Below are 71,296 nucleotides of genomic sequence, written 5' to 3'. Positions count from 1 at the left end.
TCGGGTAGAGGCGATCTCTAACTCTGTTTATCTGAAATAAACAGATAATTAACACAACAAAATGAGAAATGGTAGAAATATTTGTTAAGGTGAGCCCAAGGATTTTTCCTTCCTGTTTTTTTTAATGTCCCTTTTAACTTTTTTAATCATGTTTTATTCACACATATCAGTATTTAGACACAACCTGTCTGTAAACCCACAGGTATTCTTTGAACTGGTTTATTTTTGCGTGATTGGGTTTTGGTTTTGGCTTGCATGCAAAAAAAAAAGAACGGCTTGGACTAAATATGAATTAAGATTACGACTAAGTTTAATCATCCAGCTGGATAATAATTCTCAACACAGAGCTACAATTGAATATATCTGATCAAAACACATTTATTTTTTGTAGACCGAAGTTTGTGTTTGTAATTTTGACAAAATATGAAAAGGTTTAATGGTTATGACCACATTTTCGAGGTGAAACGTGATTTTCACAGGTGCGTCGTTTGGAACCGTTTCAGATTCCTGCAGTTTGAACACGAAAGGAGAAGAATTGCCATTTAAGACAGTTTGATGCAGCACGTAAAGTTAATTTTCATGGTAGACAATGGATTTTGCTTTTTGTTGCTTTGTCGTCATTTCTTGTCTCACACCAGATCATACGTTAAGACAGACATACACGGCTAAACTGAGCATCTTATTCCATCTCCTCTGGCTCGATATCTTTCGTCTGCATCGACTTCAGCCTTTGAAATCAGCCGGCCCTAAGCGGAGCAACAGCAACGAAGCTGTCATGCTGTTCGCGCCAAACGGGTTGACCCGCCCAAACGCTGCCGCCTGCAAAGTCGCTGTAATCCGTCCCCAAAAATCACCAACTTCCTCGCAGAATGGTATCACCTCTGCTCCGTCTTTCCACCCTTGTTTCCATCAGCTCAGCCTCCTAACCCGGCTGTGCGCCGCTTTTCAGCATCCTCTCATTTTCATATCTTTCCTCAGCCCTCAGACGTTCCTCTGCCTCCCACCATGACCTCTTGTCAGAGCCTCAGAGAGTCTCTCAGAGCTTGTGATGGTTGAGGATTGTTAAGTTGCCAGCTGCAGCTTTAATGATTGTGCCTTCAGGCCGAGATCAGCCAAAAAGAAGAAGAAAAGAAAAAAAAAACATACAGTTGGCATTTTTCTGCAGAATATGAGCTTTTGTGGAACATGTGGTTGAATTTGTTTATAGAGGCAACATAATTCTTAAGTTAGAATTAAAGAATGTTTGCCTAATTGAAATTGATCTGCATGTATGTTTTGTGGTTCCCAATGAGTGAAGCATTTGAAATGGGTGCACTGGTACAAATTGAATCTTCTGTGCGTGTGTGTTCGGTGTGTGTGTGTGTGCTCTCCCTCGCTTTTGCTGCTCAGGGTTCAACTGCAGCGCTGCTCCACGTCCTGCAAACTCATTGCAAATTAGCTTCATGCGCTCCACTGCATCCCCAAACAGCTCGCTGATGAATTCAATCAATTTGCCCTAATTATAACTTTCACAGGAACACCTCTAATCTGACTAAAACTTGGCGTTGAGCTGTGGCAGGTAGCTGCGCAAACTGCTGTCTGAAGAGGGATGTTTGTGTATGAAAGAGTGTGTTGATTTGTCCTAATTTTCGACACATCTTGTGACATCGCAACCTCAAATATAATTGCGGTTTATTGGCGTTTTATGTGGCGGACTACCACAAAGTAGTTTAAAATGGTGGCAGCTTAAAAAAAAAACAACAATCTGGAGAGTTTGGCATTCACTTTGTCTTCACCTCCTCTACTTTGAATGAATATGCTCAAAAAACTTGCAGTGGAAATCCCGTGGAGGAGTTTAGGCATGTATTGTTATGGCCCAGTCAAAGCCCAGACCTGAATCCAAATTAGACTCCAGCGTGACACATTGTCACGTATCAACATTACATCCTTATCTAACTTGACGGTGACTTGTGTGTTTTACAAAGGCGAATGTTTATGTGTTTTACTCTCTGGAAATCTCTAAACAGATGGCAATTAAAAGAGGATTATACAAACATTGACCAGTGTCGGGTAGCTAAGTATGCAGCACCGATTTTCAGATTCTTATTTGTCAGAAATAAAATAGCTAACTGTATGCCTGTCTATCCCCTTTCCAAGTGTGCTCTGCTTTGTGTTGCTTTGCCACAGAAAACCCCATTAAAGTCCAATGAAAGATGCGGTTGTAGTGTCTCAAAATGTGAAAAAGTTGAAGGAGTGCAAACACGACTTTGACTCCATCCCCTGTTCTCCCTTCAATGTTTCCCTCCAGACATCGACGACTGCCAGTCTAATCCGTGCCAGAACGGAGGAACCTGCATCGACGAGATCAACTCCTTTGTGTGCCTCTGCCTGCCCAGCTACGGCGGAGCTACGTGCGAAAAAGGTAACAATGCAGGCAGCGAGCGAGCGCTGCCTTCCTCTTTTTGTTGTGTTGCGTGGCAGCAGAAGAAGAGCAGAAAGATGATAATGAAAAGATGTAGATGATGGAGGGGAAGGAAATAATTGGGAGCGGAGCAAGAAGTTTGGAAAATGAGTTTAAAAAAAGAAAGACAAGCACACACACACAAAAAAAAAAAATTGAGATGAAGCGGCTACGGATGTGAGGTGTTGGAGTAGAGGTTGAAGAACCGGAAAGGATGTGGGGAGATGCTGATGACATGGGCACAGGAGGAGAGGAGCATGCCTAAAGAAAGTGAAGAGATAGAAGTTTAATGAGGGTGTGTGGATGGAGGGAGGGAAGAGGGGGAGGACAGGAACAAGAGAGGGGGAGGAGGAATAAATACAGGGAAGCCCTGAGAGATAATATGATGGATTAATACAGAACACCTGCGTCCAGATGGCTTTGTTTTCTACGAGGGGAATTTCTGTTTTATGGAAATTACCAAAATTCCCACGTGAGGAGAGGGCAGTGGAAGATGGTTGGATGGAAATATGACAGACATGTTCACTCCGAGGCTACGGAGAGGAAAAACCCACCGCTGTTTTGTTTATTAGTATTCCTTCTGATCTGATTTTGACCGTAGCTGTGTGTTCCTGTTCAATAAAAAAACACAAGAATAGCCTGTTTCATTCCAACAAACTGCAAAAAAAAACAAAAACAAAAAAACTGACAGCTGGGGAAGAACAGAGAGTGGCAGAAATTCAGAAGAAACTGATTGAAAGTTTGCCTGTTTTTCGATATTTATTCCTATTTTATCAGCAGTTTGCAATTAAAACATCCATGCAGTCCTCTACCTATTTTCAATACTAGTTTATTCTTGCAGGGTCCCAGCGGCGCTGGAGGCTAAGTTCAGGGGTTATAGGGGTGGGGTCACACTGACAGGTCACCAGTCCATCGTAGAAAATTAAAAACATCAATTCCAAACTCTTACATTTACTAAAAACGTGCATCTGTAGCGTGGCGATAAATCAGCATTCATGCCAAACGCACTAGTGATTCGGTTCAACTCATCTGATAGAAAGCATTTTGCAGAATTTCAACGTGGGGATATTTGCAGAAATATTAAAGAAAATATCTCTAATGTAACATTCTGTCATATTTCAATAAAATAACACTCCTTGCTGTTTTTCAGCGACTGCACGAGAGAACATAAGAAATAGGAGGTTTTAAGAAAAACATACACTTTGAGTATGCGAGTGAGAGATCAACGTGCAGAAAGATGCTCGGAGACTTTGATTTATGACTCATCGTTCGTCTCGACTTTTGACTTACTGTAGTTTTTCATTATAACTGTGGAATGCCTTGTCTTGTTATGCTCTCAGGATGCAGCAATCAATGCCAAACTGACAGAGTGCAGGAAATGAAGCACGGTAAATAATGAACTATTAAATGACAAATGCCGTCTAAACAACAATGGCTTTATTTGGCAGATTTAAACGGAGAAAACTGACCTATCAGCACAGAATTGATCTTGTTTTTCTATTTTGCCTTTGCAACAACAGCGACCCATGTGTTCTCTATTCCTGATCCAGTTTTATGTTTGTCTCTGTTCATGAATGATCCGTTGTTTGGACACAAGGAAGTGCTGGATCGTGGGGTGACAATCTAATTTGGGTTCATTGTAAGTGTAGAATTACATCCCAACCAGTCTTAAAAGGGATCAAAAGGTTTGCTTTTTACATATTTTGTATTTTCAAACTGCACATTAGTCTTTGTTGTTGCATGTTTGGGTGTGCATCTGCGCTGTGACGTTTGGAAACGTATCATGACTTATTTTCAGTACACTCAGATGTCAACAACATCAGCTGAGCAAGGATATGACATTTGATATGAAATTTGACAACTTATGTTTTTTATTTCACCACAAAGATGATGCAGGCAGACAACCATATTACTAGATCATACTAAAGGGAGTTGTTCCCTGTACGATGCTCTGTGGGAATCTAGTTGGCAAACATAGGATTTGGATTTCCTATTTCCCATTTTAACTGCTTGGAAACGCAATAAAAAAAAAATGATTGAGTTTCTCCCCACATGAAACTAGACATTTCTTTTCCTCGATGTGCATCCACCATCCACATTATAGCTGTACGGTACCAGGAAAACGTCATTGTGACACCACTGTTCAGTACTGCAAAGAAGATATCGATTAAATTTAGCCCACGTTTTATTGACTCCTTTCGTTTTTTCTTCTACTTCACACTGTCCCCACAACTCTCAATAAGCGTCAACATCAGGTAATAAAAGTACTTTTGTGTATCGAGGGCATGGAAAATCCACCCAACTCAACCCAAATATTTTACAAGCAGGCAGAATATGCTTACATGGCAGTTTAAATATTCAACTAAAAATCAACAAAGAAATAGCATTCAAGCAATCCTTTGCAATTGCAGTATTGCACATATTAATGTGTGATTTGTCATGTGGAACATTTGTAATCCACCTGCAAAAATTTTTATTCTTTTTCTTTTTTTTTTTTTTTAGAAACTCAATTTTTAAAATTAAAAAATGAGAGTTACACATTGGATCGCATTTTACACGTCCAGCTTTGGTTTTGGGAGAATCTCTAGCTTAGCTCTGCTTTAGACATCCTCAAGATCTACTTCTTCTAAATTTTAATGTAGTCAATGTCAATACTACTACCGCCTTCTGGCAGAGCACAGGTATTACAACATCAGCGTCCTGGCATGTTTTTTCTAAAATTGATTTCTCTCAAAATGTTTGTCTTTAGCTCTAAATGTATTTATAATGCATTTATAATGCTTCAGATATTGATCCTGGCGTGTTTGTTGACTTGCTGTCCTTTTGACAGTTTTTACTGTACTTTACTAAAGAAGGTTCTGATTGAATGAAATAGGTGCTAACTGCCTGTGCTACATCAGCTGGACTTTGTCCAAGTGCGCCATAAATTGATATGTTTTAAAAATACCTTTTTGATCAGAGGATCTTCATTTGATCTGATATAAATGTTTAAACACCTTGACGATTTTGTGAAATTGATGTTGAGGCTCTCGTTAATGTACATCTTCAGTACAAACACTTGGTTTCCTACATTCCATTCTATTTAACCTTCAGCGTTGTGCACACTTGTCTTCTGCTTTTTTGTGTCTTACACACACACACGCAAGCACAACCTATGTGTGCCACGCGTTTTTACATTCGCCGGAGCGGAGCCTCTGTTCCCCCTCGTGCTGTGTTGCTACCATCATGACTGATTGGGAGCAGCAGGGCTGATTGTGTATAACTAAACTCTCTGTTTTCCTGTTGCTTTTATCTCTCGTTGCCCTGGGCCTGCAGAAATGGGGAATTCAGCAGGGAAGAGTACAATTCTCAACAGGCGTCGCTCTGTCATTTCAGCGGGATCACCATTTTATATCCAGAGGGAGGTCTGAACTGCAACAAGAACAGCAGAAATGAACTCATTTGTTCCGCCAAAGCCTCCATCCATTTAAATGTCATCCTGTTGGTCCCTTTCCCACTAAAGTGCTCCAGTTTCTCTCCTTTTTTTTTTTTTTTTTTTTTTTCCGGTGTGTGCTTCGGTGCAAGTGTTCCCGAGTGTTTGTGCTCGATTATGTTTAGAGGCAGGCACTGCGAGCTTCAGATGCAGGCCAGATACGGTCCGTTGCAGGCTTCCTCCAGCCTGTTACCATGGAGATCCCATCTTGGAGTCAATAAAAGTTAGCTGACAGGGCTCAAGTCCTCAAGTGACCGTACACTGCAAAGAAGAACATTTGATAATTCACAGGTTTTATCAGTGGATTTTAACATTTGTTTGTTTCCATTTTCAATTTTCCACTGAGACTTGACGTTTGAGGGATTAGTAATCATCTTTTGTCTGTGGTCAAAATAATTATGCTATTAGGCTTTACTTTCTTGCAGCTTTTGTTAAATTTATTGAAGGTAAATTTGCCAAACTGGAGGTAGAGTGGGTAAGTAAGCCTTCATTCAGACTCATGCAAAATGCAAAAACTAAAGCAGAGTCTCTCCTGCAGATTTTTTCTTTTTCTTTTTTGCCTAATCAGAGAAGACACAAATGATTCCTCTGCAGCCTGACTGGCATGAAAATTGACAAAGAAAGCACAACACCTCATCAGTCGCTTTGTTCCAATCTCATTTTTAATGCATCTATAACTCAGTGATTCAGTTTTTTTTTTCTTTGCTATGATTCTTCCTTCTTTTGTCTGTCTAGAGAGAGAGAAAAAAAATGACAATATGCGTACATCTCTGAGCGTGGATTTGCTTCTCTGCTATCCCGCTACTATCTCCGTTTGATGTTTCCCTCCTCGCCTTTCTCCCTCCGCTTTCTGCATTTCTTGAATCTTTCCTCCGTCTCTCCTGGTGCGCCGATAAAATTGTTGTTGTACTCTGTTAGCATGTTTGCACTCGTGCGTCGTTCCGTGTGGGAACAACTTGTCGCTTTGTTTCACGTGGGGCTGAAAGATGATGATTTGTGTCGCAGGTTAGCAGGTTAGTGCGTGAAGGTTGGAGAACTTTTAGCTAAAGCAAACATCTTTTCTCCAACCCATCAGTGTGCAAACACAACACTTTACGTTCTTTGTGTTGCCACCACAATCCTGGGGGCATTTTATTCGGCTGCCGTTTTCGAAGCATTTAAACAATAAACATTAGAAAATTGACGCAAACATATTTAAAAAACAGTGTAACTAATTACCTTTAGGTGTCAATGTAGTCTGCCTGTGTGTGAGATTTCATATCAATACAGCTGTTCTGTGAAGGCCTTTAGAGATTTGGTACAGAAATTAGTTAGCTGACAAATAGCAATGAGGTCAGAGGTTTATAGCGGGTCTATGTTATAAAACTATAAACATTTAGACATTTATCAACGCATCGTTCTGAAAATGGAGAGAGTCTGACAACCTCAAACCTGCCGGGATTCTAAAACTAAATTGACATTTAATGACAGCGTTATACTGCTGGATTGTACATTTTGTGATTAACATGCAATGCACTCGCACCGTTGCAATGCATTAAGTCAGCAATGCTGGTGGTTGTCTTATGCAATCTTAACATGTTCATGTGTTGTGTTTTTCGGTGTGTTTCGGTTCAGTTGACAGGAAAACAAGGCGACCCACACATCCACTGTGACAAATCATGAGTAGGGCAGGTCAGGGTTTCCCCCAGAGTATTATAAGTCTGGCGGGCCACCAGGCTAAGCATTGCTTAGTTATTTTAAGTCTTTTTAAAATGTTTGCATTTTTTTTAACACTTGATAGTTGGTGTCCAGGTGTTAATCTTCCAATAACAGATAATTATCAAGTGATATTTTCAAACTTCCTGCCAACTTTAAATATTTTTCCACTCAAAAACTCGGCGGGCCGCTGGATGAATGACTGCTCCGGCACCCTACCTCCGGGCTTAGCAAGTTTTCTGCAGGGAAACTTTGTAGGTGTTTAAATTAGCTAATCAACCTTCACTGTAATGGACCGAATGTTAACTTTGGGGTATTATGTTCTGGTCTTTCTGTGGGAAGTCTTTGCTTTGATGGTATTGATAATCCAGGTACACTTGAACATAATCTCTGTTCGATCAGTTAGTGGAGCTGTTGTCAGTCAGTTGCCGTGGTAATGGGTGAGCGTGTTTGACATATGTCAAAATCTGGACCGATTGCCTCATTCGTTTGTAGAGTGTTCTGATATTCATAACTCATCAAATGGGATTAAATATTTAACAGCGGGTATGGTTACTACAATGTGTATTGTATAAAATTAAATTAAGTATCCAATATAAAAGAGAAATTCGTTTAGTTTTATGCATACTCTTGCCTCATCGAAGCCTGTTGGGAGATACAGGCTAAGAAGGTTACAATATCAGCATTTACACAGAAAACAGGCATTTTTAGACATACGTTTGACAACTACGTTATCTTACTGCAGCAAGAGTTCAGTTTTGCATTCAGTTTTTGACTGAAAGAATTAAAGGAAAGCAAACGCCCTTGTTGTGGAAAAGTCAGCTCTCCTTTTCAAGCACAATGAAGTTGCACCTGATTTAGACACAGAAAACTAAACTTGCTTTCGACAGGGAAACAAAAACTAGACAGCCTGACGGGGGAACCGAAGGCAAAGTGGAGCACAACCTACCTCCTAAAGAGGTGAATCTGGGGCAAACAGACATACTTTTGAGTGTGTCTGTGCCGGCAGCAACACTGGTGCAGTGAGGTGGAAGCAACCAACAGATGATTTACTCCGAAACTAATGAGGAGCAGAGCAAGACGGAAGCGACTAACAACGGCAGGGAGTGCATCACAAGGCAGCAGATCTCGTCCTGTTGTCACTTTTAACACTTGAAGTCAGACTCTGTTCAAATTGGACACTTAACCTAACATAAAGGTCTTATTGTCTGAAGCCAATTCCACTGAGTCACTGGCTTCGCAGCAAACCATGTGGGGGACGGTGGAGAGCAGCAGTTTCCTTTCAATAAGAAGCAGATCCAGAAAAATCTGACTCGGTATGAGCGACCAGGTTTCTGTTTTACCTACAAGTTAATGACAGTAGCTTTACTTGGCAGAGAAATGCTATAACAAGCTGATATTTGCTATTAAATTAGTTGAACTACGTAGCTGGGTGAATGAAAGCTCATCGTGGCTGTCGTTTTTGTTCTTTTTTTAATTCCCCTTATTCAACCAGGTCAAACCTCGTTGAGATTCAGATCTCAGTTTCAAGAGGGACTTAGGCTGAATTCTGCAACACGCAAGCAAGCTGGTTACGCAAAGTTAAAACAAGTTGGAAAAATAGCTTAAAAGCAACGACACCGATTGATAGGTTCATGTCGCTTGTTTTTAAGAAAAAAAGTCCAATAAAATAAGATCATTTAATGCTGTAGGAGCCATCGCACCGAGCGCTTGCTTCCCTTTTTCTGTTTGAACGCGCGAGAAAAAAAAAAGATTGTTGGAGCGTAAAGAATCTATGTAGGCTGGAGCCAAACCGTGGAGAGTTTTATGAATCAGTATCATCAAGCGGTTGTATCTCCGTACGCTTTTTCACAACAGAAACACTTTTTCTAGTTGGTGTAGCAGGTTTCTCTCAGCCAAGCTTCGTACTGTACAGCAAAAAAGAAAACCTCCAACACTTTCTTTGGCATCTCAGTATTTTGACTTTAAAGATTGTAATGGAATGACAAAAAGATTTCTGTATGTTTGTAACAGGTGCTTTTATTAAACCTCTGTATTTCTTAATATCTGTACCTGGTTGATACAGAGGAGCCTAACCCTATTTTCTAATATTTTCCTTAAAAATATTAACAAATCTAGCCAGTATATTTACCTTTTGACTCAAATGTGACTCTATCCAGTTGCAGAACAACTACTGGACATTTTGGAGTGTTTCATTTTTTTCTGTATTCTTTTTAAACTGGAGCTCTGTGTTTGAGTTTTATTATTCCTTATATAATTTAGTGAGTCTAGATTAGAGTAAGAGGCACATTTTCTTCACGTCGTCACAGATCCTGCAAAAGCTCTTTAAATCTGTCACCAACAAGCTGCTTGGAAGGTGAAATAAAATTTTGCGCATCTCTACAGTTCTTGAAACCCAGTCGTTACAGTAAACATTTCTGCTCCTGATACGTGTTAAGAGGGACACACGGTTAAGTCTAAGAAGAAAAGAAGCTGGAGCCCATTTGGTTATCTCGTCTGCAGCAGTTGCATGCAGAGAAAAAAAATTCACACACACACACATATAATATTCCTGGAGTTTAGTCTAAGCCAAGAGAAGTTATTCAAACGGTGTCACTCTCACCCCAAATTATATTAAATGCAGCTCTTTTCAAAACTCGCGTCATGCAGAAAAGCAGGAGAGTTATTCTAATTCAAGGTGCATAAATAGACATATTTCTTCTTAAGGAACTGTTATTCTCTTTCCTCAAGTTAAAATAAGTTCAGACAGAGGGGAAGGAAACTGTGAAGACAGAAAAGAGACACAAAACTGGTGGGGATGGGAGGGAGGGGTGGGGAAGCACAGTAGTCAGAGCGGTATCTATTTTTCTCCGCTGTGCAATAATGAACATGTCTGATGGAGAGGTGTAAAACAGTCCTCTGAGCAATGCTTCATGTCGAATCCGTTTCTTTCCCTCCTCGTTCTAATATCCCGCATAAATCAGATCCTGCTCGGAAAGCAAAGTTTAAAACAGATTCGTTTCCTCGGTTTTCATTTGTTGTTGGAGTTTCTGTCGCAAACATTCTTCAAAGAGCTCGTCCTACTTTAAGATCTGCAACAAAATGTAAGAAAAAACTCCAAAGCATTTGACTGTCAAGGGTTTTGATTTAAGCATTGGTTAAATGATTTTTTTGTTTTGTTTTGTTTTGTTTTGTTTCTCCTTTTGATGTAATTGAATAGAGAGCCAACAATTGGGTTTGTTTTTACACAGTCTTCCTGAAGTACATCAATTAAGTTACTGAGCTGATTTGCTGTTGATTAACCCCTTAAGTCCAGACATGCCATCACCTCTGGGGTTAGCAAAGTAATTGCAATCAGATTTCTGTTTACGTTGAACAGAATTGGATCAGTAGCGGGTCTAAAACGGGGACAATCTTGTGAAAAAACTTGTTTTCTGTACTTCATGCTGCCACATTTTCCCCACTGTTGTCGTTTTTATTGAGAATTTACTCCTGATTAACATAGTTTGTTTGGTTGCTCGCTCGTGTTTTTCCATCTGAAAAATTGTGATTCATAGTGACCATTAGCTAGCTAGATGTTTGTCTGACTGTGACTCTGTTTCTTCTTTTCTCAGTTTGCAGATTGTTTAGCTTTTTTTATGTGACTATAGCTCAGCTGTCCTTTTGTGGACGAATAACGCTTGTATCTTTCATCAGACATGACATTTATTCTGAAATGATCCTACTCGTCTTTTCCCACCCCAGTACAATTGTATAATGATGACAGCAAGTGATGTCGGTCCAAATATTTCCCTTCTTCCTTTAGACATTTTCCTTATATTCCAATTTGTATAAACTTTGGGGCTTTGGCTTTGTGAAATTCCTTCAATTTCCACTCACCTCTTCCCCTTTCTGTGACATAAATGCTCTTCGAGTCTTAAGGATAGTCTCCATGTGTTAACTGAATTACAGTCTGAAGCCTGATTAGACTGTACGTGCTCAAATTTAATCTTTAAATTGCAGTGAAATAACACTATTTAACTCAGAAGTCACGCAGTGAAGGCTGCAGTTTTCTCCTTTTTCTACCTGCCCACCAACTTCTTGGCAATTAATTATTATTATTATTATTATTATTATTGTGAGATGCCTTGTTTGTACATCTCAACAATCTGGCCTTTCATCTTTCCCATGAAGGAGTCCTGGCAGCGTTTTAGCCTGACATGAAAGCCAGATTTATGTGCAAATGAAACCTTTGATGAGCCAAATAAGCAACCTTTTAAATCTACTTACTACATTTAACCTAATATTCAACAACTTACAATTTTTGTCTTTTGTTCTTGTTTCTACTTTGTATTTTGAGGCTCCGCTTACAACCAGGATTTCTGATCCTTCACCGCAGACTGTGAATACTTGTAATTTCTTCCATTGTATCAATACTGTACAGTTTGTTTTTGTTGTTGTTGTTGTTATTTTTAGCTGTGCACATGAAAATCGTTCACAACTGGCAGGGCAAAAACAAAAACAAAAACAAAAAAAACAAGCCTGACAAACATCTTGCTTGGAGTGCTCTAAGGAAATCACAGACTCTACATGTACAACATATCGGGAGCCGAGTTTTTCCAGATAAGGATTAAAAATCCCTGGCCTAAACACACACACATGATATTCCGTTTTTTTTTTTTTTTTTCCCTTCTAGACAGAAAGGCATCAATTTCTTGCGCTTGCATATCAGCCTGCTCCATCGGCATCAATCGGCAAAGACTCATCTGGGGTATAATTATGCAGAGCGATTCCTCAGACTGGCATCGGTCATTCCTGTTGTGCTCTCCAGCTCCGACGCGGCAACATTCATTAGTGCTAATTGTGAGAATCACACTATTAAGATGTTCCATTAATCAACACCACGCTCATAATAGCCATTATTAAATCCTCAGCCGTTTGCACATTCCTGACACACTCGCACTTTTTTTTTTGACTCTGGCCATCAGCAGATTCTCGCTCTCACTCATTTCTTTCCTCGGCGGACCACTGTCATCTGCCCTCTCGCGAACGGCACACTGAGCTGTCAGCTTTCAAAGAGGCGAAGCAAAGCACACACACACACACACACACGCACACACACACACACGCGCTCACCTACACCGCGTGTGTAAATGCAAACAGCCGCTTCATCATTCAGGGGGATCTAAAAGAGCCAGGCACCCGACACATCACTCGGCGATGTGGATAAACGACCCAATCAGTTCGCTGGAAGTTTATGGCCTTTTATTTCCTAACTGCTGTTCGCTGGAGTCTCTGGGAATATTAATCGGCCCCCACCTCCCTCTCTCCCTCCCTCTCTGTCTGACAGAGTAAAAATGAGAAAAAGGAGACAAGTTGAATAATGTCTAAATATTTGAAGAGGTTGATGTGATGTCGGGCTTTGAGCCGCGCTGTCAGCGAGTGGGAGAAGAAATCAGCAGAGACTTCGCTGAAGATCTGAGGGGGAGAAAACATGGCTGTTTATTTTTGATCTCTTTTTTTTTTGTATTTCTCTTCTCGTCTCTTTATCTTTTTTCTTTGTTTTCTTTACACCCACTCTGGAGTTAGCTGCTCTTTTTTTTTTTTAGGCCTCCTGAGGCATTTGCATTTCTGCTTGCAGCTTATATTTCAAACCCATTGGTTAAGGCTCTAATCAGAGCAGCACTGGGCCACCGGTCATGTTTTTTTTTTTTTTTTTCCCTCTCCCCAACATAGGGTGTGTACAAAAGTGTGAATTTCTGTATGCTTCCTCTCTCTTTCCCCTCCTGTCACACCTACCCCGAGTCTCCTGTCCCTGTTCTTGTAGATAACAAACCTTTCTCTACCTCCATGAGCCAAACTGGACCAACTCCCAGGGCTAATACAATGTACCAGCTGCCATGTGGGTGGACACTTTTAGCAGCCGGCAACCAGGTTAGATGCTGGCATAAAAGCCAAAGTTAGCTGTCAGCAGATAAAATGACAAGCAGCACTGCCTGATTCCGGCTCCAAAAGACCTGAGACAACATCGGGCTGGTTGTTGCTTCATCGGTTGCTTACGCTCGTAAGCATGCCGAGGAAACTACTGCTGCGAAACGTGGACTCTCTTCAGCTCTTTGCCGTCCACATCCCTGAAACAATTACACGTTGACTGATTTCTCTAATGGAAATCTGAAAAGTGTAGCGTGCATTTTGTATTCATTCCCCTCGAGTCTTTAAAGGACCACCTTTCGCTGCAGCTAAAGTGCCAATTTTGTTTGTTTTTATTTTTGTTTCTACCAGCTGCTGTACATCTAGAGACAAGGAAAGGTTTCAGTCAGATTGGATTCACAGCATCACCTTTTTAGTCCAACCTCAGACCCCTGCTTAGATGTAAAGCTGGGAAATAAATCAATGACGATATGTATGTCGCAGTAGACACATCATCAATATTAATAGATAATATGTCTGATAGATTATCCAGTAATTTTACTGAACTTCGTCTCCGATCTACAACCGCACAGCATTGTGGGAGATGTAGGCCAAGATGGGTGGCGTCAGCTAACTCACTCGCTCTTTGGTTACCTAGCAACAACGTGTTGCGTGCCTTGCGCAGCAGCAGTTTCAGGTCCTGCCATCGTGCTTCGTAACTGGAATGAAAACTGTGGTTAGGATAGGAAAGGTCACACCGCCAGTAATTCAGATATTTAAAACAAAAAACTAGTCAATAATTATCAATATCCACTGATATAAGATGCTTACATTGTGATATGTTTTTCAGCCCTTTGCTGGAATTAGCATTACATGCACACTGTTTACTAAGTAGGTGAGTAAAGTAGGCTGCCTGCATGCGACAATTTGCAGATTTTTATACGCAAGAAACCATGCATCGTTTTCCTTCCACTTCGTAAAATACTTTTTGTCGGTCTGCATCATTAAATCCCAATAAAATAGTTGCCGTGGAAACGTTAGCAGGGCGATGCTTTTTAAAAAAAAAGTCCATTTTCCTTTTACAGATTAAACATTTTGCCAAACATGGGAGATGAACAACTACTGAAACACGGCAGCAATGCCTTGCAGGGCGCAACGGCCTTCTCCTGATCCTTAATGTGTCATAATGTGAGGTACCAGGACTCTAAGGCAAGCAACAACTACGGAGACCAAACGCAGTTTAACAGATTTATTAAACAATAAGGTGTAAATGGAGGGAGGATGGAGAGGTGTAGATCAGCGGCAGCAGGGAGGAACCGGGCCAGAGGAGGAACTGAGAAATGGGTGAGCGGTTAGACAGAGGAATAATGACGGGAATGATGGTGTAACCCGGTGATGGCTTACGGTTTGAGGGTTCTGATGAGCAGAGGAGGGTACAACAGTTGGGGCAGTGAGGTGGAGGAGTTCCAGCAGGCAACTGAGGGTGGACAGGCAGCAGCAGGGTGGTGGTTATGGAGGAATCCTGGGGCTAGGCCGAGCAAAACAGCGAGGGTAAGGTAGTCCAGGTGGATCCGAATCTCAGAGAGCGGTCAAAGCTGGTACTAGGAGGAAGGAAGAGATGGGAGAGACGTCAGGAACTAGTTAAACACTTTCGACACAGCACTGAGAGCTAGAGTGTACCACTGTAGAAGCAGAACCATCTAGCATCTTCTTCCGGGAAGCCGCTCCTACTAAAGGCCCTTGCTGATTGGAGATTATGAGCACCAGCTGGATCCCATCAGCCTGCCACCCTGAAAATGTAGAGAAAACACTCCCCTGCAGAACCCAACATAATGAGAATAAAGATTTCCTGCAGAGTCCAACTTATTGCACAGGCTTTGAAAGCCCAGCACCTCGCACCAACTGGATATGCAGCCGTGTCTCGGTTCAGCTGCTCCAGTCGCTTTTCTCAGTTGATTGCTGGAGACAGGTGAGGCTCAGGTAGCTCACTGTGTCCTGGTGAGTGGGGCATTACATGTGATGCTGCGTTAAGGTCCCGGGCTCTGTTGCAGCGTGTGTGACTGCAGAGCTGTGACAGGCTCTGTGTGGAAGATGTGAGCTCTGGCACGGACCTGCCAGGGGCAGCGGGTGAAGGCAGCTCAGAGTGTCCTGCTGAGCTGAAGCTCATGAAAGCCACGCTCAGCTTCTTTACTCTGTCCAGGGTTTCATCATGCTCTTCCCCCGTTGCGGCTGAAGCCTCGGATCTTTGTCGCTCCCGTCCACACAATTCGCAGAGTGTCCTGTCAGACCTTTGTTTTATATTTTTGTTTTGTTTGTTTGTTTTTTTGGTCATTCTGCAAACTTTCTTGCTCTTCAGTAAATCTGTGTGTCGTTCCTCTTAAGTTCTTCAAGTTTTTCCACTCGTCAAATCTCTATTTTGCTTGTTGGCGTCATTAGTGAGGCCAAAAACAGCGGTAAAAGTTCTTTCGATTCTTTTTTTTTTCCCAAGCGTTTCTAGTGAAGCGCATTATCAGCTTGTCTCTGAGCAAGAAAAAGGCTTTTGGTAAAACACGGTGGGGGGAAAAAAAAATGTGACTTCTTAATTCTGTCTAACAAAAGATTGAGCTCCACGTCTTCAGGGAAAGATTAAATGCTAGCATCCAGAATGCCAAAATGAACGAGCGTCTCAGCTCATGTTGAACCCAGTTTCGTTTTGCCCCGAATTAATGAGCTGGACCGGAGGGGCCGCTGAGTACCGGGAGCAAGTGAAACCTGTTAGGACGGCTAATTGAGTTTTATGTTTTCAGCATATTTTGAGGACCTGAGACTCAAAATCTCTCATCACCGGGAGATATCTGAGGAGGAGAACTAATGAGACAAAACGCCACATCAAAGTTATCAACAGAATTACGACGAGCAACTTCCAGGCCTGCTTAATGGATATCAGGAAGCAGACAGAAAGAGCCACTCCAATACGTTTGTGACTGAATATTTGGTCTGAGCTCAAGAGTGAATTAGCGTATGAAACAGACAAAACAGAAAAGCAATTGTTTGGATTAACCGTGGTTAATCCAGTACTATGAAGTTACCCTGTCTCTGCTGACGAAGGTTTTACTCCCTGCAAAAAGGAGGGGAATTCAAACCGACAGCAAAACCAACAGCTTGCTCTACTTTCTCATAGATTAAGGTCATCATTACTTGGTCACTTGGCGGAAACTCAAAAAGCAACGAAGCTAAAATCCCAAATGGTCAGTTGATCCTTAAGTGCAGAAAAAGCTCAAACTGAGATAATACGGCAGGAGTAACGCATCCGGTCTGGACTCAGAAGAACACAGTGAATCTTAAAAGTTCGTATTCAAGAGGATCTTGCAGCGAGCCACAAAATTTGCAATTAACAAAGATGAAGGATGAGGATGGGCCTGACTCACTGGTATAGATGCATTTTCAAACAGTGCAAAAGCGCCCAAAGCATTAAGTGACACTGTACAAAACTTACTAAAAATCGTCAAAAGATATTTCAAGTGCAAACATTTTACAGACCTGCCATCATTTCATTTACGGAGTTACTCAGACTTTGACCTCGGTTGTGCCTTCACCTTTCATGTTTTTCGCAGCGAATTTCTGCGTCCAAACTCACTTTGTTTAGATTGCAGACACCGTGTCTGCGAAGCCGCAAATAATGTGCTTTATCTCACCCCGTGAGGCAGGCCTTGTCACAATAACACACTCCACTCCATTTGATGAAGCTATGTCATTCATCTTTATGGCGCTGTACTCCAAAAAGGTTGCAGTGAGAGCGAGATTTTCAGGCTCTTACTTCAGATTACATCTCAAAACATCCTATTGTGTAATACTTCACTTTTTCCTCTCGTGTCCTTCGCGGTTAAATCTAGATCTTTCGTCATACTAAAGGGGGCCCCATAAGGTCCAACTTGAACAGCGGTGTTGCTTCATATTTGTTGTTGGAGAAGCTTAGGCTCTTTTTCTGATTATCATACCGTTGGCAAAGAAGACTTTCCATCGATTATGCATAAACCCGCTTGTAAAGCATTCAAACGGTGCAAAGCTTAAGCCGAACGCCACGCACACATCACATTTTACACAGCGACACAACGCAGCCCTCACCGAGATGACAGAGGAGGGAACAGATGTAAAAGATGAAAGGAGAGAAGGAGGAAGAGATAGCAGGATGGGTGGAGGGAGAGTAAGTGCGCTGACAGGACTGTGACGGGGCTTAATTACCAAGCGAGCGCCGCTCGCTGGAAGCCATTTCTAAGGATTGTTGTCATTTGAACGGATTAAAACGCCTTTCCACTGGACTAAGCTGTCTCACTGCCGGCTTGCATCTGTGGTGGATTAGAAGTCGAGTCGAAGACAGAAAGCAGAAAAGGGTACGGAGGCAGAGAGCAGTGTCACAAAGGGTACTTTAAGGCAAAACGGTGCAAGAGGGGAGATGGGGGGGGGAGAGATTGACGAGAGAAGAAAAATCCCGTACGCCACGAGACAGGAAACGGGCCGTGTGAACACACAAAGACATCTGAAAAGATTAATAACCTCTCCCTTCTTATAGTCTTGCACTCTCCTTCTCTCTGTTTTGTTACAGTGTAAAAACAACAACAAAAAACAGCATGCATAAATTTTAAGATGAGCCTTTTTTTTTTTAGTTAACGCTTCTTGTCTCCCTCCCCTCTCGCAGACCTCGAGGGCTGCGAGCACTCGTGGAGAAAGTTTCACGGCCACTGCTACAGGTATTTCAGCCGTAGACACACCTGGGAGGACGCCGAGAAGGACTGCAGGGAGCACAGCGGTCACCTGGCCAGCATCCACACTGCAGCAGAGCAGAGTTTCATCAGAGGTGGGTGGAGGTCACAATCTATTCACAGAGAGAAAACCTACAGAAACCAGACCTGGGAGGGGATTTCATCAAAGCAGTGCAGTCTCTATATTTATTTGAAATGGTTTTGCTTACGTGCTACTTCTTTTGTTATCGCTAATAGATTCGCTGAGCACATTGTGACGAACTCTCACAAATGCAGGAGGTGCAGAAGAAACTCGCGAGAGAAAGTGTTTTAATCATTTTTTTATGATTATATTATTTTTTTTATTTTTTTATTTTTTTTTTTTACAGAAAACTTCTAATCCTCAACAGAGGAGCCAAAACTCAACACATATATGACTGCAGAGTTCTTACTGGCCTTTGAAGTCGAGACGTAACCACGAAGTTTGGAAAAAGAAAAATGACAGATTAATTTTGGAATAAAACGATTTGATTGAAATCAAACCTGCATCAGCATAAAATGATGACATGTAGTCTATTATTCAAAGCTTTTAATTTAGCTAGATAAGGGAGAAAATGGTCAAAGCAACAGTAAACTGATTTTATAATTCACTATTTTTGATTTAAAAAGTATTGTGCAAAACTGACAGATACTGTCCTTTTGATAATGATTTTTTTTTTCTTTCTTTTTTTTCTTAACAAACTGAAGGTGATCAATTCACCTTCAGGCTTTTGGAGATTTTGATCCAAGAACGAATCAGACAGAGTTCAGTTCCCCCCACACATCTGTAGACGAAATACGTCTACAGATGTGCCTCCAAGCCGTGTTATCAACAACTGGGTCTCTGTATATTGTGCAAAGAAACAGTAACCTCAGCTTGTGTATGCTACACCTACTTCATTTAAAGCAAATACATATTTCTTTGTTTTTTTATGGTAAGTAAATATAGAATTACAAGTTTTCTAGTTAAACGAGTGTCTGATTCCTATACTTCTGCTTGTCTCAGGCTCACTGTACAGTGTGTTTGTCGACCAGCCGTTTGTTTCAACGTGAACATCCTCTGTTCTGTCTCTTGGTGCCTCGTCTCTTCAGCGCCTCCGTTTCCCCCTCCAGCGGCACTCTATCGCCACTTGAGTTATAACATCAGGATCACCAGCAGCATGATCCTGAAATGTTCAACTCGCTGTCTGTCTCAGTGAGGCCACAGTGCCATCCATCCACCACCACTTCTGTTTTTTTTCTTTTTTTTCAAAATTTCCAAAGAAAAAAAGTGCTCAGTTGAAAATGTGTGTCTCCACCCCTGCAATAAAGGGTTCAGAGCCATTAGCAAGATTAATGGACCCAGTAATGATGTTAATCGTCAACGTGATTGAAATTTTAATTCGTACAGTATGTGCAGGGACTTTTGCACGCCCACACATGCAAATGAGTTTAAGCCAAAATTCCATTAGGGAAATTTCATTCACAAAAACAAAACAAACCAGTCAACAGTCACCATTAGTGCGTCTCAGACATTACTGGTTCCTGTTATTGTCTCTCAGCTGCAGCCAGAAGACCTTCAGTCTTAACCCAGGAAACTTCATTTGGATATTTCAGCTCATACATTCTTTGTGTTTTAGGCAGACTTGGAGAAACACCATTACATTTTAGCAAAAGTGTTGGTTAAATATAAGATTTCTAAGTCTTGATTTATTCGTTTGTCTTACATCTGACACAGGTCTGAGCCATGACAATACCTGGATCGGGCTGAACGATCGTACGGTGGAGGACGACTTTCAGTGGACGGACAAGACAGACCTGGTGAGGACGCAGTTACTTCTAACCAGCAGAGATTAAAATGCTACATATGAAGGATGTGATTTGTTACCAACATCGTTGCAGGATTTGTCACTAATATAAAACTAAAGGTAAATATTGGAAAATCGCCCACACCAACGAAAACAAACACAGCGGTAAATGCAGACAGAACTTTACAAAAATCCAAATACCGTGAACAAGATTACTTGAAGCGCATGAGACTGCATAATCCTGGTTTCATGAGAATGAGAAGAAGTGGAATTTTGGTTGTATTTTTGAAAAAAATACAAAGTCTTTTTCTCTCCACAAAATCCGTAGAGGTTTTATTAATTGCAAATTGTGTAAAAATAAATTAAACATGATCTAGTGGATTCCAGACACCTTAAAAACAGTGAAATGGCCCTTTAGCTACAATGTAGCAGGAAGTTAGATTATATCAAATGCCAGCTGTGGTTTTCTCAGACTGCTTGCAAATTGTTTTTACCTAATTTGTACCTCATTCTGGCACCATTTATCTGTTCTGCAGATAACCCAGAGTATTCCCACAAAAGCTATTTTAAGGAAACGGAGGATTTCCCAATGTTAATGTAACCAAATTTTAGCAGCAAGTCTCACCAAATCTTTATTAGCTGATTCTGACGGCATATCAGAGAAGTACTTCCTTTCTCTGTTCGAAACAAACATCTCAAACATAGCGTCTGTTTCAAAGCATTTCCCTTCATATTCAGAGCTGACAAAAAAGCACAAACTCATTTCAGCAGACACCTAGAAATCACTTTTAGAGATGGATGACACTTTGACAAGAAATCTAATGCCGTTTTAATGAGATCTTATTGCCTCCCCATAGTGAATAAAACTGTATAATCAAAAAACATTCAACACGCTTTTTATTCAGCTGTTGTCTTAATTAACTTTCTGCGTGTGTGCTTTTCTTTACGTCTGCAGCAATATGAAAACTGGCGGGAAAACCAGCCAGACAATTTCTTTGCCGGAGGAGAGGACTGCGTGGTAATGATCGCCCACGAGAACGGCAAATGGAACGACGTGCCTTGCAACTACAATCTGCCCTACGTCTGCAAGAAGGGAACAGGTGAGAGCCTGGGGCTGCGGTACGAAGCGGCACTCGGCAGGACGGGAGAGAAATTCGTCAGATTCAAAGAGCGAGACCGAGGAGCAGGGGCTGAGCAAGACGGAGACGGCGGAAAACAACTCTGCTCCTCTGTTCAGTTTGAGACTCAAAAGTGCAATTATGAGGAATATATATATAAAAAAAAAAGGAGAGCAAAAGTTTCTTCTGTGAATTTTTTAAAATGTAAATCAGTTCAGAAGTGTTCCTGCTGTTAAACTTCAGGGATTGATATATAAAAAAAAAACCTTAAGATGATTATGAACACCCTGACTGTGTCATATTTTACATTACACACGCCTCCTGTATGGAGGTAGATATTACCTCTGAGCCTCTTCAATCAGGACACGTTCAGCTCTTCAGAGTCTCCCTACCTGCGTTCGCATCGTCCTCTTTTCCTGGCGTTAGGCAGCTCTCAGCACGCTGCTCATAAATTATTGTCATAAAACTTGGTCTTCGTAGACAACAGAGCAAACATATGAACTAGTTTGTCCCTTTGTGAACTTGTTGTCACCTGTTGAGGTTTCTCTCTGTGCTACACCCAGAAAACTGCCACTGATTTCCATACAGGACACATTTGAGATCAAAGGCACATGGGCCTTCTTCTCTTAGCGACGACTTCCACACCGCAGGTTGTTTCTGGCAGTGCGACCAGGTAAACGTCGGTGAAAGATTTTTTGACCTTTTATCTGGCCTGCAACAGTGAATTTCTCTGAGCATCTCTTTGACTGATCTATAAATCAGCAATTAACCGGTTGTTTTAAATGGCAACGGAGACGAGAAACCGAAAACACAAATGGATCCACGACTAATTAAAGGTTTTGCTGAGGATGTCGCAGTAAAGAGCTGTGAAGGAGAAAGCTAGACAGCCATTATAATTTAACCAAATCAAGTCTGCCTCTCCGCAACACTGACGTAACGTTAGAGAGCCCTCCGGAGGCGGACCTACTTCTATTTCAGAATGAGCGCAGAGCTGTTTCCTTCACAAGGAAGGTGTTGCACCACCTCTGAAGCACACTGTCACAAGTCCCCAGCATCCGGCCCACCTCTGACCTCAATCAGTCACTTGAAATCACCAGAATCTTTTCATCTTCCCGCTGCTCCCCGCCGTCAGCCCCCTCTTCACTCCAAGTTACCCCCCGCGCGCCGTCTTGTCCGATCAGTGGAGTTTGTCAGCGCCACGCTGCGAGTTCCCCACCGGATTTCTAATTACCCCCGCTCAGGTGATCTGTTTGTCTTCAAGTCACATGAACCTATCAGACATTGATCGACCACCTGGGAGACAGTCAAGAAGGCGCATCAAGCAGCTGGCAATGATTTTTTTTTCCTGTTTAATTCAGAAGAGGAAAGAGATTAAAATGAGTAACATTATATATAAATATATATGTATATACAGGCTCCTCACAAAACAGTCTGTTTAGATGCTGTTCAAATACCGAGCCTCATTACTGATCTACTTGTTGAAACTGGGAAAATTGTTCACCTTCGGATTACATTTTCATTACAAATACAGGATATTAAGTTGCTAAACTTGATGTCAAATTCTACATTTTGCATTTTCGTAGAAGAGATGGAGTGTGTTAACTTATTTTAGTAAAAGTATGTTCTTTTTTTGCCATTTTTATTGTGACAATAATGCACCACTAAATAGCATTTTGAGGAAAATTTGGAAACGTAGACCTATTACAGGTTAGTATTAAATCAGTAATTTCTTAATGGTAATGAAAAAGTTATAAGTGAAGTAATCTGTCACTGAAATATTACATGTTTTACTTAAAACAAGCTCCATTTCTTTCTAAAAAGTTACTTTGAACTTAGTTTGGTCTTATTTCAAGCGCACTAAGATATTTACGCTAGATTCTAGACCAAAAATACTTTAAGGTTTTGTGTTTTTGCAATGTGTATATATTTAGCGTTCGTTTTTGCTCTAAGAAAGATTCATACTTTCATCTAAATAAGTAAAAAACTGCAGAGAGATGACAAGAGCATTATAGGAAAACGACTCAGACCTACTCTGGTTTCGGGACGTTTTTTTTTTTTTTAATCGCTTTGTATCTCTGTGTTTTAACAGCGCCGCACAACAAAACCATCATCTCTCAGTCGTTCCCTGCAGCCCCGTCACCTGCAACATTCACAAAGACAAGCGTTTTGCATTTTGGTCATTTTTAGTAAAGAAAAAAGCGAATCTGTCCACATGAAGCTCTTCCACGTGAGCTTCTCTCTCTCTCTCTCCCCTGGTCGAAAATGCACACATACAGCCGCTTCACATCTCTCTCGTTTTTTTCCCTGTCGTGATTGTCAGTGGGTGAGCGGATGCTTTGAGGCCGTAAAGCAGCGCTGAGAGGACCCAGCATCAAGCTGTCTGCAGCTCTTCGCGTTCCTCCGCTTCACACTGACAACCCCCCGCTACACAGGCATAAAGGCGCAAATAATACCTCTGTAGCTGCTCCCAGCATGAATAAACACATCCAATGTATGCGACTTTTAGAAAACATAAACAAACGTGTCTTGGTAAGCTTTATGAAGTGTACATTTTTTTTTTATATTATTTAAATGCGTGTAAAATTCCTGAACACAAGAGGAAAATATATAAAGTAGTCTAGGTAATCCTGCGGTTTCCAGGTGTACGCCTGCGCCTCCGGTCTGCCGCTGCCTTGTGAACAACTTTTTTTTTTGTGGCTTTTCTGGTGTAGATCTTTTCATTCTGACTTATAAGAGTTTGACATCCAGGGCTTTATGCTGCAAAGACCTTTTCTGACTTAAAAAGTGCTCCGTGAAATCTCTGCTTTGGTTGCTTCTTCTGGGTTTAGTGACATTTTCTTTCATCCATCTTTCAGTATATCTGACTCGTCTTGCCATCACTGCAAAATGGAAAAAAAGAAAAAAAAAGAAAGTAAAAGAAAAAAACACTCCACGTGGGGAAAAGGCTTGTAGGCAAAGAGAAAACTGCCTTTTAGCCCTCCGTCTTTGTTGACTCAGTGATTTTCCTGTGTCAGAAAGAGTCAGGTTTTCCCTTCCCTTCTTCTTTCACAACCCATTAAACTGTAAATGTGGCATTGGGATTTCCGTCTGAATTAATGATATCGCTTCGCCTTTTAGAGGCTGTTGAATCATTCACATTGCCAAAACTTACAAAGATACCCTGATTGCGTATTTGCTTATTCCTGTGACGCGCAAATAAAGTTCAAATCAGTGGTAGTTTGACTGTCAGACAGTATTTGAAGTGAGAGCCACGTTTATCGGCACCATGCCGCATTTAATGGTAACGTAATGTGAAGAACGCCTCAAAATATATTAATCTTTTATTGCGGCAGCAAAGTCGTGCATGAAAAATGTATAAAACGGGATGTTTAATTTGAGTGCATTTCTTCATTGGAGGAAAATCCCGTCTTCTGGAAGGAATTGTTTTGAGCAGAATCACTGAATGAAAGTCAAGCGTTTTCATTTATACTTGCTTTCATTCATTTACGACTAATTAGTAGCCCTCTGTTTCTCTGGACTATAAATATGACTTGACTCAGGACATTTCTCATCACTGCTGATCACCGAGTTGGACGACATGTATTGTGTTTGTCTTGTCAGTGACCAGGATGTTAGGTGAGGTAAACTCACAGTTGGAGGACTGCAAACAGTGGCGACATCTTGAGGTTTTTTTAAATCTCCAAAACAGCCATTGGTTGGTTATGAGTGATCCCAGGGGGAAAAAAAGGTCATATTTATACTGCCATCACAAACATTAACATGTAGAGTTTCTTCAGCTTCACTGATACTGGTTAGACGAGCCAGCGGCTGATCGACCAGCGACGAATCTCGTGAAAAATCACGCGGACCCATCATTAACTTTTTACACAGTAGGACATTTTTAATGGAAAGAAATCTGGTGAACTCCACCAAAAAAAAAAGAACTAAAAATGCGTATGAGTACCTATTGGCCTACTTGATATGCTTCGATAGGTTGATTCAAAAAGTATGAACAAGCAAACACAAAAGTGGACCAACAAGTCTGAACAAAAACCGAATGCTGTCCTGTTGAGGATCGGTTGTGCAAAGTATTAACAGCAAAGGTACCAAAAGCTTTGATGACGCGATTTTGTTAAAAACAGTTAGTTCTTAACGTTTGATTTTTCTCACTTGTTGAATAAATGAAGTCGATTTAACAATACTTTTTAGTAACATTTTTTTTTTCGTATAGATTTTGTCTGTCTAAATGCATGTTTTCTTTATATTGTTTATCTATTAGCGATGTTCAGCACTTTGTCTCAGGTGTTACAGCGCTACAAAAAGTTGTTGTTGATGAGGATGATGATTTTTTGTTATTTTTTTAGTACAATTCTGCCTAGAAAAGACATGCAGTTTGGGATTACTACGAAATAAAACTGTACCATTGCGATTAGTTCAGAACTGACTGCGTCACGAATGTCCATCACCAACATTTAGATGAGACCTAACTGTGAGCTGTTAGCTTTTTAAGTGTAGAATAGATGCACATTAAATGTGAAGCAGGTGACAGCTGAGTGTCAGCTCTGTGACTCCTGTAACCAGACAGCCTCAGCCCATCCAGCGTCACTGCAGGAGGCTGCTGGAGTGCTTCCCTGTGGCTCTCCAGTCCCGTCAGTCTCTGCACAGCGTGTCAGTCCTATCTCCTGCAGCTTCTGTAAACATTTTTCTCATCCTCGCTCCTCTCCCCTTATGTCAAAATTGCATTTTTTTTTTTTTACCTTGACAGGCGCCCACTCACACTCAGTCTTACACCAACTTTGCTGTCCTGCAGAAACGAAATCCAGATTATGATGTTTTCAGTGCGGTAATGCTCTAAGAAAACCGTGAGCCAAAGTCTGAACGTGTGTCTGTATGTGTCCTTAAATTTGGGATTTTGTAGGGATGATGAACCCATATAGTCCTCACAATTTAAAGACTACTTCTGTAATGAAGAGGGCGGTGTAACCTAGCTAAAGCAGACAACTTGGAAACTATTTTTAAAAATCTCGATGGAGGAAGTAAGACAGGATGTTTTTATATTTTTTTTTGCAAAAGAAGTGACATCTATGTTTTAGACAAGGCACACATGCAATAGAGCATAATCTTTTCATTTCTTCATTATTAGTTTATTTCTTTCAAATTATTGCTTTGTTATGAAACCAGGAGCACATTTTATTATTATTATTTTATATCTTAAAGATATTAAAATTTATTCTCCTGTTTTTCTACTGCTCTAAATGACAGAGAGTGCCTACTCATCAAAAATGTAATGGGTGTTTAAAGCATTAAAGCAGCTGCACATCAACATCTGAACAATGTTTGGTAGCCAAGTTATTCAGCTTATTGAGTTTAGCTGTTAAACCTATAAGGTAGTTATAGCGTTAGCACTATAAGGTACTGTTTACATAAATATTCAAATGGGCTAAAAGAACATTTTCCAATAAAGATTGTAGCACACCAGTAATTTTAGTGAATTTTACTACAACTAGATTCCAATAACATTGGGGGGAGGGGAGGTAGCAAAGTAAAGGTTAGTTTTTGCAGTATGATTTATCTGTATAATATTTTGCTGTATGACCTGTTTTGGTTTATAGTTATCAGGGGTTTTTTTTTCTCGAATGTGTTTGTGAAGTTACTTTTTCACTTCTCCTAATCTTTCTGAGCTTCAAATGCTGGAAAAAAAAAAATAAAAATAAATCCATGTTTACATGTTGTTGACCATTTGTCCGCATCAGCATTGGCGCTTGGTCTTTTGGAGGCATCTGTGAGCACGTACCCGATGCTGGCATAAATCTGATTAATCCAGGACCGTCGTGCTCGGCTCAGTTCAGGTCCAAGCTGCCTTCTTTCGTCCTTGTTTTCCTCTGCTCTGAACTTGCCCTCTTTGTGCTCCCTTGTGTCTCTCCCCAGTGCTTTGCGGCGCCCCTCCCAGCGTGGACAATGCCTTTCTAATTGGCCGGAAGCGTTCCCACTACGACATCCACTCCATAGTGCGCTACCAGTGCGGCGACGGCTTCCTGCAGCGCCATGTTCCCACTGCTAAGTGTCGCGCCAACGGCAAGTGGGACCGACCCAAAATCATCTGCATAAGATGTGAGTTTTGCACAGCACGGTTCTCGCAGACGTTACCTAAAGCCGTGCTTTGGTTTGTTTTATTTTTAGCGCATTCCCCGCCACGGGTCCCGAACATCGAACCTACATTAGCAGCCCTGAGGCTCGGCTGTCACTGTGAGCGTTGTGGCTCGCCAGCCCTGCTCTCATTATTAATAATTGCAAGCAAAAAAAACATTACCGTGGCTGTGGCCTGAATTAATTCCCCTGGGCTTGCTCAGAAGTGATTGGGTATCCTTTGAAGTGCGTTATGCTCAAGGTTGTCCCCCTCCCCCTTTAAAAACATGTTTTACAACAGGTTCAGACTCAATGCAATGGAATAGACGTGTGCTTAATGTTCAGCATTTTTCGCTCTTTTTTGCATGTTCATGATGCAAAAACCCAGGAATTAAATAGTCAGGTACTCGTTCATCGACCTTAAACCCTTTCACATTCTGTTATATTCCAATCACTGTGTTCAGTGTATTTTCATGGGATTTTATGCGACAGACATAAAATCTGTCGCATTAAAGTGATGTTACTTGTTTCACAGTAACATCACTTTGAGAAAAAGATTTTTAGAAATACACGTTTGACCCGGTGTCCTGCATGTTACATGTCTTCCCCTGGTCCAACACACCTCGGTCAAATGATGGCTCATTTGCAGGCCTCTGCAGAGCATGCAGAGGAGGTAGCAACTACAACCAGGAAGAGAAGTGAGCCGAGCAGGACTCCGGCCCCGGAGGGCTGACTCTGGATTTAAAATGTCCTCCCTCCGTCGCACACCTTCCCCTTTTTTAGCGTTTACAGAGTTAATTTTGTTCTGATCAGATTTGACTCTCAGACTACACAGGAAGCAGAAAGTCAAGAGGACAGGCAAGGAGCAAGATTCACTTTAATATTCCACAAGCCGAGGCTCGCGTTGCTCAGAGAGTGACAGTAATGATGAAACACTGAAATAATGTAGCTTTCTGCTCAAACTGATAAAGACGCCATTGCTTCTTCTGACTCCTAATCTGTGGAAGCGGGCTGTTTTGACGCGCCGCGAGTTAGAAAATGTGTAAGCGTTCGTCGCAGATGACACGTCGGACCGATACGATTTGACACCGCCGCCCCGGGATGAGCTCTCACCTCTGTGAGAGGGATGGGAGTGGGTGGCTATCTCGGCGCGCCCCTTGCTTATAGGCGCCCGGTCCACGCAGTGTGAGATTAAACAGATAACCCCTCAGCGTTTCAGGCTCTGCACGGAGAATGGGACGTTCTGACCTTGCTGCTCTTTGATCCCCTCTCCCTTGCGTCCTGCCTGGTTCCACCGCCTTCGACAATCCATCTGAAAGCCTGTGATGTTCCCCCTGGGATGCATGTCTGTCTTCCAGGTTTTTTTCTCTTTTTTTAACTCTAGAACTCTACTTTAATAAATCACACTGTTTCTTTCTCTCTCTCTCTCTCGTTTCGCCAGCTCGGCGGGCCCATCGTTACCGACGCCACCACCACAAGGCGAGGAGGGAGCGCAGGAAGCACAAGCGGCATGGCCACAGAGAGGGGGGGCACCACGGAGGGGAGCTCAACCAAGGCCACAACCACGCCCGCTTCTGAACCAAAAAAACACAAGAAAAAAAGATTGGCACCCTCCTTCTTTTTTTTTTTATTCTCTTCTCTGCTGCAACCTGCAGCTCGCCTGTCTCCCCCGTTGTCCTCATTTCCCCAAATACCGCTTCAAACTCTCAGCCCATGAACTCCCCGCGCCCCTGTTTTTTTCTGTTCTGCCCTCACTCCCCCACCCACCTCCTCACCGCCTGGTGCACAGAGGCAACCTGCTTATTAGTCCCCTCTGATGCCTGCCAAAGTGCTGCCAGGTGTTGCCAGGACTCTAACAACCACACTGACATCCCTTCTTCTTCTTCTTCTTCTTCTTCTTTGTTTCATTTTTGGGCTCCAGCTCTTTTGTCTTGTCCTCTACCCTCTCAGATGATCCAGTTGCTCTCCCTTTCTTTGAGCTCAGCCCTTGACCTATTTTTTTGTTTTGTTTTGTTTTTTGTTTTTTTGAGAACGAAAAGAGGAAGAAAAAAAATAAAAACATTTTCAGTTTGAGTATGGACTTTCTTTGGCGAGAAGTGGTTTTAGTGTGAACTGTAAATAGGGGTGACATCACTGGAAATGCCGTATCAAAGTCAGACGAGTCAATGGGAGACGTCGTGATATTGACTTGAGCCTTTTGTCTATCGAACAGTTATTTTTTACAAATGCTCTGTGTTTTATCTCCTGATTCTGCTGCTTTTCGGTTTTGCCCCTTTGTAAGACACTGTTGCGGACTGGCAGCGCCGCCGCCGCTGCGTCGTTCTGACACAGATTTAGCTGATTTTTGAACCAGAGGCGGTTGTAATTGAGTTATTTGAATTGTTAGCGTTGTATTTTTTCTTGTCGGTGTGAGACAGTTGCTTTAGATCAGATGATGAAAGCCCAGAGGAAAAATGGATAGTGGCTCTGATTTCTGGCTCACCTAAATAAATCATCTGAGCCATCTCGAACGGTTGAAGGTGTGCCGACACCTCCTCTCCCCACCCCACTCCCCGTCACTCCCAGGGTTAACCTGCACATTTGATACCGATTGTCTCAACTCAGCTCAAAACTTCCAACATTTGTTTTCTGGCGTCACAACGAAGGGGAAGTAGAACGGCGAGGGTCCTAAGATTTAAGACAGTTTTTCAAGGCTCCACGCAAAGATATGTTGAGTCACTAAGATTTTATCTGCTGAAGTTAAACATTTTTAGCGAGTGATTAAAATCCCACCACGGAAGCACTGAGGTCCGGCGAAAAGTTTACAAACGTGCGTCGCGCCAGGAGTATCATTGTAATATGGATTTAGTAAGAAAATATGTTTGAAGTTTAAATGTCAAGCGGATTTTCTCAAATTCATCCGTCTGTTCATCCGTTTGTCTTGTCCAGATCACCTAAACGAGCCTCAGCGATTTAACAGTCGCACTCAAGACGACGGAAAAATCAGCTTGGATGTTCAGAGAAAAATGATAAACCAACTCTTGTTCAAGCTTTCCATAACGACAAATCTGCTGGAAACCCTGCAGATGTTGTTCAGAGGAAATACTTGTTAAGATGGAAGTTTTTTTTTGTTTTTGTTTTTTCGCAGCTAAACAGATTCTTCATTATCTGGGTTTGGTTGCTGCAAAGTAAAGCAGAAACACTGTGACGCTTTTGAATTATTGGTTTATTTATCACAAGTTACACCACGTGATCACGTTCCACATGATCACGTTCCACATGATCACGTTTTACTTTCGTAAGTCAGCCCTGTTGTATAAATACATGAATGAATAGAAATTTAGACTGATGGTGAGAGACATATTCAACTCTAATTGGAGCAAAAGTACTTTATACCTCCACTGAGCAGGAAATGTTTGTGCAAATTTTTTTTACATATATAAAAAGGAAACAGATGATTTGCCCTATCAGCTGTTTTTGATATAACCAACTTATCAGACAGATTTTCCTGAGTGTTTTGTGTCAGAAACCATCTCATGTTTCATCAGAGTAAATGCATTCAATCCCCATTTGTTTGTTTTTTGTTTTTGTTTTTTTTTTTCTTTATAATCAATCTTCAAACACATTGTTATGATATAACCTCTTTCTTATGGCTAACACATTTGGTGGATTTCTGTTTCTTGTGTTGACTTTCCTACTAACATGTATTTAGTGTTGCTCTAGCAATTAAAATGATAAAATAAAAGTGAAGATGGATCCAACCCGATTTTTATCAGATAAGTTACACATCACATTAGGTTGCTTAGTAGTATTAGTTTTTATCAATTTGTCAGTAAAATTGTCCCCCCTAACAGTCGACTGAGTTGAACAGACATAACCAACTCAGACTTATACTGACTGATGTGAAGCCATTTGTCAGAGCTGCACCGACTGGGGTCGAACATTATCACTGGGAATAAGAAGCTGTGTCGTCGTGTGTAGGAACTCGACGTTCGTGTGTTTTCACGAAGCAGAAGAGTGATGGCGGCCGACGACGGAAAGGGTCGGCGAGGTTAAGGCTTGCCGTTTCTGGGTCAGACAGAAACTCCCACCTGAAGACGGCCGTGGCGCGTGTCGTGCTTTAAAGAGGAGATTGAGGGGGACTGAAAAAGAAAGAAGAAGAACGCTTTGCTCTGTCTTCTCTCAGCTTTACTGTCCAGATAAATCGTTGCTCTTCTTTTTAAAGCCGACCCTCGAGGTTTGTGCTTGTGGGATTATGACCCTCATTCCGGCATGTCTAGCTTTGATGTTTCTTTGTCTTTTGCTGGATCCTTTTTTTCTTACTCTTTTAGTACCTTTGTGCTTTTGAAGGATTCATCCATCTTTGCTCATCCTCTTTTTCTTCATTTTTACATTTTTTTATTTTTAACAGAACGTTAACATTTTCAGTACTGTAGGTCCTACCTGAGGTTGCATGGATCAGAATTTTGTGCCTGATTTTTTTTTTTTTTTTATCGGTGGTTTTTGTAAAACTTGTACTTACAGATCCTGACTTAAGCCGATTTAAGGTTTTTTTTACAGAGAGAAGAGGAAGACGAGCAGTAAATGGTAAAACTAAGCTGCACTGATCACTGCAGCCTCAGCGTGCGGAGCCTGTGCTCTACCACCAGGCCATGTTATGCAGTGTTTTGTCTTTTGTATCTTTTATATTAGCAAAAAGGGCAGTTACCATGGCTATCATGGCAAACATATACCTGTGTCTGAAGGTATATTTGCAGTATAACATTGTTATTCTACAGAGACAAGGAGTGGAAAGCTCAAAAGGATGAAAACGGCTTACTTTCTGCTGAATGTCTTGCTCTCGCTCGCTTTCTTGCAGCCTGGACCTACCACGACTTGTCTCAACGTGTCTTTGAAAAAAAATATATATCTCAAACAGCTTCTTACACTTCTGCATCATTTTTACACACATTAAATAACCTAAAACTAGCTTTCAGTCTTCTTTGCTCACTTGCGTTTCAGCGCGGCACGTTCCTCAGTCAGAATGAGGTGAGATTTTTTCCGTTTCCAAACTCTTGTTCACCAGTCGGTCCACCGGATGATTTCGCTACGTGCTGCATGTTACGGGCAGCGTTAAGGCGAAGTCTGCTATTTGCAGATGATATCTTTGCCTTTGTTTGCCTCTTGTCACCTTGGCTAGGACAATAACAGTAATCTTACACCTTTGTATCGGTTCAATTAATCTCCTGCATGCCTAATTAACAAGCTGCATTATCAGCCCAACCACGGAGCTGCCATGACAGGGGAAGGGTAATGTAATGCTGATGGACAGTCAGAGGAGGGTACATGGTGGCTGTCAAAGCCATCAAACCCCTGTCGCTCTGCAGATGTCAGGCTGCTTTCTCTCCCCGTCGCTCCTGTAAAATAGATTGACCATAGGTGGATGAATAAAAGGGCAGATGGAAGGCCCTCTCGCTGCAAACTTGATGCTGAGAGACAGGGTAATTACAGCTGGGACGAGACCTAAAAAAAAAAAAGTAAGAATAATGTGATAAAGTTGTAAGAAACCGACTCGAGCTTTGAGCCTAAAATCCACGAGGCGAGCACGTTGGAGAAACCAAAACCGACGTGACTAAAGCGGATCTTTTTGTGACGCAAAAACAGACCGTGCTCTCCTCACGCAAAGAGATGCCCTCTTTTAAATCCAGCCATCAACCTTTTCTCACAGGAATACAAAACAACAACAAAAGTTTCACCTCAAACATGTTAAATGAGCTCAAACACACACACACACACACACACCAGTTCTTCCTCTGACTTCAAACACAGCGTTTGGTTCCTTTCAAAAATCCTCCTTTTAATCTTCCTCACTCCCACTCGGCTCGCCTTTTCCTCTCCGGGCGCTACAGTCGGAGGCCTGAGGGCAGACAAACACACGGCCGGCCACAAAGCCTTATCATTGCAAATCATAATCACAACAGTGAGCTTGTTAAGATGTTTCGGCCAGCTGTCTCTCAGGCTAGAGGCGGGAGCGACTCCTTGGTGGGAGCCGGTGTTGGTCTGTTTCTTGCTCGTTGAGTCGAAGAGAGGTGTGAAACATTCAGGGCGTCTTCGTGCCTGAAATTTCCATGAATCAGCTCGATTATTTAGCTCTTTGAGATGTGGCTAAATATGGAGGGATTTTCAACAAAAGGTCCGTCTGAATCAATCGAGCTGCGGTTTCAGTCGGAAGATGGGCCGACACTCCACCTTGTCCGTTTGTCAAGAAGCAGCTTGAAGGAGGCGCATGCTGTAAAAAGAGAGTCGGTAACGACAGCACGATGACGGCGATGCAGCGGCTGCCGTCCTCCTTCAGTCGCGCACAGACAGACTATTGATTTCATGATTAGACGGTCTGTCTTGTGCTCTTATTAAGTCTGTCAATGGCATCGACGGCGCAATCGCATCGACTGACTGCTGAGTGTTTTCTAAATGACAGGAAAACAGACACAGTTCTCCTCTTAGCGTTCACCGTTTTCACGTTTTTTTTTTTTGTTTTTTTTTTGGTCGTTTTCATTCCCGAACTCTCTTCCGCTCCCGTTTCGTTCTCCGGCCTTTCCCCTAGCGGCGTCTGTGCGGCATCGCGCCGCTGAAACTGAGTTGAGACGATTTATCATTGTCAGGAAAAGAAGCGGGACGGACGGATGAAAGGAAACGTGTTCCTGCCGCTGAGTGAGAATGACTGAGACAAACGCAGCGGACAGATGTTTCCCCTCTCTTTCCTCCGTTACATATCACGCCTTACTCTCCTCCTTTCCTTACGATCCATTTATACTCTGGGTGTGTTTGTTTGTTGCTTAGCCTCTCTGGGCCGCATTCACACAGCCGGTGAAAGCCCTTTTTTTTCTTCTCTTTCCTACACGCACACACACACACACACTGCTGCTGCTGCTGTTGTGAAACTGCTGCAATAGATACACAGAGGCGCTTCGGTCAACACTGCAGGAGAACCCGAAGCGAAGCTGGGCATTTACGACACAGACAAACTTCATTGACGGCTCTGTTCCCTGCGCAGCGTCTCGGCTTGCAGGTTTCTGCGGTGAAACACAAATGCAACATATAAAAGACTGAAGCTGTGTGAATGTGGCTCGGCAGTATTTATTGATATTTATCAGTGTATGTTCTTAATTCTAGTACTGTTATTGTATTATATTCTTTACAAGACAAATGGTCATTAAAGGAAACCCTTGTTTGGATCCATCCCCTGTTTGCCTGGACTCGTTGTTTTGAGTTTGTGAAGTTATTCCAAAGCCATTATGTGGCCAAAACCGCTTATTATGCAAGGCAGAAAAATAAGAAAGAATAAAATATTAATATTATAAGCAAGTCAAATTCCTTTTTTTCTTTTGCTGGAGCAGTTTATTTTATACTAAATAAATGCAATCAATACAACTTACGTTTTTTAACTGTGAACTTTTTTTTCCCAATTGTTCTTTGGTTGCAGAATTAAATGGTAATTTGCCTGTAGAGTGCTTAATCTATAGTCTAGAGACCTCTAAAGCACTTTGCACCACATTTAGTCTTTCAGCGCCACAATTATTGGTGCTCTAAGCAATTCCTTTAAAATGAATTTGTGAACTGATTCTAAAAGAATAAAACAGTAATTCTGAAGGATGCTTGACATTTTTTTAAGCAGTTTTCAACCCATAGCGTAGCTTTCTAACTTATACAGCGGCGCAACAATGACATTGCTGACCTCTTTGCCTTCTCTCTCTCTCCGTGTTAGCATTGATTTTATCTGACATACTTTCAGTCTTTTTATTCCAAAACCCATTTTACGACCTCTATGTGCAGAGGAGATCCATTTCCAAATCTGGGTGAAGAGGCAAGTCATTCTCTCCTGTGCCAAGAATACTGTATGAAGAAAAATAATGCAGTTTTGCTCCTGTTTTTCTTTTTTTTCTTTTCTTTTTTTTTTTCCTTTTCTTGACGTTCCAACAATTTCTGGCTGAAGCAAACAAAGCGGGTTTGCCAAGGGCAAATCCCTCAGCAGCGCAAGAGAAGCCGCGTAGGATGAAGAGCAGCAGAGACAGACAAGTGGGAGGGATAAAAGACATGCGATAGAGGAGGGGAGGGTGGGGGGTTTATTTTGGCAGCAAACAGTCTGTGAATACATCTACTGTTCAGCTATGTAACCTTCAGCTCAACCTGAAGGTCCGCCACAGAGCCTTCACTTGTGAACGGATGGTTTCATCACCTCACAGCAAAGTTTCCTGCGAAACACTCACACACAGCCGTGTCTCCTGTCTCTCCCCACTGCTTTGTTCCACCCGTGCCCTTTAATAGATGACTGACTCATTCCATTATTATTCCGAAAACACCTGAAGACGCCGCCGTACTTGGTTCTGTTTGGATCAGACAATCAATCACACTTATTATTTCATCTCTTTAATGCCCATCCCCCCCATCCATACCCCGGTTCTGGCTGGCTGAGCGGCGATTGCAGCCCCGGCATGGCGAGTTTCTGTGCACAACGCTCATTAGCGTTGCTTAACGGGAATTTTCTCTCAATCTCTCCCTTTTGGAAATGACCTTCAGCTCTCTCCTCTGCTGCTCTGCAGCCACGAAAGGCGTGTCACAACCACTCACATCCAGGACCGAAACGCAGCCCAGACCTACCTCTGCAGAATCAAACGTTTTCCAACTGGATTTTGTCACGTAATACTGCAAAATTATGCCTACACTTTCACTTTTTTTTTAATTTTATTATTGGTGTTTTTATATGATGGACAGGGCTGCAATTGACAGACTTTGGATCCCTGGACTAAATCCAACTTTGTTACCTCAGTGACAAATGTTTCTTCTAGCCATGCAAATTACAAAAAAAAAAGAAAAAAGATCAAGTTTAAGATTCATGGCTCCTGTCCAAATAAAAAATATATATTTAAATGATATTTGCATTTATCGTTTCTAAAAAGTTTCAAAAATATCTTTCTTCAACCATAAAAAAAAAGATCAAAACTGACAGAGGCAGGCCTGTACATGTTAACATAATGCAGAAAACAAATAAGAAAAATGTTGTCTTACATTGCTGAGAGTTGATCTGTTGAATAACATCCAAAGAAACTGTACTGAGTGTGGTTGTAATATTGCAAAATGTGGGAAATGAGAAGTATTCATACATGTGAGGCATTGTAATCACATTTAGGAGCAGCATGCAACAGAAACCCCTGCAGAGCATCGCTCTTTCCAGCTGAATTTTCTCACAATACGCAATGCAAATAGATGCTTAAATACCCAACAACGTGCGGTGCTTCTTGTTGTGCAAGTCGGGGATGAGTAGATGAATTTAGAGAGCTGGAAAGACTGCTTTTCATAACCTTCTTCTTGGATCAATATCGGGCTCATCTGGCAGGCGTGGCGAATCAATGTGGTTCGCTGGTATTATCCTACATTATTGCCTGATGGCGCTGCCAAAGTTCAAGAAGATTATCATAATCAACATTTGGCTTTAGCGCCTGACAGTCACTAACTCTCTGCCGACACCTCAATAAGTTCTGTTTTTAATCTCTTGAAGGCTGCACTCAAAAAAAAAGAAAGAAAGAAAGAGAAAGAAAAACACCCAGAGACTCGCGCAAATCTGCGTATCCAGATCCAAAAAGACAATCTGCTTCCTACTTCCGTTTATCTTCCTAATCTTTATTGCAGTCAGGTTGTTGAATAGCTTCACCCATGAATCTGCGTTTGCACCCGTCTTTACGATGCCACGCTGCAGATGGTGGAGCATCATCTCATTACTGGCTTGTTGTTGTTTTTTTGTTTTGTTTTTTGTTTTTTTTACACAGTGATGTGCCTTTTTTTGCAGGATTCAGACAAAGAGCGAAGCCAGAAAAAGCCTCAAACTCAGCCAGGTCGTTCACACACCGCCGGTCCAGCATCCTGCTCTCCCAGCTGTGTGTGCACTGCTCAGTGTTTCGTTTTACGACCCCATCTGATGATCTCTGCAGATTTGGCTTGGTTGAGTTGGTTTTTGCAAGCCTGTCATGAGTGACGAAAGGTAGCTGACTTCATTTGCTCCCCGTCCTGTTTGTACGTGTAGTTTTGTGACGTCTATTATTTCCTTTTTGGGCAGAAACGACCACTTTCTGTATCTGTCTTTTGACTTGAGATTAACAAGACATAATAAAATTGTCATAACAGCAACTTTTTGGTGGCTTAAGTGTTTTAATTTGCATTAAAAGTAATGTCAGACAGATGTACAGTAGAGCTCAGCACAGTAAAACTAAAAGTAATAAAGCCGTCTTCATCAAAATCACACCAGCAGTAATTCTCAAAACTACTTTTAAATAACATAAAAAAGTAAATAACCTGCTGGAAGTGATTACTGTAAATTGTGTTTCTTTTCTGTGCCACAGTTGGTGCATTCATTACTGATAAATGTGTTTTTATCTTATGTAAAAAAGAAAAAAGAAAAGAACAACTGCAGACTTGGCTGCAAAGAAAAAAGATTAATTATGCAATTTCACAAAAGTGAGATAAAAAACACAAAGGGGTGATTTTAAAAGTCAGAGTAAAATAGCATAATTGAGATGCTGTAAATGGCTTTGATGCATATTGACAATGAGACGAACAGATGAAATGAAGTTTGTAATCACGGTATTATCAGTGAGTTAAGTACCCAAAGTCAAATGCTTAGTTTTTTTGTGCAAACTTTGCCAACAAAATTGATTCTGATTCTGACTATGTAAACCACGGAGCACATAGTTTACATAATCAGAAGCAGAAAAGTAGATTTTTATGAGGATTTTAATATTATGCCAAATCCAAGTTGTTTTAAAAAAATGTTGATGGGAAACCGTTCCAACTCAGGAACTGAGGTTTTAAGGAAGCTCAAACATTCCCAATTCATTTTACATTTTACAGTTTGTGTTTCAGTGACGCCCAGCCAGCATGGTGCCTCTCATCATCCATAATTGGTAAAGGCAGCAGTATAAACTTGCATATTTAAAGATGGAGATGTGGAGGCATGAAATCAACAAGATATCCGTGTTTTGACACAGATAAATGAAAGCATTTCGCTATGATGAGACTGTCTGTCTGTCCACCTGTCTATCCATTTATCTATCAATCAATCAATTAATTATATTCTGATGTTTTGTCATTTTTTTAATGGTCTGTTTTGAATTGAATGAGTCAAAGTGTTTCCACGTCTAAATAGCACAAACTATTTTCAAACGTAGGCCTCGGACAGCTTCAAGTTTACTGAAAGAGAAAAGTGCACAGAGGCCAAGTGGTAAGATGTAACTGTTTCTTGTGACTAAAAGACGATAAAGTTTGGTGGTTTGTGCACATCTGAATTTATTCAGTTTCATCTTTTCTAAACAGGGCCACAATAGCTTGCTGACCTACCAATTTCTAGGGCCTGGCAGTGGTTAGATATCCAGGTCTTTTTGCTGCTGCCTCGGTTCTGAATTTCAGAGACTTCTCCCCAATTTTTTTTTTTTATCGTTCTGCCTCATATTTTCCAAACAAATCTTCCTCTTCGTCCTCGCTATCTCTCCTCTACCCCCTCCTCTTCTCCGGTGGGTCTCGGCTTCGTTTTAGACGGGGGGGCATAAATTTCCCTTACTGCGCTGAAACTCTTCATTGACCTCTTCCTTTTCCAGGGAATTAAAACCAAATCCACTTTTGATCTAAATGTTTGCTAAAGGCAGTACACCCACAGGAACAATAGATGGCCTGTATTATGATGAAAGTAAGCTACACTCCTTATCCATGGATATCAGGTTAAAACTCTTCCCGTTATTTAGCCCGGCACACTCCATTAGGACGGTTACCACTTTCAATTAACTCAACACGAACTCCGGCTTCATGCACCCCTGACACCAGAGAAACCCCTCACAAATTGGCTAATTGCCTGTCACATAAACACACTTCTTCCCATGCATAATATCCATCAGCAGCAGCTCACTGTGGCTGAATTACACACAGAATGCATAAGACGTTAATGGAGATCGTTTAGGGGGCAGAGTCATTTCTTGAGCCGAGTCCCACGTTGAGCTAATGCCGTTTGGTTTACTCGTGCGCTCGGTCTCAACAATCCGGCATCCTAATGCGATCTTATTATCATGTGATTCGGATGTGAATGACGTCGAGGTGGTAGCTTTTGTCATCTAAAGTGCGCAGTCTGTAAGTAAATCATGGGGTCAGGCAAATTACAAAACATCCTCCAGATTTGAGTATTAGAGTGATTGGGTTCCCAACATCCTACCCTCCGTCCATCCATTGTTTTCTACTTGTACGAAACCACTCCGGTGCACGCTGAAGGTCCAAACACCTGGTCGTGAAGGCCAGCAGCAGAGTCGGGGTCAAGAGGCTCAAACAGCTACAAGGACAAGGTCACCTTTAAATCATCCCAACGCAAAAATGCCTTGTGGAATCACCTTACTCCACACCCACAACAGGCGAGTTTTATTTCATAAAAGGCAAATCCTGGCACTTGTGTTTGTTTCTTCTCGCTTGTTTTTATATGCCTTTAAGTTTCCCAAGTGGCCAATCGCTGAGAGACAGACAAAAACAACGGCGCTCATATAAATAATGAGTGGCGCAGCGAATGACAGAGCCGATAAACCGTATTACTGACAATAATGGTTTGTTTTGCCTCATTTAACTTGTTCAGTCGTTCTTTTAGCCCACTTCTCTGCTGCCTGTGCACATTAATTCAAGATGTGTTCAAATTCTGCTGCTGCCGCTGAACTAATTAGTATGCTGGTGTTACAGGTAATGGAGAGGAACCCGAGGGCAGAAGCAGATGGAGTGAGTAAAAACAGCGAGGGGCTTTTGGAGCTTTTCAGGAGGAAAACGAATGAAGCGGAGCAGATAAACAGGCTGAAAGGTTGTGGCTGTCAGAAAACAGCAGCCAAGGATGGATTCCTGGGGGGGGTAGGGGGCGGGTGCAGGTGACATGATTTTAAGAGAAAAATCCTAAAAAGAAGCAGCTGTAATGAGTAAAGTCTTGACATCTGATAAATGGTAGCAATCTGAATATGAGTATGCGTTTTGAATTCCTGTTTGGTCTCATCTGACCGTGTGGTGGTTGTGTCCTTCACCTGGCTTGTGGCAAACTTCTTGCAGCTTTATTTCATTTCTTAAATCATCCTCAAAATTATTTTTTTTTTTTACAAATAAAACACCATGAGTTACCTGCACGCCCGTCACTTTCTCACAATCCTAAATAATTGTGTCAACGAGGAAAACAGTTGTTCTCCCGACGTTTGGCTGCGTCCTTTGGCCAGCCTCGGTCATCGTGAGGCCCCGTTTGCCTCCTAGCTGCTCCGCCGGGCAGCCTTACTCCTCTTCCTCTTCTTCGTCTCTCTGGCTATTGGTCCCATCCAAATCCTTTTTCCCTTCCTTCATTGTCAGAAATGTAACATCGTGTTGTGCTCTGGCTGTGCTCTGCAACGTACTTACAGTAAGCATGAGTTAGGAACTAACACACGCCCCCTCACCTGGAGAAACTCCTGTTATTTTCCAAAATCTAGAACAAACTCAGAAAGTACCATCGAGTTTTAGCAGAACAAGAATCCAGAGAAACCCCCTACTAGTTTGTAAATTAAACAAAACATAAAAAATAAAAAAATTCAAAAGTTGTGAATGTTTTTGTGAGACGCTATAAAACAGATTAAAAAAAAAAAGAAATGCATACAATTACAAAATAGCATTTAAGTTGTATTTTAAACATTAATTGTTGTTTAACATGTGCTGCCAACCTCCTTGGGCTATTTTGCTCGTATCACGTACATCCGCTCAACTTTTTGTTTTCTTTTTAAAGGGTTGTAAACCTTTTAATGCAAAATTCTACTCGTTTAAGAAAAAGGTTTTCACTCGGTGGATCTGTTTGTTTGCCGATTTGCTCCGATAAGCTTCGCAGCCACGTCTTGTCCACATCACCGCCACAAGCACATTGTACTCTTCACATATTTGCCAACAAGTTGGCAGGCAAAGCCTTTGCAGATCAAGTTACATTGTTGATGCAACTTGTCTATCACATTAGCTCCAGTTTGCACTTTAAATGTCAAAAACGTAATATGAATTGCACAGCAATCTGACTTCTTTTTTTTTTTTTCTACACTGATGTAAACCCTTCACACATTTTAAATGCATCATTTATCAATGAAAATGTTACTGTCTGTTCATTTAGTGGTTCGGACTTTATTTTCATACTGCAGTGTGAAGAGTGGGAGGAAAAAATGTATCAATGCCATCAGGTTTTATAATCAAGGTTCTTTCCTGTTTAATAATCAGAGATTAACTGATTATTACCCTCCACCCCCCCGCCTTAAACCCATCATCATCATTGGTAATGTCATTCTTCTTGACTTTCCATGAACTTCACTGTGTTTTCTGTGCAGGCAGTTGCTATGACAACAGAACAGTTTTGTTCTTCTGTATTGGCAAGAAACCAGCAGCTCCCACTCGGTGCTGTCTTTGCAGCTCAGTAATCACACAATCACTGGCAAACATCACAACACGTCAATCAGGGAGCCACAAGTTACTCATGTTCAAACATTTACATCAGCCTCACCAAATCATTTTACTGATTTGTGGTTTTTTTGTTTGTTTGTTTGTTTTTTTCATCTGCTCTCGTTAATTAGTCAAATTACCTTTGGTGATCGTCAGTGTATTCGTCTGATGAATGGCAGTAGACGGCGCTGCTTTCATTACGGCTTCAGGTTTTATTTCCGACAGTCACGTCGGAATCAGGACGCAATGAATTAAAGCAGCTGGATTCTGAAACGTTGTTGTGGAGTCAGTTAAACACAAAAACAACAGCACGTTTTGATCAATGCTGTTCGCCAAGAGAGAGATATTAGAAGATGACTGCTTATAAAAAGCCCTATAGCCTTTTATTGCATAATAATTGTCATGTTTAGTGTGATAGTGCCTGTTACAGGCTAATAGTTTACCTTAATATGTTGAGAATATAAAAAAGCTTAAACTCTTTCTTGGGTAAAAAAAAATCTTCTGCTTATTTGCAATACTTCCTCTGGTAGCAACCCTTTGTTATTGATGCATTCAGATGTTCATTTTTTTTATGAGAAAAGAAACGAAAAAAAAAAAAAGCAAAAAAAAAACTCACCCATGCATTATTTTGTTTCCACGGAGACAAAATGAGACGAGACCAGCTCTTGATCAAGTAAACAAGTTCAGGACATTTTATTTTTCTATTCGAGCACCATAAAGAAATTTGCAAGCGTACGCTGTCGTAAAGGTTACGGGTAACCTTTCACCTTTGGGGTGTAAATGACTATCATGAGCTTCGAAGTTATTGCAAATTCAGCCCCAGCAGCAGCTCTCAGCCTTAAACGTCATGCACGCTCGATTTGCAACTAGGATGCGTTTATAAAATTGAGCTCTTTGAATCTGAAGTGCAACTATCATTGTGCTAGTGCAACATTTTCTTCACTTAGTTCTAAAGGATGAGATTGCAGGACGGTCGCCACCCGAATGTGAAGCACAGGCACTGTAAACTTGAACTTCTCGACAACGTTCAGGTAGATCACGTTGACGCCAAGGCTCCAACTTATAGGAGACTTAAAGCCCCTGACTCAAAAATGTCATGTAAACAACCAAACTCAGTCGACTGCTTGATTTTGATGTGTGCCTGACTGACGATTAAGCTGCTATTTAATCTTACGATTTTCCAGATGACAGATCTGTGCTAACGCGCTCCCTAAGATAATCGACTGACTGCAGACAAAAGGAAAATCGCCTTAATAAAGACGTCACCGTTAATTTTGCACGGCCCCCGTCTGTTTAGCTCTGGCAAATCGGCAGATGACTACATCATGGTTGGTGGGTGTTTAACTCTAAAAAGCAGTGAATGGGCACACTGAGCGATAGCAGTCAAATCTATAATCGTACGCCCCTCGGCTCCCAGCCTGTCAGCTTTAAATAGCGTTTGTGGCATTCGCCGGGATGCTGTTGCTGCTCTTCCATTTGATCAGACTTTCTTTCAGGGGTTTTGTCACTTTGGTACCACCTGCTGTTTCATCCATGTACTCGCGGAAGCAGTAGACCCCGTACAGCCTGAACTTTTTGTCAGGGAAGCCCAAGTGTCGGACCCCTGGGTGGGAGCCTCCGCAGCGAGAGCGGGGGTTGACGATGGGGTACCGGATGCTGCCGTCTTCCAGCCACCCTGCTTCGCAGCGGTCCAGCAGCTGGAACTTCCACGCTGCGTAGAGCTGACCCACTTTGGCCACGGCCGATCCATCTCGAACGCACGCCTTCACAGCCTCGGCGTAGTTCACTTTCTTGAAGCGTTTGAGGAAGTACACTTTGCCTAAAGGTGCATTAAGAAAGGAGAGGCTGTGTAAACGTGTGAAAATGTGGATGAAACGCAATCTGTGTATTAAAAGAGGCAACACGTGAATAAATCAGACAGATTAAAATCAGACTAGCTGAGCATGGGGGCAGATTTTGTTCCTGTATGCCTGGTTTTTGTTTAGAGATTTCAACACAGTGGGTTGCCAGTATATTAATAATTACCTGTTTACATTTTTGCCCTGTAAACAAGTTGCACCGTATCTTATTTGGATTTTATAATGACAAAAAAAAGCATAAAGCAGCAAATAAGTGGAATATTTTAAAACTAAAACATTGGGAAGTGTGGCTTGTATTCAGATACTTTTACATAGACAACCCCAAATAAAACTTAGAACAACCAACTGAAAATGGCCACCGTGACAAGGTGGTGCCATCAAAAAGAAATTAAAAAAAAGAGACTTTTAAAATGAAATTACAGGAATAAAAAAATAATAATCTTCAAAAATAAAACCTTAAGTTTCGCCCCAAATATGCCCATAAAAATCACGTCAGCAGCCTCGGCCTCACTCGTGGCTCAGCTATAGATTTTCTGCTTGTTTATGTGACTGCTGACTATTAGAGTGGCAGAATATTGTCTCATATTTCCCCAGGGGACTTTCAGTAAAAGGCCTTCCAGCTGGACTGAGATACAGTATCTGACTGGGCCACCGCTGAAACCTCCTGCCTGCAACAGACTGTCCGCAGTAATTAACACACATGGGAAGCAATGAGCGGTTATGTCAGCTTCCTGTCAAATCAGCTTTTTCCGTCTGAGGAAAAAACATGGATGCTCCTTCTGAACGCCAATTATGAAGCCTAGAAGGAACTTTTATCTTTTTTTTTATTTTTTAAATGAATGTCTTCAATTCTCAATATAGGTCAAAACATATAAATATGAATTCATGTTGGGTTTTTTTTTTTCAGAACAGAAATGATGTTTTCAAAGCTGCTAAAGTTCAACATAAATGATAATATCCCCTTTAAGCTTTTTCACAGTTTGTCATGTTGTAGCAACAGACTTTATTGTATTTCATGGAAATTGTGTGTGACGGATCAGTTCCTAGCAGTTTGTTGTTGTGCATTTTGCCGAATTTAAAGAAAAAAAAAATCTAAGACGTGTGTCATGCATTTTTACTCAACAACAACTCTTTCTTAAGAACGTTTGGATAACATGAGTTATAGTAACATTTAATTTCCCTTTGGGAGTAATAAGATATTTTTAAGCTGTATTTGAATTTCCTATATTTTAGAAACAACTGTGATTACAGCTGCGCCAATTCGGAGCATGTTTCTACCAGCTGTGAACTTTTAGACATCCAAATATTATTTTTGTTCCTTTACAAACTCAGCCATAAACTGCCACCAGTTTCCCTGTTTAGACTGAAGAAAGCATCCAAGGAGTATGATGTGATCAACACGATGTTTCAGGAGCGCTTCGGTATTTTTTCTCAGATTAATGCCCTCCTTTCCTGGTTTGGGTAGAAAACAATGTCTTGGTGGGTTTGGAGCAGCCATACTCTATTTTCAAATGACAAACTACGCCCGAAAGGATGTTAAAAGCTTGGGATAAATGTTTTATTGCCCTCCCTTCATTTCCACCACTACCATCTCTAATCTACTCTGTTGCTTGGTTTTCATAATGCTCTTTGTTGATCAATGTTCTCTAACAAACTTCTTGAGATCTTTACGACTCAGCTTGGGCAAACTGAACGGCATGACCGATTAACTTGCTGTGTTTGCGGCAGATCTGCTTTATAAAAGGGGGGAAATAGGATATTCATCCTGATCCAGTTGACTTTATGAAATAAAAGGCAGTGCAGGCTGTATGTCAAGGACAGAGAGCAAAAATCCAAAAATGGGTTGGGAGAACCCTTTTAGAGCCCCTGTGTGTATCTCAGTAGGTGTGTGAAAGGGGGCACAGATGTGGAAGTCGAGGTTATCTGTAATTAAGTTGTGGAGAACGGACAATGGAGGGGCTGAAGGGGGGGAGGGGGTGAGTACATCCAAAACAATCTGGGAGCAGTCCCCCCAGGGCTGCTGACATGGATAAAACCACAGCAGTCCGGGGGCAAATATGGACACGAGACGCAGCGTGGACCATACAATGGTCAAGGAGAAAAACCCAGGAGACCCACAGAGGCCGATACTGTTCCCACTACACTCTCATCATCTGGGGATGGTATTAATCCTTTAGAAAGGCAGTGTATGCTTAATCCACACCAAAAAAAAATTGAAGTTGGATTTATAATTTTAAAATTAACAGATATTTTCCCATAAATTTTATTTGCTTACCTGTTCCACGCTAAGCTGAGTCTGGTTCACTCTACATCTTGAAGCTTTTCTTAATCCAGATTGTAACTAATGCCTTTTAACAAACATAATGGCCGTGGTCCAATATAATTTCCTCACCTAAATGAACATTACAGTAAAATATGCTTAAATATTTTCTGTATCTCCACAAAGCAAGCATCAATCAGATTATTATGTTACAGACTTTTCTTGTCATGCATTTGGGTCATATCACATTTAACCCCCCCCCTCCCATGGGACTGTGCATTGCCTTATACTGAGCGAACATGAACCCAGCGTTTGGCTGTTCAAAAAAGAAGCGCCGCTGTGCTCAGACTTTGGGTATGTGATATAAATTAAAGCTCTGGGAGATGAAAGGCAACGCTCTGCACCCAGAGGACGCTGTGTCCCTTACAGGACTGGGTACTCACAGCCTGATTTAAATCTAGCAGCCTCGGGGCGTCCGAGATCACAGTCAGAGATCAAATCAAAACAAGCCTCTGTTCCCCCATCATCAAACCGCACTTCTTCTTTACGGTGACGCTTTTGCAGTGCTGTTTCTGACGACGCGTTGCTCTCCCCTCCAGTCGAGCGTAGCCACGGATACCAGTTCCGACGTCCACACTGAAACTGTGTGATCGAACCGTAAAGGCGTGTGCATGCATCTGTGGCTTCTGACTGTTTCGTCTCACCATTTAGCTTAGAAGTGAAGCAGAAGGCGTCGTAGCGCTCATCCTCCTTGTGCCTGTAGCCGTAGTTGCGGACGCCGGCCGGGGTGTCCTTGCGGCCACACTGGTCTCTGGGATTGGAGATGGGATACTGGACCGAGCCGTCCTCCAGCCATCCAGCATTACACCAGTCCAGTCCTTCCAACCAGGCCTGATGAGAAGCACAATGTGGGCCAGTGGGCCAAAGTGAAGGATTAAAGACATTAGAACCAATGGAGGGGATAGGATTTATTACCTCTGTCATAACTCCATTAGTCTTACACTTAAATGCCTGAGGCTTTTTTTTTTTTTTTTTTTGGATTCAGTGGGAGAACCTGCAATAAAATGTTTCACATGACTCAGACTTTATACAGCTGTAAAAAAAAAGGAAGAAAAAAACTGCCAAACACTTTTGTACCTTTAGACAATTAGATCTGAAGGCACATCGTCAAGGAGACAATTGGATCTAGTTTATTTTTCTCCATACAAGTGTGACGTTTACATCTGACTGACCCTGGTGACAAAGTTCAATGTAGACATAAAACTTGAGTTTGACCTTTCTTGGTTCACCCTGTAGTTGAGCTAGAAGCCCTAATTTCGTAAATTAACACCATTTCGCTGTCGCTTTTTAAAATTGAGTGGTGAGAGGTTAAATTCTGCAGATAAATGTTCTCCAGGGTTAAAACAAGGCTGTATTTTTATTTGATACACATGCCAAATTGAATGCGAATTCACCATTTTCCAGGTTTAGATGGGTTTGCGTAAGAAAAAAGACAAAAAAAATAACATTTATATTTCCAGACTTTATTTCCTGTACCTTTATCGAAATGCTGTCCTTCCTTCCTTGCAATTTCAAGATGACGAGATTTAAACAGACCAAAGCCTTGTACGGCAGACCCACAATCCTTGCAAGGTAAAAAAAGAGAGACATAAACACGACAGACGCTACAGGTAACTATGAGTTAACTGTGACGCCAAAGATGGGTTTTGTTCTAGATGTTAATCCATTTCCTCAGCATGTGGGCGACAATACAAACTCCACATGAACACCGGCAGAACCTGCAAGGTTCTGTCTGGCACCACAGTCTTGCTACATGTTGTTAGATTGCTCCGGTGGGACGATTGGTGTGCAGACGGAAGCACCATGTAGTGTCAGTCAAATATCTCGCTGCGTCCTTCAGCGATAGACATAATGTACGTCTCTCACACAGGACTGTGACAAATTTATCCTCACATTTGACACTTTCATGGAAGAGTTTCTGAATAAAAATAAGAGGAAAAAACAGATAAGGCAAAGAGTTTTAGTCCAATACTGAGCCAAAGATAACATGCACATGGAAGGACGGTCCCGATGCGCAGGGGTTTTGTCAGGCGACGATATGAAGGCTGATCTGACCAGCTTGTGTCAAGAACAGAACACTCAAGCTGGCCATCATCTCCGCTCCAGAGCACACATGAGTGACAAAGACGTGCTTTTTGAGGATAAAATCTCAAAGAAAGCGCTGCATCTTTGATCTACCAGGCTGTCCAGACATCACAGCAAACCCCGAAGACTTCCTCAGATACGTGTCTTCCTGTTCTTCATGAACGCATGTGAAATGCTTAGCAAAGAGCACAGGGGTTGCCATCTTTTCACGTCAGACTAGTCTGGAAATTTCTGGCTGAAAATGTGTACAGACTAAGGCAGAAATACATGCCATCAGTTCTCTTTTGATAGAAGATGTGCTGACTTCTGTAGCTTTTTAAGTCTTAGCTGTCAATTAGTTTGTGCTTCCTTGTTTTTACATTTCTATTTTACTGTGAATAACTACCCCCCTAAATGCTATGCACATGTTGACTATCTATAAACTGTGGTCATTTTTCTTCAGGCATTTATTTGTTCGACGTTGGCAATCTACTGTAGACACATTAAGTTTGAAAACAGCCCTGGGAGTCAATGTTCAGACCTACGTGTGAGGAGAGGTTAACTGATTTTGCTCTCCTCAGCGTGATGAAATGGCAAGGAAAAAAGGACAGCATTTCAATAAAGGGATAGGGAATAAAGTCTGAAAAATCAGTTAGATCCCTTGCAGAACGGCTTGCAGAGGGATTTAAATGGGCTGTATTTTGTATTTTCCAGGCATATGGTGCCATTTCATAGCACAATGGAGTAAGTATGCCATTATATTAAAAAAAAGCTGTAGTGGAAGAGTCCTGCTTTAGGTTATTGATAAGCCAAGATCCTGGCGAACGACAACCATTGGGTAAAATCAGCAATCGCCACCCAGATCTTTGGAAGATTTAACCATTCCTATCCTCATTAGCTGCATAATAAAGTTTCTAAAAGAAAATCCCAGTTTTACTCCCTAAACACGTCCAGCTAAATTCCATACCATCCCAATCAAAAATCACTCCCAAAACAGAACAAACACCACAGTTTTTGAACTCACTTTGTGCAGCTGAGAGTGAGAGGCCAGAATGGCGTCCTGATGTTTGCAGGCGTCCTCTGCCTCGTGGTAGTTCAGCTTGTAGCGCCCGTCGCGGGGGTAGTAGGGGAAGACCACTCCTGCAGGCGACCCAAACAGAAAATGTGTTGGAGTGAAAGGCTGCCAAGATCATGAGTCTTCATTAGCTGAAAAACGTTTACAGAAGGAAAAATGTCGGCAGGAGGTCAAACCGATTCCTGACCTTCTAAGTCGAGGTTGACGAATCCCGTATCGTCCTCCATGTCGTTAGTGACCTCACACTCGTAGCGCCCGTAGTCCTCCAGGGTGACATTTTGGATGATCACCGAGGCATCACCTGGTCCTGCCCGCTCCAAAAACACTCGTCCCCGGTATGAGCCAAACACACGCTGCTGCCTGGGGGAAGCAACAAGATCAACGAGCGCAATATCCCAGCTCTTTCAGAGTGAACCCTGCTTGGCATTTATTGTTGCGTGAAAAAAAAAGAAGAAGAAAAAAAAAGTGTCAGGAGTCAAAATCAGCTCGTGAAACCCTATGTCATCACTTGACGCCGTTTGAAGATTAAAAGCTTTTTCTAATTAACTAAACCAATACATGGAAATTTAGAAAGAAGGACGCTGAATTTACTTTCCGAGTGCAACGAAGACGTCCTCGAACTGCAGGGCATCTGTCACTTTGGTCCATTTGATCCGGATGCGAGCGGGGTCTGTGTTCTCCGGCTCATGATGAAATCTGCAGGGCAGCGTGATGGAGCCACCCCGATGTGTCACCACCTTACCTGGGGCTGTCTGCACAATCACAGCTCCAGTCTCATCCTCTGGGAGGTGGGGGGAGGAGGAGGACGAAGCGTAAACAAACAGCATTTAAAATGAAATATATGCATTTATGTAGATTCTTTTAGGCTTTTTTTTTTTTGACGCAGAACTGCTATCTGAAGCATTTCTGATTATCAGTTCAAATGACCTTTGATACTTTTATGCACATCACTCACATTTTAAAAGTACCGTATGTTTGTGGGGGCATCATGTAACTCCCCACTTCCTCCCTCCCCCGAATTAGAGCTGCACAATATATCACAAACACATCCCCATCGCAGCATGCCCATCCTCCTGCATCGATTTGTTGTCATGTTATCCTCTCTAGGAAGTTGCCAAAACTCTTACACAACATGAGTCACCGAAACGGCCCAGTGACTGTACCTTGAACCTTATAGCAGGCGAGTATAATTATTCCTTTTGGCAGATGTTTACTTGACTTGTGGCATAAACATATAAATGTTTAATTCAGAGCTGCAAAAAGGTTTTTTTTGCTGGATGACACCCGGATAACGGCACCCACAATTATCCATGCCACCCAGCAATTAGACCCTTCCTGCTTGTTGTTCTTCTCAAACTTGTGTGTCCGCCATGAAAGTGTCAATGGATGTTTTGAACATATAAAGGCTCAATGTTTTTTTTTTCTTTTTTTTTGATTAGATCATAAGAGAACTTTGTGTTGCTGCTTTGTCTTTATGGTTAGCAAATACATTATGCTTCAAAAATGGGAAGTTTGAAACATCTTCAAGGGATGAAAGCATAACTAAGTCGACTTCGTTCAGAGGTTGTTGAACCTGAACAGGCCTTTTTTGGAATTGTAAAAGTTTTGGAACATGTTCCGAATGTTGAGCGAATACGACGAGCTCAAATCAGACTTGCAGCTGTCAGACACGTGAAGGCATCATTACCGAGCACGTGCACCACTCGTCTCCTGGGCTCCATCAGATCCTCGGGCGACACAGAGAGGGCAGAAGTCAGGATGAAGATGACAAAGAACATTTCACCAAAGACCTGAAGCTGACGTTGCTTTGAGGACTGCGAAAGGAGAGCACATTAAAAATCAGCATCACAGGCTTATCTAAGGAGGAAAAACCCCTTAAGCAGACCTTAAAAGAGTTAAGCTGCGGGATATGTCACAGAAGCATTTATTAAAGATATAAATGCTCTGAAAAACATAGTCTGTGGTTGAACCTTTGCGTTAATGCTGAAACTCTTTGAAAGACTTAAAAAAAGAACCGACTATGTGCACGGAGGGAAAAGTGAGAGCAGACAGCAGATCACTCTGGCCTTCTCGAGGTACGGGATTAGAGGATTAGTTGTTTTAACTGTGTTTGGTTTTAAACAGAGCTTTGCTTAAAAAAAAAAAGAAAGAAAGAAGACAAGAATTTTACCTTGCCACCCTTTATAACAGATGCCAGGGAGAACTGGAAATCTCTGAAACGTTTGGGCATAAAAACAACTCGTCCCTTTAATTTCCAATTAGAAAGCAAACAATCAACTGGGTATCTGCACCAGCGCATATCAACCCAGAAATACACAAACGGCAGACACAGATAACTCATTTATGGAATAAAGAAAATTCTGTAGAAAAGCTAAATGCATCTCATATTTTAGTAGATTGCAGACCCAACTTCAGCAACAATAACTTCAAATTGATGTTTTCCGGAGGACTTTTTCAATATTTCACATTGCTGTGAAGAAATTTGGAAAATTGGAATTAGGGTCAGGGTCAGGAAAGGTTGGAACTAGGATTGGAATTATGTTTGGATGAGGTTTGGAATAAGGGTTGGATTTAGTGTTGGGATGAGTATTAGGCTTACAAGGTGTGTTATAAGGTTGGAATTAGGGGGTTCCAACCATTATTGCAACCCGCTTGAGTTCTTTGCAGGGATGCAAAAAAAGGAAACAGCTTTAAGCGTCTTCCTGTTGAGAAAATAACTTTCCTGTTGTCGTTAGGTGGACAGATTGTGTAGAAAATCCTTTCTAGTCTCATGTAAAGTGGTGGTTACTTATCTAAGATCTTTCATTCTTTACATTTTGTTAAACCACATCTGCTTGCTTCATGACAGCAACCAACCAAAGCCTTTTTCTTCTTTTTTTTTTTTTTTAACTGGCAGCTATTTTCCTTCTTAAATCCAATGAATGGACAAAGATGCTTTGGCTCTCACACACAACCCCATTCTCTTTGGTTTTATGTTTTTGTTTAATAAATAATGATTATTTAATAAATAAAGATTGTTTTATAATCTGGTGAAGACCAGCTCTTGTTTTACATGAATGAAGATGCATTTTCTTTTTGTTGTTTATTATAACTGCATGTTGTTGTTTTTCCCCACAAAATTACACCTGTCTTTTACTTTAATAATGCGTTCTATCAAGAAAGGGAACAACGAGACTGCTTTGCAGTAAACATCTTTTAGTTAAACGGGTGCTTTCAGCTCATTTTACTAAAACGCTCTCTAACTGTCATTGCTTTGGATGCACAGAGCTCTGCAGTTTGCAGACCAGTGTAGGGCTTGACTCAGCACATAAACCCAGTGAAGGTGCTGCATCAGATTAATCTATTAATTCTTGCATGGGACAGAGGGGCATTCTGCGAAACACAACACGCTCAGGTCCATTGTTTGGATTCTCATGCAGGTCCCGAGGGGATAAATTCATCACCACAACAAAAGTAGTGCCAAGTGGGTCCAGTGCAACTGACTGTTTTTCTCCCTTACCGAAGCGCTTCTGCGGCGTATGAAGACTTAACTTGGCCCGAGGCCTCTCAGTGGCAAATGTACTAAATCTGCCGTTTTGCATGCACCTTGCACATTGCAAACAACCCTGCAGCATCATTCCTCTTGAGGTTATTCCAGAGATCATCCTAGCAGTCGTACAAGTCATGCAGTGCGCAGAGCTGCAGAGCTCAGCCGTACTTACAGAGTACAGAAGTCATTTTCAACTTACCATGGCTGTCAACCCGATTTAAGGCAGACGTTCTGTCGCTCGAGTCCTCATTCGGGTTAAATGTTCTGCTGCTGCAGCACTCGCCTCTCTCCCTCCCTCCATCGCTGCTCCCTCACACTGCAGGGGGAACCACCAGCGTTTGTGGGTCCCGCAGTGCTTCAGTGACGCAGCACATTATTTGTTTGGGTCTATGTGGAAACATAGCAGAAGATCTGCCACAGGAAAACAGTCGCTTTGTTGGGTTTGTGTCAAGCTGTTTTCATTGAAGGCGTTGTCTAGTAGTTTTTGGACTAATAAAATTTACATAATCAGATGTACATGACTGAGGAAGAGCAATAACAAACAGGCTTCAGATCACTGTTTTTTGTTTTGTTTGTTTGTTTTCTTTTCTTTTCTTTTCTTAGATAATACAGAGTTTGGTCATTTCTCAAAGAGCAAAGACTAATTGCAAAAATTCCAAAACAAATAGTGAATTGTTCCTGTTGAAAGATATATAGAGTAAGTTTAAATTTTGTTCAGACAATCTCTTTTTATCATTCATGTTTTATGATTATTGTCTTATGCCTTCATCACATGTTACTTTGAATATTTCCGGTATTATGAAACAAGCTTCTATAAGTGTGGCGCTTTTGCTTATGATCTTGTCATTTTGTCGTTGGATACAAATTGTTATACTGCTTCAGAGAAGAAGCATATCTGTTCATGGTTCTCTAAAGAGCTGACATATTTCCTGGGCTACATCGCACCTGCATTGAAATTTCAACACTAAAAACTCTCTAAGACACGTTATATGCATAATGTCCCGAAAGTAAATCCGTTTTCCATGCGATGCGATGAAAAAGTCTCTTGAGATGATTGCAGCTGGCAAAGTGAAGAGACACGAAATCCACCTAACAGTTGCATGCAGATAAACCTTTTCAAAATTAAACCGTTCTGGTGGTTCTTTACAGCTGAGATCTAATCTGACTAGGAGCTTCTGACAAAGCCAGGAACAGGACCTGCCAAGTGATCGGCAGCTGTTTCTTTCCATGCCATCATGTTGCTTCTCCCTCTCTGAGGGATGGCAGATCCATCAATATGAGATGCAAACAAAGCAAAACTTTCACAGCGAAGTGTAGCTTCATGAATGTGAGCCAAAAAATAGACTCGAGTCCAAAGCCATAAGCATGCAGTGGTTATCATTGAACAAGGTACGTACCTTTTCTCAAGTCAAGTTTACAGCCGACATACCAAAAAAAAAAGAAATATCTTGTGCGATTATTCAAGCCAATAATTTTAAGGCATGTTTTTGTTTGAGTACAATTAAAAGCATTGATTTTGTCATATAAATCAGAGTGGAGGTCATTTTCTTATATAAAATGCTTTTTTTTTTAAAAACTGAGAATTACTACCATAAATTTCCAAATGTGTTTTTTTTTTTAGGATTATTTTACCATGTGTATTTAAATCCACCTGTGTCTCTTGTTCCTTGTCTAGTCTGGACCCGACTGTCGCTATCAGTGTGTGAGTACTTTGCCTCTACTCACCTGTGCTGCCCGGATTTGTGTGTATTTTGTCATTAAATCATAATTTTCTCTACATAACCTGGGTCTTACTGTGTTTACCTCACCGCAGAAATGGTCTGAATATCAACGATTGCATCTTCAAGCAGTTAATGTCGTCATATAATGTCCAGAGCATGCTGACCATTACAAAAGCCTGCCCTTTCACTGGCCTAAAACTGAAAAAAAAAACATTTGCATTTTATTGTAGAAGTACTGAACATGCTAAAACTTCAGTCATCTGTCAGTTGCATTGATGTGCTTTTCTATCAATAAACACCTGTCAAAGTAAAGAGAACTACTTATTATTCGCTGAAGTATATCTTCCAACTATCAGATAGATGGTAAAATCTATGCTTCCCTGCAAGTTTTCCAAAAAAGGCAATTTCCCATTTCCGAACATGAAGTTCGGAAATGGGAAATTCAGGGACATTTCTTACCTAATCAAGATGCATATGAAACATTGAAAATAAAAGAAATCTCATTCTCAAATATGAAATAAAGCCACAATGTCCCTTTTACTAAGACATTTTGTCTGAGTGATGCATTTCTCTAGTTTTTTTTTTTTTTTTTCAAGCATGAGCACAACTCTAAGTTACAATAAACGTGGGAGGCATGTGTCGTAACAGTCCCCCCGGCGCTCTGCACACAGGCTATTAGCCCTGGACAAAGCCGTCCGTGGTTTAATTCCTGAACTCCAGACCTTTAACACATGCCTTCTCTCATCTCTCTCTGGCCTGTTTCCTGACTGAAGCACTGGTGATAAAGGCCACTAGTGTCAAGAAAAGTTAGTCCAATTATTGTTTCCCTTTCTGGAGAATGTTCAGGGACACTGAAAACGGCTGTGCGGCCTCTTCAACCCAAATGCTGGGCTTGTGCTGTTGAGCTGGACGCTGGGTGGTGTCAAAGAAACATTTGGCCAACCACTCAGTTTGGGTTATGGATGATTTGAGAAAGAGTCATGTTGTTTTTCACAGGCTTGTGGTCTCGTGTGACGTCATGACAAGACGTCAGGCATTCGTGAACATCTTCCACTGGATGGAATAACAAAAGATGAGACGATCCAAATGGGTTTCTTCTAATCAAGCAGGTTTTTTTTTTCTTTTTGAGTTTAATATAGAAACATCGCACAACCAACCTGTAAAAGGGCTTTGATAATGTGATGGCAAAGTAAGGAGCACAAAACAATCATGGTCAGTGCTAAAATAATTATTTTTTTATACAGTAAATCTGTGGTATTCATGGGAATTAGGGATCACAACTGGGTGCAAATAGCTAAAAGCTAAAATATATTAAAAGCTTGAGACATTGCTTTAAAAATGCTTATTGCTGCCTATTTTAGTGGTTAAAATAGGCTTAAACATACCGGTGGAGGTAAAAGCTGATATCTACATTCTTCTTAAGCTCTGCTCTTGGGGGTACAGCGAATCAGAGGCAAGGAAAATGAATGGTTAAATCTTTTGTTCAATAATATTTTCTACCAAATTCTGATAAAAAAAAATAAAAATTAAAAAAATGTTGTACCCTTTAAATAACAAAGTGCCAAAAGAGCCACTAATAGAGCTGACAACAAGGGTCAACTGCTTGGAAGGAAAACATAGCAGGTGAATGGACTAAAAGATGAGATTTTCTTCAGGAGCCAGTTATATTTAAAATATATATGTATATACGATGCAAAATAAAAGGTCAGAAAATTTAAGGATATTGCATTCAAACTTGTCTTTCTAACTAAATAACAGCCATATTGTCTACTTCATTCTCAAAAAAGGAGACACAAAAAGACATCGGAGCGGAGACGAAGAGAAGGGATTGTACTTAGAAGATTAAAACATACATACAGTAGGTCTTGTTTTCATTTATGTTCAGATCTTGTGCCCAGCGTTTGTCCCGATTGTGTAGTTATAACTATATACTTGATACTCCTGTTATGCCGGAGTCGAAAATGTTGAGCTGCATTTTTCACGGCCGCAGCGCCACAGATCTTCAGGGCCTCCTGCACAGCCGAGCAGACATCTGCAGCTGAGATCCCCCATGACTCTCATCATGAGATTATAGAGCTGTTTTGGAGAGGCCATATTTTGATTTAAAGCCTCCGTCACATGAACATAATGCAGTCGTACAAGCAGGAGAGCGGGCACACTTCAGCACGTAAAAAAAGCTGCTGAGGGAGAGCAAACTGCACAAGTCTGCTTATTACTCAGCAAACCGCCAAAGGTAATTAATTAGCAGTCGGTCATGGAGCATGGATGAAAAGAAGGGTTACACTGCCGCGCTCAGAAGAACATGCAGTCATCAGATGAAAAGTATTTGGCAATTGTAATTGGTACATTATCATAAACACTTTTTATAAGTTTAGAAGAACCACGGTTGTCATACATCAACAATGCGTTATCTTATTAAGAGGAGGGGGGGAAATTCTTTTAGAATGTGCCATTGCATTTCATGCAATTGCAAACACATTTGATGCCTTTGTCAAACAGAATGGTGAGAACTGAAACAGACCACTTATTGTGCCACCCACATACAACTGCTGCATCCAGCGTCAGAAAGCAAACAAAGACGATCGCAAAACCAAAGAGAAAAGATGAAACGCTGGCAATCTGGGCACCAAGAATCAGACAGGGGAGAAAAAGAAAAAGAAAACAAAGAAAGAAGCTATCCTGTTGTTCCTACTTAAGCTCTATAAGAAAAGCTTTCAATCCAAAGCTGAAGGCAGACAACAGATGAGAGTAGAATCTGAGAAAGTTAGAAGCGCTGCTCTTGGCAAATGCATTAAACTCCGAAGATCATGTCGGCATGTCCTTGTCATTGCCATTTATCTTTTTAAATAGTTTTTGGGCCGACATATTTAATTTTGGGACCAATTTATCATTTGAGTGACGTGTGCATTCAGTCTGTCTGTCTGTGCTGTGCAAACATGTACAAATCTCAGTGAAGATATTTGTTTGCAAACGTCAGTTTTGGACTGCAGGCGTGTGAAGAACAGAAATGATCACACACGTCTGTGAAATATGACCAGATAAATTCACATTTAAAGAAACAGATTAAAATGTACATATATATATATATATATGTCCAAATAGCATGTGTAAAGCTAAAGCTCAAAACCCTGTAATGAACTTATAGGTCACAAGACTGTAGGAAAAAAAATATTTTCTGTAAATTATGTGTGAATTAATTTATTTTTAGATGAGCTTGGCAGGGTTTCCCCCAGAAAACTTTTAAGCTCAGTGCTCTGGGTGAAAGGGCAGTCATCCATGTTTTTGAGTTAAAAATGTTTAAAGTTGACAGGAAATTTGAAAGTATCATTTGATAGTTATGCATTTTTGGAAGAGTTGAAGATTAACACCTAAACACCACCTATAACGTGTTGTAAAAAGCCAGTCTTTAAACAAGAAACTAATAAATTAGCAATGCTAAGCCTGGTGGGGGCACCAGCAAAGCCTGGTGGCCCGCCAGGCTTACAATACACTGAAGGAAACCCAGGTTTAAGGAATCTCTGCTGGCTCCACAGTCAGTCATTACAGAGTTAATCTCTGTGTATGTGCAGAGCAGAAGAGATGCGACTGAAGTTAAATTGAGTTAACCATTCTGCCCCCACCAGTATGAAGCTGGCAACGTTTGGAAGAGACTGAATATAATTGAAAATATACTGCTCAAAAAAATAAAGGGAACATTTCACTTTAATGTTGTGTGTGGCTCCAAATCCAGGCCTCCATTGGTTAATAAATTTGATTTCCATTGATGATTTTTGTGTGATTTTGTTGTCAGCACATTCAACTTTGTACAGAACAAAGTATCCAATGAGAATATTTCATTCATTCAGATATAGGATGTGTTATTTGAGTGTTCCCTCTATTTTTTTGAGCAATGTACTTTTCATATGCCTCTTTTAAACAACTGAAAGTCGTTAAAAGGTAAGGATGATGCCATTCTTCACTGTAAGCTCTTCCATGGTCTCCCCATATCTTTTGGATATCTGTTGTTTTCACTGGGTGAAATATTGATCTCTTTTCCATTCAACAGCAGTAGCTGGAAACCTATTGTGTCTTCTCAGCCTTAAAAGATATCACAAAAACACACGATATCGCCTATGAGCACTTGGATTAATGCACAGGGTGGCGATAGTGCCGAGAAGCAGAGGAAGTGAGACAACTTGGTCATCACACACCTGCTTACCTCTCCGGGTTCACACACTGGTGATAAACATTTAACACAGCAAGCCTTCAAATACAGAGCTGAGCAAATCAGTTAACCTTTGCAGCAAAATGCGCTGCAGTCAACAAAGCACTTCATAATTCACCCAAAGGTGACTCGTGTTGACATAATAACAATGACAAATGTTGGCACCAAGGAAAGCTGCTGGGGCTGCGATAGTTTCAGTGAGCTAAAAACAATAATTTAACAGGTAGCCTCTATACAGCACATATGTGTCTTTCACTTCCCCACAACTCGGTTTAATGGTCATTTGAACATTAAAATGACATAAAACAAAAAGACACAATAGGCCTATATTAAAGGAGGGGAGTGTTATGCATATTCTAGGCATATGCTGTTATTTCATCCCACAATCAAGCCATCGGCTACCTTCAGTTGTTTTGAAAGAGATTTTCCAGATGAAGTCTGCAGGAGACAGAAGACTCCTGAAGGACACTATTTCAAGAAGAAGTAGCATCCTTTTACTGTGCGACACCAAGACACGCGTGTGTACTGTTGGATTCGCAGGCGTTGCCATGGAGAAAGCTGTCGTGTAGGTGTTTCGACCAGGTCAGCTCTAAGCCGTAGCTTGTAATGACTCGGCATCCAAACACGGAGCATTCCATGCATCACCACTCAGCAAGCAGCTGACAGCCATTCTCCCCAGCAGTTTGCCATCTTTATTTCTCCATCATCAAACTTGTATCTCCATTAGTCACTGAAAGAAACCTTTGCTATAGCACACAGAGATGACACAGAGATTTCTTCATTTTCAGTCGGTTTTGCTAATCTTCCTTGATCTCTAAACTCATGCATCATTTTGCGAACCGATTTGAGGTACACAAACATCAAAAGGCAAAAAAAAAAAAAAAACACACACACAACATTGTATACAGTGGAATAGAAAAAAAAAAAAAAAAAAAAAAGATTTTGAGCAAAATAATCTTTTATTTTGGAATTTTCAAGTATGACATTTGTGATAAAAAGTTCTTTATGAACCTTGACATAAGTGATTATCTCCAAAGGTCAGTGGGAATTCAGATTTATTTTTCCTTGTACTTGGTATCTTTCTCCTCGCTGTTTGGCAAACCAGTCTGCCCAGGAAAGGGGGCAATTTTTAGAAAGAAATAGGGGTTACTGTGAACCCGCATGGCCACCAGGACGGGGACGGCTGCGTAGAGCAGATTAGCTCCCAGGACTGTCCAGAAAGCATCGTTTGGGATACGAAATGGAGTTGTGGTGCGAGAATGGAGAGACCCCCCGATGTGGGACCACTGGCACTGAAAGAAGATAAAATAAGGTAAAGAGCTGCACCTGAGGGAAATGAAACAAACAAATTTGATTCCATTCGGATCTGTTTTGTTCTCTTTGCAGACCGATGGCAGGTGAATGCACGCCTCCCTTTTTGTCATACATTTCCCAGGGGGAATGTCTTGAATGTTTTTTCTCCCTAACCAGAAAGATTAACCACTGCGGGGGAGGTGTTCAGACTAAACAAGCTGGCTGTTTGGAAGACAGGGAGGATGCAATCTGCAACCAGCATGTGCAAGTAAAACAAGCTTTAGTCAAGGATATCCTCTTAATTCAGATCAATACTGGGACTTCATTATAGAGAATATGCTTTAAATGATAAATATGGTTCATGTTCTGTCTACAGAAGGAGAATGTTTTGGGTGACATTGTTTCACTGGCACACCAGCAGGTCCTGTGGATATTTGACGCAGCAAAACGAATTGCCAGTACAACCCAATTGAGCGTGCGACAATTCCATCATTAATCATGCATTCAGAGCCGTTCACACTTATTGTGAACGTCCGCCATTATGGTTTTACCTGGATCATGGCGCCAGCAAAGAACGTTGTCCAGTCTGACATCCACGTACACCCAGGCTTGAGGAGGCCGTAGACAAACGCGCCCAGCAGAGGCAGCCCGTAGAAGAACAAATGCAGCATCTAGGAAAACAAATACAAACTGTTTTTTTTTTTTTTGTTTTTTTTTGTCATATAATCTGAAGGTTGTCATAGTTATGCCCTTTCCGTTATTCCTCTCTGATGGTTCTATGTTTTTACTCTGATCTATGGCTAACGCCAAAATGTTGATTTCACTGTGTGCTAAAGTTTGCGACTCATCACTGTTGTTCCGGGCCGTTGCCAGAGATTTCACCTCTGGATAAAGAGGAAGGTGCCGAGCCAAAGAAAACAGACTCCATCAATGTCGTTCTGTGTTGTTGTTTAGTGCCAGCCAACACTTCAGCAGAGTATTAACACAGTGAATCCCTTTCCTCTCCTGGCAAACACTTCACCTACACTCTCACTGAATACAGAGCACAGCAGGCTTAAGCTCGAAATCCGGACACCGTCCGATCATTTATTTGATTTCATGTCATTTGATAGGAATATATACCAGATACAATTAAAGTGATGGTTGCATATATTATTACTTATGGACATTTCTATCTCATTCCACTGCAAGGTTTTTCCCACATAAGCCTATTATAAGTTAGACAAGAAATGGAAATAGGATGGTGTTTACTTCAAATCTTTCTATGTCAATCAGCTTCTGATAGGACAAGAAAATTGTCTAATTGTCTGCAAATCGGTGTAACATGTAATAAAGTAGCACTTACGCCACCATCATACTTTTTTGGGTCTTAAACTGCTTCACTTTGACTAGAAACACATTACATATGATGTTCTCAATACATGTTTCAACCTCTATCTCTTTTGTAAATAATCATTGGCTTATGTGTAAATANCAACAATATTCACATAAACAGTTATGAGGATCTTTAGCAATGGAATATTGTTAATCTGACGACCAACAGATTAGTTGGTCATCTTCAGGTACCAACTAATCTGGATTTACTCAAAATTAAGGTACATGTAAGATATTAACTACTAAGAGTCTTTAAAGAGAACCTCAGTTTAAAATTTCTGAACTATCTTTGAAGTATAAAGTAAATAACTTTCAGGGTATCGACAGTAACATGCAGGCGATTGACAGATTGTAATCTTTGACATCACTTCAGCCCTATTCAGGATGTAACATTGTGTCCTCAAATTTAATTTATCAAGTATAGAGTTCAAAAACATGACAAAGAACAATCGGAAGTGAGATAAAATGACCAAATGGGAACACTGATCATCATCTTGGAAGCGATCATAAAGTCAGTGCAGCGGTATCTTTTGTTCCTTCTCCAGCTCTCCACTCTCCGAAACCCCCAGTCTGCAAACTCAGCAGAAATGACTCCTTCTGTGCAAGGGTCACTGCAGAAACTTTCTTAACCTTCAGTCAAAAACGTCTGGCGCATGAAAGCCACTTTGCCACTTTATAAAAACCCCCCAAATTACAGCAGTAAATGGTTTCTTTTCATTGCCGGCCTGAGGTCCAGATGAATTCTAATGAGTTCAGCTCAAAGCCTAAAAGCCAATCATGTATGCCCTTCAGTCTTTTGTTGAAATGTCTTTGTTATTGCAGCCACGTTAATCTATTAAATATCCTTCATCATCGGTGAATGCAGCGGCTGGCGGGTTTTGAAGAAGTTTAACAATGTGCAACAAGCCTAACTTCATTTTGTTTCTTTCATCCTTTAAATACAATTATAAATCAGGCGCTGATGATTTAGGCACGCAGATCTGCAAACACAGATAACCAAGACATAATTTCACTTGCTGAACACACACACACACACACACACACACACACACCATTCTCCCACCCAGGGAGATGTTGATGGGAGGCTTTGGAAAGGGGGGGGATTAGCTTATCAAGTCCCCGCCGTGCGGTTTGATCAATGATTGCAATTGTGCCCGAACTGCAGCTGCAGCAATGTCTTTGGATAACCTATTGACAAAACAACGCTCGCTAAACAAAACAAACAGAACCCAAATGAGCGAGGGGTCAGAGGAAGAAAAGCAAGCCCGAAAGGGGACCAACTGCCAGTCAGAGTATAATCTGTTATCCATCTTAAGTAAATGAAAGAGCGACAATGATGCGTTGGCCTTTGGACCCTTCTTCATCTGGGCTTTAATGATGAAAAATGGCCTCGTGTTCAGGTGCCAGCTCAGCCAGCAGATGGGATCGGGGCGAGTTTCCAGCATGCTCAGAGTGAAACCTATGAAAAAGGCCTTTCATGTGGCTCGTTGCGCGAAACAGGACAGAGAAGAGACTTCAGACACTACAGCAGCAGCATGGGGAGGCTGAGAGAAAAATACCCACCATCACCTTGGGATAGCCCACGGGATCCTTCAGGTAGGGTTCGTACTGACTCAGGTACACAGAGCAGGCTTCAAGTGGGGAGTCCAGAGCCACCTGCAGGTAGACAATGTAATTACAGTGTCAATAAGAATAAGAATAAGAATAATTAAAAAAAAAAAAACACCAAAAATCTGCATCTACTGGAGCGTAACTTTTAATGGATTCTTTATCTTGTCACAACAGATGTCTTGATATATGTAATTATCAACTATGTAAACTAAATTTTAGAGTAACACACTGTATGAGTAATAAAACTTCCATTTTGGTAAATCATGCAGTTATTGGTGTGAGACAAAAAAAAAAGTCAGTTTTCATGCGTTTATACACAGATATATTGACAGCAAAAAGCTTTTGCGAATAAGATGGAGTGACGTTCAGTTTTACAGTACAAATATTTATTACAAAGCATGTGCAGTCTCTCTTCTATTCTTTTAGAAAGCCCATAATATATTGATTAAAATATAATTTCACATATTGACATTTTTTCATTTTAAAGCTAGGGTATGTGACTTTTATAAAATAAAACATGTGTTTAAAACATTTGTTAAAACTGTCACTGTGTCGTGGCGATATTGAATGAGGCAGATCATCAGTGAAAAAATTGAGCTCTTCTGCCATCTCCCAGTGCTCCCAGTGCTAAGTACAGAAATACACAGTTCGGTCAGAAACAACGAATCAGAACCAGGAAGAGGGTTTTGGGCATAGTTAATCATCTTCCCCTTTGCTCTCTGCTATGCTACAGTTGGTTCCCATCAGCAGAGCCTGACAAGAATGCTAATGCTAGTTAGCATGGGCACCGATGATACCACATTTAAGTTTTCTTGGAACGGTAAGTTGTTTCTGCGCTGTTTGCACATTGAGCGAGCGTGATTGACAGCGCTAAAACCTTCCTCCTGGCTCTGATTGGTTGTTTTTGACCAGGAGCTATGTTTTTTTTTTTTAATTATTATTTCAAATAGCAATAGTAGCACTAGGAGGAGGTGGAGGAGGTAGATCTTTTTTTTTTTTTGTTCATTTGTGTAAGTAGTTACATTGTCTCTCTGTAAATGCTAACCCAATTTGAAAACTGTCTGACTTCCAAAATTCTTCCTTGAACTCTGGTAATAGCAGTAAGTAAGTGTGACGTACTCACCAAGCCTCTGAGGACGGTGAAAGCCATGGCAGCCAACAGGAGCACCACCAGGATCAGGTCCAAGGGACGCCAGATTAGCTTCATGGTCTGAACGTGTTGGGCCTATGAGCAGGCGTGAAACAAGGGCAGAGCACAGAGCGGCTTAGCCCTGGCTGATGTTTGGTCATACTTTCAACTTTACATGCAACATTTTACCACTCAAGCGTAAAAGTTTACTCTTTAAATCTGAAGCTGAATTGGATCCAGTGACATGACAACGGACCAGAACATTCCAGTAAATGCACGCTTGTGCTTTGGATTTATTTCAGACAGGCTGTTCATGCAAGAAGTTCATCAAATATTTCATAGATGAAAGTGAGGATTCAACAAAAAGCATCTCACCGCAGCTATTGCTGACAAAACACGAGCTTTTACAGAGTAATGTGTTCAAAGTTATTTTTTACAGTCGGAATGCAGTTTTGTTGATATCCTTTGGTTAATAGAGTAAAAAAGCTGGTTGATCATTGGCATTAACCAGCAATTAAAACTATTAAACTTCTACTTCCAAAGATAAATAAATAAAAAAAATAAGATTAGACATTAATACTTGAACACTTGTTTTGGGTAAAAGTGAATATTTAAAAGGGCGTCTTCACTTATTAACAAGACTGCTAACATCTCACACCAACTCAACTCTCAGTTTTCAGATTCAAGTCAAGTCAATGCGATGTGAATTCACGCTATCACGTTGCCACTGTGTGTATAAAATACAGCAACTGACTTATCATACTGCGGGCATGAGTCCCCATCACAGAGAAAGGACGGCAAAGTTTATCAGGCTGATCAAACAGCATAAACACTGTATCTATAAAGCTCTTCAGAATCACATCGAAGGTCAAATCACTAATGCATCAGACTCACATTGTATCCACCGATAAGCGGCCTGTCCTTGGGCCGAGTGAACAGGGTGACGGCTCCCAGCACGGGCATCAAAAGAAAGAGAAAATTGAGCCAGAAGGCTGGACGAACCTCCGACCCGTATTTACCTGCCAGAAGCACACATCTATCAGCTTGTACTTAGCATTTCAAAGGCTGCAAACATATCCACGTAGCCCAATTATTGAACTTCCTGATAAAGATAAAAACTAAAAAAATAAAAAAAATCTCTCAAACATGCGGCGCAGCCTGCCTTGGATTGCACAACAGACCGCAGAGCACATTGCCAGCAGAGGAGTTTGATCTTGTGACACTTGTGCATATGCAGTTAGAAATGCCAAGAACAGATGCTTCAAGCTGGTTTCGTGCTTTGTTCTGCGGGATGCGGCGGCGGCGGCGGCATGCTTGCCCGTGCTTTGTTTTGCCGCCTGAACTGTGACGCTGATGGTACATGGCGGGGCAGATGTTTGCTTGATTAAAGCTGGGGCTGGTGGGAGACAGGATAGAATATTAGCCTCACCTGCCACTATCCCGGTAATAAACACACTCATGTTAGCACACAAGGAGCCGGCCCAGAACAGGCCCAGGGTACGATAGGCTCTCCTGTGGAAGAAACAAACAAACAAACAAACAAAACAAAAAAAAAGATGCATGCTTTTTAATGATCTTCAATTATATTTACAGAAACAATTTAAAAGACTGAAGGCGGCGCTTTGCTAAACTGAATTCAACATGTGGCTTGAATGTATTACAAGGCCTCATTTTACAATTTAAGGCTATATAATCAGTTTTCAGATCCAGTTACGGTAATTATCTACAATGAATCAAACTGTGTCGAACTTGCAGATAATAACAAAGATTTTCGACAAAGTTTTCAGACAAGCTCGATAAAGCTAGCTCACCATTTGTTGTCTCTTTTGGCAACAAGCAGCCATTTATGTATACACTGGCCTAGAAAAGCATTGCTTCCTCTTTTTCAAATGTTTTTGTCATGTCACACTGGCAAACATCAGCTAATTTTATTAAGATTTTATGATTTCACAGTAAGCAGAGCATTATTGTGAAGTGAAAGGAATAGAAGGTATTATTTTTAACTTTTTTCTTTAATCTGATATCCTTAAACAAAATCCTGCACAGCAAATTAGTTTCAGGAGACCATAATGGACCAAAACCATAAGAACAAAACTGAACTCTGGGGAATACAGCCAAGATTTTGTTTGGCAGAAAACTGTCACTGTACAACCCCAAGAACACATAGTGAAACACGTGGATGGCAGCATTATGACATGAGGATACTTTTCTTTGGCATGGATGGGAAAAGCGGTGAGAGTTTATGGAAAAATACATGTAATTCTGAAAGAAAACCTTAGACAGGCTCCAAAAGACTGGAGTGAATGTCGCCGTTCCTGTAGAACAACAACCCCATAAACATACAGACAAACCCGTGGATATATTTAAAAATCAATGTCAACAGATGATTTCCATCATATCCAACTGAGCTTGAGGTATTTTGGAAAAAAAGAATGGGTAAATATTTCCGCTTCTAGATGTGCAAGGCTTGTAGAAACACTCTACAACTCTAAAAGGCATACAAATAACTGACTCAGAGGGTCTGAATATAATGTTCACTGCACTTGTTAGATTTTGATTTCAACAAATATGTCAGAAACCTTGCATCATTTCCCTCTCACTTTACAAACGTGCACCACTCTGTGTTGGTCCGTCACATAAAATTCCAACTGAAAAAACAGAAGTTCGTGATTGTAACCTGGTAAAACATGAAAAAAAAGTGTGTGATTGCTTTAGCAAGACGGTGTTTTGTTGTGAGGACAGGCAAAGATAAAGTGGACACAACTTGACTTGAGCTGCATTCACGAGCGCCCACCTGTCTGTTATCCTGCTGATCATCATCAGGTAGAGGATAAAGTGTGCTATTCCGTCCCAGTAACACATCATGATGGCATATGAAGTCCCCAGATATGGCTCACCCTAAAACATTAATGAATATCATGGCTTAAAAATCCTTGTAAATAAATACCTAACATGGATTTCTGCTCTTTTTTTTAATTAAATTATTTCTGGTATTGGTGTTGTTTTATGCGATTATTAACAGTAAGAAAATTCAACTTACTGTCTTCTGGTAGAAATCCATAAAGCCAGAAATTATGCCGTCATATTCCAAGGCACTGGTCAGGTCAATGACACATGTAAAACAAAACTCTGCAAAAACTGCGTTGGAAAAAGAATATTAGTTAAAGTTCCAATTCTGTTGGGGGGAAAAAAAAGACAATTATTCTTTAAAAAAAAAAAATTTTATTCATGTTTACCACTGGGAATCAGAAAAAAAAACTATTCAGACCATCAACCTTTATCCAGCTTTTCTGTGAGCTGCTTTTGAGCTCTGAAATGTTTGCCTTCAACCAGCAAGCCATTGATTTATAGAAGAGTGTGGGGAGGTAAATTAAGTCTTGAGTGAAATGGTAGGCTGGGGGCATGTTTTAATCACACTGAGAAGCCTAGCCTCAGGTTTAACACCCAGCAGAGCTGAAAGGCCTTGTCCTGCAGGCAGAATCTAATAGAGGAGGCAACATTAAACTGTGTTACAATTCAGCTAAAGCCCTCACACCATAATCTCTGAAAAGGTAATCATTTTAAGTGCTATTTTGTATCACCTGCTTTTTTTTTTTATTTTCTTTCTTCGCATGTAAAAAATAAAAATGTAAAAAATAGTTCATATTCTGTGAACGCCGCATGTTACGAAGCAGCTCTGGGATGCCACGTTGGGCTATTATGACACATTGAAGACGCGTGCCGACTGAGATGTTGACAGCCACAATAATGTGGGCTGGACCGAGTGTATTAAATATCAGAAGTAAACAGCATGATGTCCCCCTAGGTCCCCCTGGTTTTAATTATAAATGGCTGCTGCAGCCACTCTATTCTGTGTCCCTGCAGGACCAGAAAGTAAGAAAAACGTACCAAGAGAAACCTCAGATATGTGTAGCTCTTTTATCAGCATTCTCGCTTTTATCACTTCAAATTCTTTGACATTTGTAGCTGTATCTTCAATATTTTTAAACCCTTTTGCTGAATGTGGAATCAGTTTGTGTTATATACGTGTTTAGAAACAGCTTCTCACTTTCCACATGCACGGTCATATGGGGACAAAATCTTAACACAATGGCTAAAGACTCCCAGTCTGTGGAGGAGGGGGAGGGGGGGATTGAACCAGTCATGCCATAGAAAAGTCTGATTAGACTTTGCTCTGATCCTGATCAGTATAAGCAGCTTTGAACATATCAAGCAAGATCATATTGGGTAAAATTCTTGTTTTTCACTCTGATATAGTGAGCAGTGGGTGAAGCTTCTGGAAATCCTTGAGTTCAGCTCGGTACCGAAGTGTGGAGGGTATTTAAGGTGTTCAAATCCGGAGAATTTCGAAACCCTATGTATGTGCGCAAGTGGGTTGAGAAGTGCACATGGTTGCGTTGATTACCAAAGAATAAGAAGTCTTTAGGTGGGTTGCCACGAGTGATGAGGTAGTAGAAGAGAAACACAATTACCAGCACAGCGACACCGGTCTCCAGGATCACATAAGGCCTGTGGGGGGAAAAAAACACGTGACTGGAAGTACAGCGATTCCACCATCACAGCACAATTTCTCTTCCTCGTTCTTTTTGACTGAACAGTTTCTTCCAGGGGGGGAATTGTGCTGATCTTCTCTGCGAAGCTAAATTACCGACTCGCAGGAGGCCAGATTGCACAACGTACATGCTGAGATTTGAGAGAAATACCTGGTTGTTTGGTTTTCTTTTCACGATTATCTTATTTTGCTTTGTCATGCAGTAGAATGATAGTCAAAACATCAAGCACATTTACATTTCAGCTTAAGGTGCATATAGCTTTAAACCCAAATATCTTTTGTTTTTTTTTTAGCTTTATAACTTTTTAAAAGAAGAGAGCAAGGAAGAAGATCCATAATGCTAATAAAAAGCTTTTTTTTTTGCACATGCAGCAGTTTCAGAGCTTTAAAATGCCTGTGCCGTGTTTCTTATAAATATTTATGCTCAGACGAAATATTCCCTATCTATTGTTTCAAAACTACATCATGTTAATTAGTCACATCGATCTGAAAACGTATCGCCTCTGCAACGCGGTTGCCTAATGTTGCGCTAAACCAGAATTACAAGTTTGACTGTAATCATAAAGGAGCCATTAAAAAAAAAAAAAAAGCTTTAATCAATCATAAGCATCAAGGAGAGGAAACACTGAGGTAAGGCTATATGTAAGTTCAACACGGCTCTCAGTGTTTACTGGTCAAACGTGCCACTGGAAAAGATTAATGTGGCCGAGATATCTCCAGGCAAGCAGAACAACAACCACAGGGAAACTCTCCACGTCTGCTCGCAGAAGGAAAACAAATGGCTCCCGCGTGGAAGGCGGGCCTCCCCGACTCGACTCGACTGTACGGGAAGATTTATGCACACTATATTGTTTGTTTGCAGAGTGTAAGAGCACAAGGCATATGGCCTGTCAAGAGCAATTCATCAAATTCTTCTGTGCAGTCTGAATTGACTGTCATCACACACACACACTTGAAAAAAATAATAAGGAAAAGAAAAAAACAGAACCAGCTGAAATATTCACCTAAGAGGTGCATAAGAGTCCTCGGAGATAAGAGATGCATTGGGAAAAACACAGAGGAGTGGACACCAACTAGGGCTTTGTTTATGTAAAGTTAAGGTTTGCAGTGAGCAACCGTGAAAATCTGCGAATGCTATGCAGCTTTTATCCAATGAATTGACAGGAACATGTGACCAGTAAGTGAGAGAATTATTCCTTGCAGCTGAAAGAAGTAATTATGTTCAAGATGATATCAGAATGTCTCCACAGGTTCAGCTTGCTGTTTTCTATTGTGACATTTTTTGCTTTCCTACCCCCCTGAGAAAGTCAGATTTCTTTTTATTTTGGAAGGGCAATTAAAATAGTCTAAAGAAAGCAGTAATTATATGATGTATTGCTTAGTTGCAGCTGATAAAAGGCAACTGTGAGCTTGCAGAGTCCTCTACTGGCGGTAAAGTTCATATTATCACACGGCAGAGGAAGGATTACAATATTTTATGCTGTTCTCCAAGAAAAATATTTTAACTTACTGCATATTATCAGCTGTTTAAATCATTAATAAATACAAGTATTGTGAGCACATTTTTAAAAAAAATAATTTAAACTTCCCACTTTGTGTTACAATAAATTTTTGATATGCAAAACTCTTTGATTAACTGTGTATTGAAGCAAAAACAAACAAAAAAAAGAAAAGAAAAAAGATCACTAAACATATTATTACTTACTCTTGAAACTCAGGGGTGGTGTTCATTGCATAAAGAACACCAAGGGCAGAAAACGAAAATAAAAACACTAAAGTCTCCATTTCTTCAAGTGGTTATTGGTCCCCTCCCTGCAGAATACGGAGAAAAGTTGAACATAAAGGCTGATTATATTACGCCTGTTGAACCAATATCAAATCATTGATCTGTTTCTAGAAACTAATATTCATCAAGTGTGCTATATTTGAAAAAAAAAAAAGATATCTAAATAATTTATCATGTATTAAGGTAAAAAAAAAAAAAGATTTACAACAGAAACAGCGCAGACTCTTACCTTCTGGCTACCCTTTTGGTGGATTAATCGAACTACAGCTGGACGGAGGCGCACAAGGATTTTTCTTTGGAAAAGAACGAAGTGGGCAACAAAGAGACCCTTGAGTCAAACTTATGCAATCTGAGTGTGAGCAGATTTACCTAAGACGTATTAGAGGATTTTAAGTTACACTCATTCCTGTGTTGTGCTGCAATTAGTGCTGTGTTTGAAATAAAAAAAAAAAATTTAGTTTGAGTTAATGCTCCCAAAGGAATTTACAGACTCCCTCTACAGTTCTACCTTATATAGTAAACATAGTGCTTCCTCCTTAGCAGCTTTGCTCTTGTTGTTCCATAAGTGAGCTTTTTATTGTGTTCAAATACCTGCTGGAATGCGTTATGTGTTTTCCTGTGACATGAGTTTATTGGGTTTCCTCTCTCCCTCTGAATGTGTGCTGCTCTATCTGGCACCATCTGTTTTATTTGTCTGTTTCCCCAGAAGAACCGCAAACGGAGATAAAAAAAAAAAACAGAATGCATCAAAAACACTGACGACGTAACCACATTAAAAACAACAAAAATTTTAAAGTACTAAAATGTAATCAAGTATTAAGCTAAGAAATGATAAAGTAATCTCTGACCTCTAAGGGACCAAGACTGACCAGTAAACGGTCAAAGCAGAACAGGATCTTGTAAGTCCTGCAAAATAAGCAATCGGGCAATGAACCTGGCTTGTTCGTCCAGCGCAGGTGATTTATTGGATTCAGATGTGGGTTATCTGTTGACCAAATCAGCATTTTGTTGTGCTCCTCCAACCAATCTTGGACCGTGTTTTCTTACTTTGAGGCGGGGTGCAGTATCCTGCTGAAA

The 71,296-nt window shown here is 41.1% G+C and overlaps 3 protein-coding genes across 5 annotated transcripts in view; 1 reads left to right on the top strand and 2 right to left on the bottom strand.

The window, feature by feature from the left end:
* ncanb (neurocan b) overlaps positions 1–34,441 on the top strand; it is a 157,067-nt gene extending 122,626 nt beyond the window's left edge. For both annotated transcript variants that reach the window (XM_007570033.2, XM_007570032.2), the window contains exons 11-16: positions 2,288–2,401; positions 18,151–18,309; positions 19,950–20,032; positions 20,975–21,119; positions 27,045–27,227; positions 28,684–34,441. In XM_007570033.2, coding sequence (XP_007570095.1) covers positions 2,288–2,401; positions 18,151–18,309; positions 19,950–20,032; positions 20,975–21,119; positions 27,045–27,227; positions 28,684–28,820 — 821 coding nt within the window. In that variant the 3' untranslated portion in view covers positions 28,821–34,441. The remainder of the gene's footprint in view (positions 1–2,287; positions 2,402–18,150; positions 18,310–19,949; positions 20,033–20,974; positions 21,120–27,044; positions 27,228–28,683) is intronic.
* A 7,926-nt stretch (positions 34,442–42,367) lies between these two features.
* On the bottom strand, positions 42,368–52,919 carry hapln4 (hyaluronan and proteoglycan link protein 4). Its single transcript, XM_007570030.2, has 7 exons — positions 52,749–52,919; positions 50,708–50,834; positions 49,612–49,801; positions 49,208–49,380; positions 48,970–49,085; positions 46,526–46,712; positions 42,368–43,521 (listed from the first exon to the last, which is right to left on the bottom strand). The coding sequence occupies exons 1-7, from the start codon at positions 52,749–52,751 to the stop codon at positions 43,130–43,132; spliced, it is 1,188 nt and encodes a 395-aa protein (XP_007570092.1). The 5' UTR covers positions 52,752–52,919; the 3' UTR covers positions 42,368–43,129.
* Positions 52,920–59,414: 6,495 nt separating this feature from the next.
* On the bottom strand, positions 59,415–70,614 carry tm6sf2b (transmembrane 6 superfamily member 2b). Of its 2 annotated transcripts, XM_007570027.2 has the most exons (11): positions 70,449–70,565; positions 70,139–70,245; positions 68,287–68,390; positions 66,922–67,019; positions 66,676–66,779; positions 65,311–65,393; positions 64,776–64,900; positions 63,876–63,977; positions 62,705–62,797; positions 60,319–60,438; positions 59,415–59,766 (listed from the first exon to the last, which is right to left on the bottom strand). In XM_007570027.2, exons 2-11 carry the CDS (start codon positions 70,216–70,218, stop codon positions 59,530–59,532), a joined length of 1,146 nt encoding a protein of 381 aa, XP_007570089.1. In that variant the 5' UTR covers positions 70,219–70,245; positions 70,449–70,565; the 3' UTR covers positions 59,415–59,529. The 2 variants fall into 2 exon arrangements, with proteins under 2 accessions (XP_007570089.1, XP_016536182.1); XM_016680696.1 differs by lacking the exons at positions 59,415–59,766; positions 60,319–60,438 and adding an exon at positions 62,227–62,613 and having other exon boundaries at positions 70,449–70,614.
* Between the last annotated feature and the right edge of the window lie 682 nt (positions 70,615–71,296).

Source organism: Poecilia formosa, unplaced genomic scaffold (assembly GCF_000485575.1).
Source record: "Poecilia formosa unplaced genomic scaffold, Poecilia_formosa-5.1.2 Scaffold254, whole genome shotgun sequence".
Classification (NCBI taxonomy): domain Eukaryota; kingdom Metazoa; phylum Chordata; class Actinopteri; order Cyprinodontiformes; family Poeciliidae; genus Poecilia; species Poecilia formosa.
This window is presented reverse-complemented; position numbering and strand designations above follow the sequence as displayed.

Bases quoted from the DNA above. Each gene is read 5' to 3' on its own strand.
- tm6sf2b (XM_016680696.1), bottom strand. From the start codon at position 70,218: ATGGAGACTTTAGTGTTTTTATTTTCGTTTTCTGCCCTTGGTGTTCTT. The intron at 65,394-66,675 runs GTGGGCGCTCGT...TTTCTTCCACAG, and splicing joins ATCAGCAGGATAACAGACAG to GAGAGCCTATCGTACCCTGG. The intron at 62,614-62,704 runs GTGGGTATTTTT...GCCACATGAAAG, and splicing joins TGGGCTATCCCAAGGTGATG to GCCTTTTTCATAGGTTTCAC.
- hapln4 (XM_007570030.2), bottom strand. The intron at 49,802-50,707 runs GTAATGATGCCT...CCCACCTCCCAG, and splicing joins ACGAGTGGTGCACGTGCTCG to AGGATGAGACTGGAGCTGTG. The intron at 49,381-49,611 runs GTAAATTCAGCG...TGCTTCCCCCAG, and splicing joins GTCTTCGTTGCACTCGGAAA to GCAGCAGCGTGTGTTTGGCT.